This window comes from Eschscholzia californica, unplaced genomic scaffold, assembly GCF_041429995.1.
Source record: "Eschscholzia californica isolate CP2 unplaced genomic scaffold, dmEscCali1.0.p SCAF_2, whole genome shotgun sequence".
Lineage (NCBI taxonomy): Eukaryota > Viridiplantae > Streptophyta > Magnoliopsida > Ranunculales > Papaveraceae > Eschscholzia > Eschscholzia californica.
The window spans coordinates 66,001,527-66,073,615 of record NW_028238309.1 but is presented as its reverse complement, the minus strand read 5'-3'; the positions used below and the strand labels follow the sequence as shown (position 1 = coordinate 66,073,615).

General features: G+C 38.5%; 4 protein-coding genes and 2 long non-coding RNA genes across 6 annotated transcripts; 2 read left to right on the top strand and 4 right to left on the bottom strand.

Moving 5' to 3' along the window:
- Positions 1-11,237: 11,237 nt before the first annotated feature.
- On the bottom strand, positions 11,238-12,231 carry LOC147560456 (uncharacterized). The gene is made up of 2 exons (XR_015233734.1): positions 11,511-12,231; positions 11,238-11,427 (listed from the first exon to the last, which is right to left on the bottom strand). It is a non-coding gene; the product is annotated as an uncharacterized LOC147560456 (long non-coding RNA).
- Positions 12,232-16,580: 4,349 nt separating this feature from the next.
- On the top strand, positions 16,581-21,931 carry LOC147560454 (uncharacterized). The gene is made up of 3 exons (XM_086658032.1): positions 16,581-16,627; positions 19,626-19,850; positions 20,495-21,931. Exon 3 carries the CDS (start codon positions 20,697-20,699, stop codon positions 21,294-21,296), a length of 600 nt encoding a protein of 199 aa, XP_086514158.1. The 5' UTR covers positions 16,581-16,627; positions 19,626-19,850; positions 20,495-20,696; the 3' UTR covers positions 21,297-21,931.
- Positions 20,016-21,931, bottom strand: LOC147560455 (uncharacterized). The gene is made up of 2 exons (XR_015233733.1): positions 20,352-21,931; positions 20,016-20,264 (listed from the first exon to the last, which is right to left on the bottom strand). It is a non-coding gene; the product is annotated as an uncharacterized LOC147560455 (long non-coding RNA).
- A 4,152-nt stretch (positions 21,932-26,083) lies between these two features.
- Positions 26,084-26,539, bottom strand: LOC147560453 (uncharacterized). Its single transcript, XM_086659291.1, has one exon. The coding sequence runs from the start codon at positions 26,537-26,539 to the stop codon at positions 26,084-26,086; it is 456 nt and encodes a 151-aa protein (XP_086515417.1).
- Positions 26,540-35,879: 9,340 nt separating this feature from the next.
- Positions 35,880-36,431, bottom strand: LOC147560452 (uncharacterized). Its single transcript, XM_086659290.1, has one exon. The coding sequence runs from the start codon at positions 36,429-36,431 to the stop codon at positions 35,880-35,882; it is 552 nt and encodes a 183-aa protein (XP_086515416.1).
- A 24,613-nt stretch (positions 36,432-61,044) lies between these two features.
- On the top strand, positions 61,045-62,728 carry LOC147560451 (uncharacterized). Its single transcript, XM_086658031.1, has 2 exons — positions 61,045-61,272; positions 61,892-62,728. Exon 2 carries the CDS (start codon positions 62,094-62,096, stop codon positions 62,685-62,687), a length of 594 nt encoding a protein of 197 aa, XP_086514157.1. The 5' UTR covers positions 61,045-61,272; positions 61,892-62,093; the 3' UTR covers positions 62,688-62,728.
- Positions 62,729-72,089: the final 9,361 nt, after the last annotated feature.

The window sequence follows — 72,089 nt, the reverse complement described above, 5'->3', positions numbered from 1 at the left end:
GTGGAAAGAAGAAGAAGAAGGTAACAAAATTTAGGGTTAGTTATTGGAAGTTGGAAAATATGTAACAAACTTTCTCAAATAAAAAATACAGTTAAAACTGTTAATAACAAACTCATTGTTGTTGTTGTTTTATCAAGACTTCTCACACAGTCAAAATTAGTCATTTAAAGTCTGATGATGGAGGCTAAGGGGCGCTTATGGAACTTTCCTGAGAACACTTAGGGTTGGGGTTTTGGTGGTTGTCATATGATGAGCCCAGGGGCGGAGCCAAGATTTCGTCTTAGGCAGGGCTGGCTTAAATAGAGTTTTATGTATGAAATTTTAAGGCATTACTACTTGTGAAAGATGATGACATTTTTTGTGCAACACAATTGCTTATTTTGTTACTTTACAATAAATTGTGTACTTTCTATCGATAGACATACCCAAAGTTTGAGGAGCGAAAAAAAATTTGAAGTTAAATTTGTGAAAAAAACACAAAAAATCAAGGTCGCAACTATTTTGTCTTACCAAGTAGTTGAAATGAAATATGGTAGACATACCACGATAATTTCGCTTAGTAGAGGAGAGGCTTATGGTGGAGGTTGAAGTGATAATGGAAAAAAAAAGATGCAAAAAGAATAAAGAAAAATAAAGATAAAGAGAAGACAGGAAATACGCCGAAACAAAAGTGTAGGCATAATTGAATGCCAAAAATCAGTTAGTTAAGTGTTAAGGGTAAAGTCAGGACTTCGTTATAAGTTGAGGATCAGACGAGGATTATTATTTATAAAAACCCTATGTGAAAAAAAACATAAAAGAATTCATGCTAGAGGATGGTTTCAAACCCTTGACGCAAGTGTGCTAGGCAATGCTTCACCCAGGCGGGCTACCTCATATAAGTGTTAATATCTTGGAGCGGAGCTTATAAGACTTGACCCAGGCTATACTGGGTTAGACTATGAGCCCATCAAAATAAGACATATTGTTTATGGAAGCAAGCACAAATGTTTACACCCCATTGACATCCATCGCCTTTAAGTCGGGTTAGGAAAACGGTTGGGAATCCGAGACCCGACCCTATCCGCCCAGACCGTTTGGAACCCGTCGACTGAAGTAAGCCCGAGTCGGGCTCACCCGACCCGTTACCTCGGGTTATAGTGGGCGGGACTCGGTCAAGGCCTTTTACCCGAGTCTCGGCCCAATATGACCATCCTTTTAGAGTCTGCCCGACTGTCCGCCTATTACCCGAACCAGTAAACCCGCCTGACTGTAACCTAAAATTAATTTTAAGTTCAATCTTCATCTTCTGTAACGGAACCAACCGAAACCCTAAAGTTCTAAAGTCCTAAACCTTAAGCTCTAAAGTGTAACCTCTTCAATCTGTCACCATGATTGTATGATATTGTTTGAACTTCGAAATAATTTTTTATGTTCGGTTGACTATTTGCTAAAGACCTACGATCAGATGAAGCGGTTGAAGCCTCCAAACTTCATCTTCAGTCACTAGGTCTCTGATTTTTTTTTTGATGATTTAAAGTTGTAAACATTCTGAGACCGATCTAAACTCCTGAATCAGTAAATAAAACGGTAAATCCAAAATCAAAATTTTCCGAGTTTGACTTGCAAAAATATAAATGAATCAATTTATTTTCGGTCTATATTGATAACTAGTAGTTTAAATCATCGTGTAATTTTTTTCAGTGGTAAAATGAAATACACTATGTTTATGAAATGATGTCATAATCTAGGTCAAGTCTTAGGTTGGCCGCCATTCAAACGTAAGTCATGCCGCCAATGGAAACACTAAGTCACGCTGAACCAAATTTTTTATTTGACAGACCTAACTCTGCTCCCCTAACACTTTTTATCTACAACAAAATAGTAAAAAGTGGAAAGCTGGTTTCGTCGAACCAGAATATTTAGGGCAAAGTTAGGTAGTCTACGTCGTATTTGGCCTTATTTTACTAGGAGAGCAACATTTTTCTTTGATTAAGATCAGAGTTACTTCCCCGATTGACCCCCTAAATGATGACTTATTTCCAGTGTGGCCCCTTAAGTTACGCAAATGCTGAGATGGTCCCCTTAAATGATGACTTATTTCGGGTTAGATTGCCCGTCGATTTGCACTCCATGCAATATGCAAAGATGTATTGAAATTAAGTATTCGATTCTTCGATGACGAAGGAAGGTAAAATACGGAAATATCTAACATGCCCGTTTACTAAATGCCTTGGTTTATGTGTGATTTCAAGCAATATGTTTTTGAACCATTGTGGGCATTTCTTTTGAGACGATCAATAACATATTCACCAACCACCCCTTGATGGTGCTTGTGAATATAAAACCGTAGCGAATCCTAAAATGAAGATATCAAACTGTAAGTAATAATTGCAAATAGTTGACATAGATGTGTTGTGATAAGTATTCTTATCTGCAACAATTTAGACCATTGGTGACACTTTTAGTACATTTAAATTAGTTTGCCTTTATATTGTGATCCAATTTAATTACACTTAGGCATACACCAAGAAATTCTTGAAACAAAATTATCAGGAAGGAAGAACCAAAACAACTGGGAGAATAAAACAGGTTGAATTTCAAGATTGAAACACAAATTCATCAAATAGGTAATCTGTAATCTAGTTTATTTAGTACCTTAATATCAAAATTTTCCATTATTTTGGGGATTAATCACAATCATCATTACTGAAAAACAAAACAGAGTAACAACAAAATAAACCCAACCACCATTTCTGCAACTAAAAGAGTAAAAGAGATATAGATTTCATTAATGGAGGTCTCTTCTGTTTCTTCTTCTTGTTTTCTTCTTCTTCTTCTTTTCTGATTTGAAATCAATCAACCCAATCAATCAATATTGCTTAATACCCAATCAGTAATCTTCTTATCTTTCTTCTGCAATTGATCAAAAGACATGATTAATAAATCTTGTTCAATTAACCAATATGACTACTATTGAAATTTGAATTGAATGTAATAAAAGAAGTAATGTTTTATAGAATTGGTACCTAATTGAATTAGTGGATTATTTGAGAGAGTAATAAAGGCATTGATAGTGGAGTTATGGGCCACTGATGCTATTACAATAAAGGATCTTCCCATGACCATGACATGGACAGTTTGAGCTACAGTCTCATCATCGATAATTGTGGAGGTGGTTGTGGCGGAAGTGTTGGATAAAGACGGAAACAATTGAACTCTTGGACTTTCAGAACCGTCGGCAAAGTGAGAAATAAAGGCTTGGATGGTGGATTTGCGGTTTCTTGATTCTACAGTACTAGTTACAATTATGAGAATATTGGTGTCTATTGTAGTGAGAGTGTGAGTTACAATCTCATTACCCACATTTGTGGTGGTGGTTATGGTGGGGTTGCTACGGCGGTTGGAATTACTTCTCTGGTTTTCCATCTTTCCTTCTTCTTCTTCTTGATTAACTCTTTTCACTTTCTCTCTCTAGGACTGATTTTTGATTTTTTTTAATTGACAAGGGAAAGGTAAGATTAAAGTTGAACTTATATATAGGGTTAGTTATTGGAAGTTGGAAAATTTGTAACAGACTTTCTCAAATCAAGAATGTCACTAAAACTGTTTATAACAACTAGAAGGGAAGTGAGGAAGAAAACAGAATTTAGGGTTAGTTATTTGGAAGTTGGAAAATTTGTAACAGCCTTTCTCAAATCAAGAATGTCACTAAAACTGTTATAACAACTAGGAGGGAAGTGAGGAAGAAAACCAGAATGTAGGGTTAGTTATTGGAAGTTGGGAAATTTGTAACAAACTTTCTCAAATCGAGAATATCATTGAAACTGATGTAACACATCAAGACTTTCTCACAAGTTAGAATGGAGGGTTGGGCAAAGCAAATTTAGAAGATAACCATTGGGCTTTTGGTGGTTGTCATAAGATGAGCCCATTTTTTTTTTTGTGAAAATTAGGTATCAGACTACTTTCGTTTCTTTAGGCAGAGTTTATTTAATATCAGAAAGAGAGTTGTTAGCTTTATCTGTCGCTAACTGTCTTACAATGAAATTAGGAGGTTGGACAATTGTCGAGTAGTTATTGCATTCTTCTACTATCTCATGCATTAACTCTATAACACATACATTAGCTTTATCCTTAGCTAATGTATGTGTTATAGAGTGAAAATTTTCTTACGCCACAATTATATTATCATATTTTATGTTGTCGTGCAGAAAGGCATTTTGCATTTGTAAAATTAATTTTCCAAGCAAGGGTCGAGATCATAAAGTCAAAATTTTGGTGATGACTATGTACAGAACCTTACAAAGTGCTACGGGTCTATAATCAAGCAATTCTTCAGGGAGTTGAACTTTCAGAATTAGAGCAATATAGATATGGTTCAGATAACCTGGCAACTGGCCTGACTAAAAAGCGGTCTTTATCTGACTCGTCACCTCATCACCAATTATCATCCGAGAACCCGTATGGGTTAGGGCTTTGCAGAACTTCACTTGTTTTATCGTTTGCTAGACTTCATCCTTGGATGGGGGAGCACTAATATCAATGTTTTTTGCTGCCACGAGGGGTCGAGATGTCAGTTCCTAGGCGTCGAGGAAGTCTGATATTTATTCTGCTCTTTAGGCATGTAAATGAAAACATTAATTAGTGATTGTTTTGGAGTCCGCACACCAAGATTGGTCAGTTAATTTCACCGCATTGATACTATTTTTCCTTCGCCTCTTGAGATCCGATATATGAAAAAACTAGTGTTTCTGTCATGATCCTGCACCCAATGTTTCTTTCATCGTTCATTCCAGACACATCTTTCATTCTTTTAAGTGTTGTAAGCTTATCAATGTATAATTATTTTTTTCTTTTACAGTTGTCACTCTTGATGGTTGTAGATCTTGGGCACCAAGCAAATCTTCTTCGGCCAGTTTGATTTGCTCAAATAAGTATCCTACTCCATTCTTACTCCAAGCCTTTAACTCTTTCGCAATCTGCCTTTGACTCTTCCTCGGCTAGTTTGTTACCAAGACTCCTCCATTGTTCTATCGAACTCCTCATGTACAGTCCAATAAGCTTCTGAATGGAATGGGAGTACTCTCCGTATTTTAGCTTTTGAGGTGTTTAAAATAAAAGACGCATGATCACTATTGAATCTTAGCACTATTGAATCTTAGCAAGTGTTTGACTTGTGTATCCGGAATTCTGAGTTTCCGACTCTCCAATCCGGATTCGCAAGAACTTTATCTAACCTTTCCTGAATGTGATTTTGCACTTCTTTACCATTCGTCCAAGTATATGTTAGGACGAATACCCCACAACAATAAGAGTACTAGCAATAATTGTTTGTCTAAATTGTTCTACAACTTTTCTGTCAAATCTTGCCCCTCCCCATTTTACTTTTTCGTTACTGCATTAAAGTCTCCCATGGCGCACTATGATTTTTGAATCTTATTACTGAAAGTTATTGCATGTTTATGATTACTAGAATGTTATTGCCGAAAGTTGTATTGATTCTTTCTTCTAATTTAATGTTGTCATCCTAATCATTGAGTTCGTTTGACGGCACAATAAAATAATTCTTGTAAGTTAATTTGTTAATCCATAATAGAAGAATGGCGGGAAAGTTTTGTTGTACAAAAAAAAAACAATAGTAGGTTTAATTGCATGAGTATGTGATTATTTTAAAGCCATAATTTTATTTTGCTTTCTTAATCGGTAAGTTCAACCAAAACCCCTATTTTGGACTAGATCACAACATTGTATGATGTTGGCTGACTATAAAACCGTAGCGAATGTAAAAATGAGGAACTTCAAAGACACAATTGCAACAAGTTGACCTAGATACATAATGATATTTATTCTTATCGGCAACAGTTTGGACATTGGCGACGCTTTTAGTACATATAAATTAGTTTCTTTACATTGTGACGCTTTTATTTACACTTGGCATACACCAAGAAATTCTTGAAACAAAATTATCAAGAAGAAAGAATCAGAACAATCAAACAGGTTGGATTTCACGATTGAAACACAAATTCATCAAATGGGTAATCTGTAATCTAGTTTATTTAGTACCTTAATATCAAATTTTTCCATTATTTTGGGGATTAATCACAATCATCATTACTGAAAGAAAAAACAGAGTAACAAGAAAATAAACCCAACCACCACTTCAGATACAGATTTCATTAATGGAGGTCTCCTCTGTTTCGTCTTCTTCTTCTTTTCTGATTTGAAATCAATCAACCCAATCAATCAATATTGCTTAATACCCAATCAGTAATCTTCTTATCTTTCTTCTGCAATTGATCAAAAGACATGATTAATAAATCTTGTTCAATTAATCAAAGTGACTATTGAAATTTGAATAAAGAAGTAATCTTTTATACCTAAATTGGTATATAAGAATTTTGGGTGTTGACTGAGAATCAAGAATACAAGAACATAATGATTGGACCTGTAGAAGGGACACCCACTAAGGCACTGAAAAGGAGGGTTTGGGTTGTGGTTGTTAGAACTATGGCTGTTCCAAAGACTTCTATTCGGACAGTGAGGCCGTCACCGGTGAAGACTGCAGGTTCCATATACATGTCATTGGCTGTGGTGGGAGCATCATTAGTGGTGGTGGGAGCATCATTAGTGGTGGTGGGAGCACCATTAGTGGAAGACCCAGCACCGGTGGAAGAACCGTTATTTATGAATCGGGGATTAAACAGTTGAATTCTTGGACTTCCGAGAGTAATAATGAAATTGAAAGTGGAGTTGAGGGTTACTGATGCTACAATACTAGTTATATTAATGGCAGTTCCGATGACTGTTACACGGATAGTTTGAGTTACAACCTCATCACTAAAGGTGGCAGTCCTGGTGTCTGTGGTGGACATGTTGCCGGCGACTGTGACACCATTATTATTGGAAGTGGTGGTGCCGTTGTTATTGGTGGTGGTGGGTCTGTTATTGGAAGTGGTGATGGGACCCAAACGGGTTATGGTGGTTCTAACGTTATTAGTAGCGGTGGTGGTGTTAGTTGTACCATTATTGGTGGTGGTACCATTATTGGTGGAGGTGGTGGTGGAGGAAGTAGAGGTGGTGGTTGGTTTGTAGATTCCATTTCCGTTGAGAAATTATTTCTCTGGTTTTCCATCTTTTCACTTTCTCACTGTAGGACTGATTTTTGATTTTGCTAATTGACAAGTGAAATGGAAGATCAAAGTTGAGCTTATATAAAGAACAACTGTAGAAGGGAAGTGAGGAAGAAAACATAATTTAGGGCTAGTTATTTGGAAGTTGAGAAACAGAATTTAGGGAAGAAGAAGGAAACAGAATTTAGGGTTAGTTATTGGAAGTTGAGAAACAGAATTTAGGGAAGAAGAAGAAAACAGAATTTAGGGTTAGTTATTTGGAAGTTGGAAAATTTGTAACAGACTTTCTCAAATCAAGAATGTCACTAAAACTGTTTGTAACAAACCCCATTGTTCTTGTTTTAACAAATTAGTCATTCAAAGTCTGATGATGGAGGCTTAGGGGCCCCTATAGAACTTTCCTGAGAACATCTAAGATTGGGGTTTTGGTGGTTGTCATATGATAAGCCCATCTATATAAGACATACTATTTGTAAAAGCAAAGCTCAAATGTTTACACCTCATTGACACCCATCATCTTTAAGGACAGTAAATAAAACGGTAAATGCTAAATCCCAATCAAATTTTTTCGAGTTCGACTTGCAAAAAATTTATTGCAATCAATTTATTTCCAGTTTATATTATAGATAGAAGTTTAAATCAATAATATCATTGAAACTTCCTCACAAAGTTAGAATGGAGGGTTGGGCTGGGCAAATTAAGTTTAGAGATAATCAATCATTGGGTTTTTGGTGGTTGTCATAAGATGAACCTATTTTATTTTCTTTTTCTTTTCGTGAATGTACGTACGAGACTAGAACTTTTATTCAATATCAGAAAAAGAGTTGTTAGCATTATGTCTTTATCTATCGCTAATTGACTTACAATGAAACTAAGAGGTTGGATCAATCTCCGTCAACACATTTAAATTTACATCAAAAGAGTTTTTTAGTTAATAAATGTGTCACTTTAATAGCTTCACGAATGTAATATGAGAAAACAATTGTCCTCATGCTTTAGAATCTTCCATGTGTGTATTCTCCTCAAAACTGAAACACGCATTCATCATCGCCCATGCATCCTCTTCAATAACACACGGGTAGCGGTTTGATTTTCTAGCTAGTCAGACTGCTAGAATCCCGCTTTAGCTTCAGCTTTCGTAGTACTCATGGTTGTTGTAGAGCAAGTAATAGTCAATATAAATTCGCACCACTAATACGACGTACCACACCCATAACAACTTTTTCATCTTTAAATGTGGCATCAAAATTATTCTTCACACCCAGGGCCGGCCTGGGGTGCAAGCGGGCAAAGCCTCGCTTCGGCCCCCCAAGGCCAAAAGGCCTCACTTGAAGCTTAAAACGAAGCAATTAAGGGGCTCCATTTATTTTATCTTTATAATAAAGTTTACCAAAACCAACAAGTAACCCACTTTAGCCAATTGGTAGAAAGTATGTAAGAGAGCCAAATTGACCTGCCTTTGATCAGAAGCATAAGTATTTTTTTTCTAATTACAATTGACATATCTACCACCACCATAATTACTTCAACTACTACCGCCATAAACTTCAACCCCACAACCACCGCCATTAAATTTTACTTCTTTTTAATTACTTTGGTTGCCTTTACAAACGTACTTCTGTTACCACCACCATTACAGTTGATACTTCTGCCACCACCACAATTATTTCGCCTACTATCACCATTATTTATAACTCTCATAAATAACAAAGCATGTTCATCCCTTCCTGAATAATAACTCAGTTGTTTGGAGGTGTGCCCTCAAATACATTTCAAATACATTTCAAATACATTTTTATGTTGTACCTTCCATATAAACAGAACGACATCAAACCACAATAGTATAATACTCTCCTCTTCATCTCCACTCCTCATCCTCGAACCGCACCTCTATCAATTGAGGGATCCATGTCTCTTTCGCAATATATAATGCTTTCTTCTTTATAGGCGTGGTATTTTGTAGTTAATGCCACAGTAACATTTTAACTCTACAGGGAGACTTGGATTTTCCTTCCAAATTGGTGCCAAGTCAAGCCGTGAGGTACGTAATGTTGAAGAATGTGATGTAGATAGCATGTCCCTCTACATTGTCTGGTATAGTGATTTGGTAAAGAACTTTCCCATTTTCATGCGGATCCAGTAACTTTTTATTTTTTGAATTGTTCAGCGTGCCTCGAACCCTTGACTTCTAAGGGGGAAGACTATACCTCTTACCACTCCAACCAAGGGTTGTTGACAGATCCATAGTAACTTGTCCTCACTAAAATTTATATTCAATGAGATTTTAAGTATTACCCTTATACGACAACTCATCAAAGTTTTCTTTAACTATATCTTCTTTTCAAGAACCGGTTTTGCCTATCAATTCACTAACCAACGGAAGGTTATTACTATCCTGACCTTCATCTTTTATACATGGTTTGAACCTTCTCAGAGTTGTTACCCATGGATCATCCAAATAAATTTACGTTCAACCTTCCCAATCCACTCCATAACTCCCTTGGGACCTATATTAGTAAGATAAAAATATATAGGTATTGAAGCTAGCTCGCCTTTTAGAATGATCGTTCTACCTGCTTGAGATAAGGTGTTTCTATTCCACCCTGTTTATTTGTTTTCAACCTTGTGAAAAATAAAATTATAAGAAGACTAACCTTTGTTTCCGCTTTAGTAGGCAGTTCACCAAATACACATCATCATTCCTCGTCTCTTCAACCCCCAGAATTCTCAACACCTTTTCTCTTTTTTCTGCATTACAATTTGTACTTAACTGTATTCAGTGGCGGTTCAAAATTGGGTCGAGGGGGGTCTGTAGCCCCCCAACATTCATAAGTTAGTATGTATGACTCTGTATAGAACGTTGCAGAGTGTTATGGGTCTATAATTGAGCGATTTGTTGTGGGCTTGAACTTTCAGAATTGGAGCAATATGGGTATGGTTTAGATTACATGGCACTTGATCTGACTGAAAAATGGTCCTTATCTGACTCGTCACCTCATCACTAATTAATATCCAACACTTCTTATAAAATAGTGTCGAGAATCTGTCTGGGCCAGGACTTGGCAGAACTTAATCTCTTTTATCGTTTGCCGGACTTCATCCTTGGATGGGGGAACACTAATATCAATATTTTTTGCTACCATGAGGGGTCGAAATGTCAGTTCCAAGGTGTCCTGGAAGTCTAAATTAAGTGTTGTAAGCCTGTCAACAACAATGTTTCGTCTTCAATCGCCACCCCACGTCAATAAGATGACGGTGAACAATTATATGTCTAAATTGTTCTCATCGCGCATATATGATTATTAGATTGAGAATAAAGTAATTCTAGTAAGTTATTTTCTTAATCCATCATAGAAGAATGTTACGAAATTTTGCTCCACACAATTATCGGACCATTTATTTCATGATGATCAATCACATATATAACATCATTTATTCCAGATGCTTTGTTAGAAAAGACTATTAATCCTTAAGTTTAACCAAAACCCTTAATTTCGACTAAGATCAGGAGGACATTCTACGATGTGATGCCAAGTTACTACAAAACCGTAGCAAATACAAAAATCGGGACTTCGTAAATAAAATTTTAAGTACCAATTTTGTCACACTTTATTAAATGTCAATGTCCCTGTCTAAAATTGCAACAAGTTGACCTAGAAGTGTTGTGAATTGGGATAAGTATTATTGGCAACAGTTTGTAGCATTCGTGACGCTTTTAGTACACCTAAATTAGTAAGCCAATTTCCATCTCATTGATATATGAAATTTTTTAGTGTTTCTTTGCTCTTTCACTCCAAAACACTTCTTTCATTCTTTTAAGTGTTGTAAGCCTGTCAACAATAATGTTTCGTCTTCAATCGCCGCCCCACATCAATAAGATGACGGTGAACAATTATACGTCTAAATTGTTCTCATCGCGCATATATGATTATTAAATGTCAATGTCCCTGTCTAAAATTGCAACAAGTTGACCTAGAAGTGTGTGAATTGGGAGAAGTATTATTGGCAACAGTTTGCAGCATTCGTGACGCTTTTAGTACACCCAAATTAGTTTGCCTTTTAGTACACGGAGAAATTCTTGAAACAAAATTATTGGAAGAAAGAATCTCACGATTGAAACCCTAATTCATCAAATGGGTAGTAGTTTATTTAGTAATACATCACAATTATTCTGGGAATATATCACAATCTTCATGGCTGAGAAAAAAAAAACAGAGTAACTGAAAAAAAATAATCGAGGTCTCCTCTGTTTCTTCATCTCTTCTGATCTCAAATCAATCAATCCAGAAATATTACTCATCTTCTGATCTTTTTCCTGCAATTAGTCGAAATACATGATTAGACAATAATAAATCAAAAACTAAAAGAATAAAGAAGTAATCTTTCATAGTTAGTAACCTGAATTGGACCTTCAGAGCTGTCTGGTGGAGGAACCGTTATTTGTGGTGTGGTTATCGTTTTCGGTGGTGGTAGTGGTGGAGACATTCTCTGTGACTGTATTTGTGGTGGTAGTGGTGGTAGTGGTGGTGGTGGTGGTGGTGGTGGTGGTGACGTTCTCTGTGACTGTATTTGTGGTGGTGATACTGTCTTTGATAGTGATGGGGGCATCATTAATGGTGGTGATACTGTTTTTGGTGGTGGTGGGGGTACCATTAGTGGTGGAGGAAGCACCTTTAATCGAGGCCGAGGAACCATTATTTGTGATGGGGTTATCGTTTTGGGTGGGGGTGATGGTGGCGGGGATGGCGAGTTTAATGTAAGTGGTGATGGGAGCCAAGTGGGTAATGGGTGAATCATTAGTGGTGGTGATACTGTTTTTGGTGGTGGTGGTGGTGGGGGTACCATTAGTGGTGGAGGAAGCACCTTTAATCGAGGCGGAGGAACCATTATTTGTGGTTGGGGGAGCACCTTTATTCACGGTGGAGGAACCGTTATTTGTGGGGGGGTTATCGTTTTGGGTGGTGGTGGTGATGGTGCCGGTGGCGCAGTTAATGGAAATGGTGATGGGAGACAAATGGGTAATGGGTGAATCATCATTAATCTGGGTTTCCATCTTTTCTTCTTCTTCTTGATTACTAACTCTTTTCAGTTTTCACTTTCTCTCTCTACGATTGACAATGGAAATGGGATATCGAAGCTGACCTTATATACTAATTAAAACAGAAATTAGGGTTAGTTATGGGACGTTGTGAATTTGTAACAAACTTCCTCAAATCAAGAATATAATTAAAACGGATTATTATAACAAACAATCTTGATATTTGTAACAAACTTCCTCAAATCAAGAAAGTAATCACAACTCCTCATGAAGTCAAAATTAGTCATTCCAAGTCAAAATTAGTCATTTGGGAGTTGTGTGGCCATCAGTATCTTGGCCTTGAACTCTTTCGTTTTATCATCCAGACTTAGACTGACTCGACCCATCGGCCCTACCAACTATTGAAACAAACGATAAGCTATGAGATCAGAGTTGACGGCAATTACATACACCTTTTCTTCGATGTCCTGCTGCAACCTTGATTTTGAGCTAAGCCAACTCATGGGGAATTAGAACTCAAACCGAGATATTTTGACCAAAATAGAGTTGCTTGAAGATTCGGAGATAAGGAGAAAGCTTCTCTCGAATGTATGAAGGATAAGAGATAGCCGAAGGCATCTTTTTAGAAGCAATTCCTACCTTGTAAACTCTTGTGTCAAGTGAGTCGTTGTCCATAATCTAGTTTTAGTCAGAAAATTCTCATATTATTCTTCGCGCAATCGTCGGCGCTTCATTTAAGGGTATAAAAGCACATTTTCACAAAGAGAGTTCATTTTCTTCTAATATAATAATTGAAGATTTCAAACGTCTTTCACCATATATGGGTTCAATGCTTACTTGTACAGTAGAGAAATGTCTATTTATCGGGGGGGGGGGGGGGGGGGTATCTTTCCGGTTCACGATCCCTCCTTCCCGCCCTCTTGCTTACTATGAGCTCGCTTACTATGAGCTCGCTTCCTACGAGCCCATGCACGATCGTGGTTATATTTATGGTTCGGTATTACAAATCGAGATATTATGTATGGGATTGGACATCTAAACCTCCTTCCCGGCGGGGCAACGGTAGTACGATATAAGGGAATTCGACACTCCCGGAACGCATATACCAAAAACTAGAGTCATCAGAGAACCTAACTGCGGTAGAGGCTTCCCTCTCCCTTCGTTAGTAGGAATGTTCATGCACTAATAGCCACACACAACCATTGGAGATGAACATTTCGAAACAGTCAAGACCTGACATCACAGACAAAACTAAGTAATAATTTTGTAACGCTTTTACCAAATTTCTATATTCCATGCCAAAATTTCGAAAAGTTGACATAAATGTGTAGTGATAAGTATTCCTATTGGCAACAGTTTGTATTATTGGCGACATAAATGTATAGTTAACATAAATGTGTAGTTGACATAAATGTGTAGTGAAAAGTTTCTATATTCCATGCCTTTATATTGTGAATCAATTTACTTACACTTAACATATACCAAGAAATTCTTGAAACAAATTATCAGGAAATCCAAATTAATCAAATAGGTAATCCAATTTATTGTGAATTGTGGTGGTGTTCATGTTACTTTAATTCTTAGGGTTAGCTCTCTACTTCCAATCAATCAAAGTTAACTTTAAACTATAATTTTTGTTTACTCTCTTTATTATGATATTCACTGTACCCCAAAAAACCTTAATACCCTATGAGACATGATATAAACTTATGTTTGTACTAGGAAAGAAAACCTTACGACTTGAACCTACTATACGAATACGATTTATAAAAAGAAAAAGAAAAAAAAAGCGATTTACGATTCAACAACTCTACTTAACTGTATGACCGATCGCCCCTTCCAGTGTTAGCCCCTCAATGAAACTGGGTGAGATCGCGGCATCATTTCTCCATCATCTCCCCTAGATTTTGAAACCTAATACCAAAACAATCAAATTAGTCAGGTTTACAAATCAAGTCATAATATTTATAGAATTGATACCTAAATTGGTATATATGAATTTTGGGTGTTGATTGAGAGAATAAAGAATACAAGAACATAAATCTTCGATCCTTAGAACCAACATCGCATTAAGGCATGAAGCAGTGGGCAACTGATGCTAAAGTACTAGTTAGAATTATGGTTAGAATTATGGTTGTTCCGGAACAAACATAATTCTAAGTAGTAGATTAGCATCAGTAACCAACAACTTCACATTCCACATTGACGCCATCACCGGTGGCGGTGAAGATCCATATTTATGGTGGCGGGAGCACCATTAGCTGTTCCATATTTATACTAGTTGGAATTATGATGGTGTTGTTATTGGTGGGATGGTGTTATTGCCGGTTTATAGAAACTCTCTATTTTTTAGTAACTCTCTGTTTTTATAGAAACTCTCTATTTTTTAGTAACTCTCTATTTTTATAGAAACTCTCTGTTTTTATAGAAACTCTCTGTTTTTTAGTAACAGTTAAGGAAGAAGGAAGAAGACAATGGCGGTTTATTAGTTAGGTTTATGATCCTGTGCGTTGCGGCCCAACGAAACTGAGTACGTCTCATGCTTAATCCGCGTCCACGTAACATGATTTAATCACTTCCGTTAGATTACTCCGGGTCGCGCAGATAGCTCGGTGTACCTCTAGAGAAACCGAACGTAGCCCGCACATTCTCTGGTTCGTACCATTTCTTCCTGGATGCGCGCCACATGTCCTCTTTGACTCCTGGTTCACCAGATTTGACCCGAACTTTGACTCGCTCTATTTTATTCATCCGGACTCCGATTTGATTTCCGTTTTCGCCTACGGGTTCGTCTTGGATTCTACTTTCCATCCGAACACTAATACTGATCATGAAATCAGAATCAATGTGAATAACGCCTTTCTTCCAGGCGACCTCCATGAGGAGGTTTTCATGAAACCACCCCCGAGTTTTTCTAGTAAGGGGGAGCCTCTCGTCTGTCGCCTCAACAAGACATTGTATGGCTTAAAACAGGCTTCCAGACAATGGTTTTCTAAATTTCGTCCACCCTCATCTCCTGTGGGTTCACTCAATCTAAAGTTGACTATTCTTTGTTTGCATACACCAAGAATGGTGTCTCTCTCTACGTTCTAGTCTATGTCGATGACATCATCATAACCGGCAGTGATCGCACGACCATTTCACGACTTACGTCGTTTCTTCACAAGACTTTCTCACTTAAGGACTGTGGTCGATTGCAGTATTTCTTGGGAATCGAGGTTTCTAGGTCCTCTCACGGTATTTTCTTAAGTCAACGAAACTACACCCTAGATATTCTCAATGATTCTGGCTTGATCTTCGCCAAACCATCTCTCTTTCCTATGGAACAGAAATTGCGATTGCATGATTCGGTTGGTACTCCTTTACCTGATCCTTCAGTTTACTGACGTCTGATTAATCGTCTTCTCTATTTGACGGTCACCCGTCCTGACATCACTTTTGCGGTGAATAATCTTAGTCAATTTCTACAACATCCGACCTCGACTCATCTCGAGGCCGCTCACAGAATCCCCCGTTATCCTAAGGGACCCTCGACAATGGAGTCTTCCTCTCTGGGACCAGCCCCTTACAGGTCTCTGTTTACAGTGACTCGAATTGGGCTGGTTGCCCGTCTTCTCGTTGCTCTACGACTGGTTATATCACCTTTTTGGGGCCAATCCTTTTTCTTGGAAATCTTAGAAATAATCTATGGTAGCTCGCTCCTTTACTGAAGCTGAATACATGGCCTTTCCAATGGCTCAAGTTCCTTCTCGCCGATCTCGGCGTTCCTCACACTTCTCCCATGACTGTCCACTGCAACAATCGTGTCGCTCTGCACATCGCCGACAATCCTGTTTTTCACGAACGTACTAAGCACAATGAGATCGACTCCCACTTAGTTCGTGAGAAGATTGGTTTGAAATTGATCAAGACTTGTTTCACCCCTACTACGACTCAACTTGTTGATGTCTTCACCAAACCATTTGGCGCTGACGCTTTCCAGAAGATTGTTTGCAAGCTGGGTGTTGTTACTCTCCCACCTCCAACTTGAGGTGAGGGGGAGTATTAAGGATATGGGCCCAACCCGATAGGATCGGGTCTTGCCATGCAAAGCATGCACGTCACCGGGCATGCACACGTCCTCAACCGACGTCCGACCGACCTCCTCCATGAAGATCCAATGCAAACCGTGTGAAGCTTGAGGAGGTTAAAGGATATGAATTGATATTGTAGTTGTCGTTATCTCCTATTAGTATTAGGTTTTCTCTAAACTCCGAACTCTTGTATATATAAATACTCATACTTTGTACATGAATAATACACAACAGTATTTACCAATCTCTGAACTCTTGTTTATCTTTCTCATTCGATCACTCACAAGTCTCTCCATTCAATCCTCGAACTATTCAGGTTCTAGGACTTCACAAGAAGCATTGGTCGAAGAAGCCATAAAAAAAAATCAATTTTGCTTTAATACCATGTGAAGACTCAAGTGATAGTAGGAGACGAGAGACCGAGAGGTCTTTTAGGTGAGAAAGAGAGAGAGAGAGACAAGTGTCACAGAGAGAAATGGTTGAGTAAATGAGATAATAGTTTCTCTGTATATATTCTGAATCTAGGGTTACATAGTATTCTATGAGATAAGTGACAAAGACGATACATGAAATATACATAAAATCTAAAGCTAAGTTAGTCGGTTGATCTGTTCTTCTTGGTCTAGGTCGGATATGTGTGATCCGTAATAGGAACATCCTTTATTGTAATAGCATCAGTGACCCCATACCACCGCCAATAACAATACCATCCCACACCACCGCCAATAAAAACACCATCCCATACCACCGCCAACAACAACACCATCATAATTCCAACTAGTATAAATATGGAACAGCTAATGGTGCTCCCGCCACCAGTAATGATTCCCATCCCACCACCATAAATATGGATCCTGCAGTCTTCACCAGTGATGGCGTCAATGTGGAATGTGAAGTTGTTGGTTACTGATGCTAATCTACTACTTAGAATTTTGTTTGTTCCGGACCAACCATAATTCTAACCATAATTCTAACTAGTACTTTAGCATCAGTTGCCCACTGCTTCATGCCTTAATGGTGTTGGTTCTAAGGATCGAAGATTTATGTTCTTGTATTTTTTATTCTCTCAATCAACACCCAAAATTTATATACCAATTTAGGTACCAATTCTATAAACTTCTTTTATTACATTCAATTCCAATTTAAGTACTCATATTGGTTAACCAAATAGGTAATCTGTATTCTTAATGACTCTTATTTGGTTAATCTAATAGGTAAACCCTTCATCTCTAGTAAAGAAATAATTCTCGAATTTCTTATATTATGACTTGATTTGTAAACCTGACTAATTTGATTGTTTTGGTATTAGGTTTCAAAATCTAGGGGGGATGATGACACTCGGGAGAAATGATGCCGCGATCTCACCCAGTTTCATTGAGGGGCTCACACTGGAAGGGGCGATCGGTCATACAGGTAAGTAGAGTTGTTGAATCGTAAATCGCTTTTTTTTTCTTTTTATAAATTGTATTCGTATATTAGGTTCAAGTCGTAAGCTTTTCTTTCCTAGTACAAACATAAGTTTATTTTCATATGATCAATTTTGTTACTCTTACATATGTAATATATCATGTCTCATAGGGTATTAAGGTTTTTTGGGTTACAGAGAATATCATAATAAAGAGAGTAAACAAAAATTATAGTTTAAAGCTAACTTTGATTGATTGGAAGTAGAGAGCTAACCCTAAGAATTAATGTAACATGAACACCACCACAATTCACAATAAATTGGATTACCTATTTGATTAATTTGGATTTCCTGATAATTTGTTTCAAGAATTTAACCTTTACTGCTGGGTGGTGTAGTGCTGGTCGTCGGTGGTGCAGTGCTAGCCGTTGGTGGTGCAGTGTTAGCCGTTGGTGGTGCAGTGCTAGCCGTTGGTGGTGCAATCGTGCTGGCTTCCTTAGTTTGGTTTGAGAATCATATCATACAATCCTTTGTGTTATATCTTGAACGGCTGTATCAACACAAACCCTGCATATTTTGTTTGTTAGTTGAATAACAAGCAACATTGTAGTTTAAGGAGACTACACATGCTCCCAAATCCTAACTAGTACTTTAGCATCAGTTGCCCACTGCTTCATGCCTTAATGCGCTGTTGGTTCTAAGGATCAAAGATTTATGTTCTTGTATTCTTTATTCTCTCAACCAACACCCAAAATTCATATACCAATTTAGGTACGAATTCTATAAATATTTACTTCTTTTATTACATTAGCTTCCAATTTCAATACTCATATTGGTTAACAAAATAGGTAATCTGTATTCTTAATGACTCATATTTGGTTAATCAAATAGGTAAATCCTTCATCTTTATTCTTTTATTACATTCAATTCCAATTTCAATACTCATATTGGTTAACCAAATAGGTAATCTGTATTCTTAATGACTCTTATTTGGTTAATCAAATAGGTAAACCCTTCATCTCTTGTAAAGAAATAATTCTCGAATTTATTATATTATGACTTGATTTGTAAACCTGTTAATTTGATTGTTTTGGTATTAGGTTTCAAAATCTAGGGGAGATGATGACACTTGGGAGAAATGATGTCATAATCTAGGTCAAGTTTTAGGTTAGCCGTCATTCTAGCGTAAGTCATGCCGCCCATGCGGATACACGTTTAACCCGATTGATCATTTGACAAACATTACTCTAGCCCTTACACTTTTTATCTAACAGGAAAATAATGAATAGTACGTTGAAATCCGAAGTGGAAACTTGGTTTCGCCGAGCTACATTATTCTGGGCAAAATCTAGTAGTCTACTTCGTATTTTGCCCTTGATCTCCTATGAGAGCAACATTTTTCTTTGAATAAGATTAGGATTATTTCCCTAATTGGCCCCCTAAATGATGACCAATTTCCAATGTGGCCCCTTAAGTTACGCCAATGGTGAGATGGCGCCCTCTTTGTTTTTCTGTCCAAATTTACCCTTTCGTCTGTCACTCGTTGTATTAGCTCTTTATTGTCAGTTGCCTAGGAATTGTCACTTCTATTGATTGCTAATATTTCCCGAATCTTGTTTTCCAATCCCATTTTCATTCTTCTTTCCTATAAAACACTATTTCTTTTCTCTCACTGTACATTCATCTCCTCTCCCAACTTAATTGAACATGCTATCTTTCTTCTCTTCTTCATCATCCAAATGTTTTTTCTTTTCTTCATCATCTGTATGTTTTTTCCCATTTTCTTTAATGTCAAAGCCATCAGTCGAGAAATCGATTGTCTGAATTTGTTGTAATGATAGGTTCGAGTTTCTCCCTCTATTAATTTACACTCCACGCAATATTCAAAGATTGTATTGACATCAAATGTCTGATTCTTCGATGTCCGAGAAAGGTAAAACGTGGAAATATCTAACATGACACTTTACTAAATGCCTTGGTTTTCATCTGGTTTCTAGTTTATTACAATATGTTTTCGAACCATTGTGGACATTTCTTTTTGGATGATTAATGACATATTCACCAAACACCCCATGATGGTCTGTGAATATAAACCCGTAGCAAATACTAAAATGAAGATATCGCAGACAAAACTGTAAGTAATAATTTTTTCACGAATTACAAAATTTTGATATTCCTTGCTAAGTAAAAACTGTAGCGAATTACAAATAGTTGACATAGATGTGTTGAGATAAGTATTCTTATCGGCAACAGTTTGTAGCATTAGTACATCTAAACTAAATTGCCTTTATATTATGAATTAATTTATTTACACTTGGCATACACCAAGAAATTCTTTAATCAAAATTGAAACTTGTTGAATTTCACAATTGAAACACAAATTCATCAAATGGGTAATATGTAATCTAGTTTATTCAGTACCTTAATATCAAATTTTCCATTATTATGGGGATCAATTACAATCATCATTACTTGAAAAACAAAAACAGAGTAACAAGAAAATAAACCCAACCACCACTTCAGATACAGATTTCATTAATGGAGGTATCCTCTGTTTCTTCATCTTCTTCTGATTTGAGATCAATCAACCCAATCAATATTGCTTAATACCCAGTCATCTTCTTCTTCCTCTTCTTCTGCAATTGATCAAAAGGCATGATTAAACAATAACAAATCTTGTTCAATTGACAATTGATCAAAAGGCATGATTATAAAATTTGTACCTAAATTCATATCTGAGGAATGAACAATTGAATTCTTGGACCACTAGAACCGACAGAAATATGGGCATTGACAGTGGAGTTGACTGATGCTAATCTACTACTTACAACAATGACGCCATTGCTGGAGACTGTTATTTTGACAGTGACCCCATCACTGGTAAAGACTGCAGGTTCTTCCACATTTATGGTGATGGAACCAGCAACGGTGGAGGAACCGTTATTTGTCAAGCGAGGAATAGACAATTGAATTGGATCTCCGAGAGTAATAATGACATTGAAAGTGGAGTCGTCGGCAACTGATAGTAAAATACTACTGACGTTAAACTCTGTTCCGATGACTGATACATGGACAATTTGAGTTACTTCCTCATCATCGATATTAAAGATGCTCATGACGCCGGCTTCTGTGGTGCCATCATTGTTGGAAGTGGTGGCTCCGTTGTTATTGGTGGTGGTGGGGCTATTATTGGAAGTGGTGGTGGGGCTGTTATTGGAAGTGGTGGTGGGGCTGTTATTGGAAGCGGCGGTGGGGCTGTTATTGGAAGCCGCGGTGGGGCTGTTATTGGAAGTGGGGGTGGTGGTAACATTATTGGTGGTGGAGGTGGAGGTGGTGGAGGTAGAGGTGGTGGCTCCGTTGTTATTGGTGGTGGTGGTGGGAGCACCGTTAATCGCGGTGGAGGAACCGTTATTTGTGGGGGAGGAACCATTATTTGTGGCGGGGTTACCGTTATTGGTGGTGGTGGTGGGAGCACCGTTAATCGCGGTGGAGGAACCGTTATTTGTGGTGGGGTTACCGTTATTTGTGGTGGTGGGTCTGTCAATTCCATTGCGGTTGGAATCATTTCTTTGGTTTTCCATCGTTTCTTTTCCTTCTTCTTCTTCTTGATCAATATGAACTCTTTTCACTTTCTCTCTATAGGATTGATTTTTGATTTTGCTAATTGACAAGTGAAATGGAAGATCAAAGTTGAGCTTATATAAAGAACAACTAGAAGGGAAGTGAGGAAGAAAACAGAATTTAGGGTTAGTTATTGGAAGTTGGAAAATTTGTAACAGACTTTCTCAAATCAAGAATATAGGGTTAGTTATTTGGAAGTTGAGAAATTTGTAACAGACTTTCTCAAATCAAGAATGTAACTGAAACTGTTTATAACAACTAGAAGGGAAGTGAGGAAGAAAACAGAATTTAGGGTTAGTTATTTGGAAGTTGAGAAACAGAATTTAGGATTAGTTATTGGAAGTTGAGAAATAGAATTTAGGATTAGTTATTTGGAAGTTGAGAAACAGAATTTAGGATTAGTTATTGGAAGTTGAGAAACAGAATTTAGGATTAGTTATTGGAAGTTGAGAAACAGAATTTAGGATTAGTTATTGGAAGTTGGGAAATTTGTAACAAACTTTCTCAAATCAAGAATGTCACAAAAACTGTTTATAACAACTAGAAGGGAAGTCTTCAGTTCAATATGCTAGTTCTTCGATTTTGGTTCTTCTATCCATTCTTATGGTGTTACATTTCTGGTCTATGAGTCCAATTGATGGATGCCTTCTACTACCACAAATTAGTTAGACTTAAAACTTAGACCACAATATAAGAAATTGTCTGTACTTAAAATTTTTTTAAGGTCTTCATGCTCTTCATACCCCATGTCAAAGTCTTTGGTTAATTTTTGTATACACTATACAAATAAGATTTGAAGTTTCCAAAAAAAAGTCCAAATGATTAGATGTTGCTGTCTCAGTCTCGGACTCGGTCTGTCTCGGCTGAGGTAGCCGAGAAACTCAGTCAAACCCTAATTCGGGGTGTCGACCGAGTCTCCTCTCGGAGAGGACCGAGTCCGAGACCCGAGATTCTCGGCCGAGACCAACTACATAGATTAGCTTTGGATGTCTTTTCATCTTTATGATATTCATTTGTGTGCTTTTCTTTTCAACCATATGATATTCATTTGGTGGTGGTGTTAGTAACTCAAAAATGACATTTAGTTAGTTAGAGGCAGTTGAGATTCTTGAAATCTGATTCAAACCAAAATTAGGTTTTACAAATTCCCCTTCCCTTCCTTCCTTCTATAAAAGATAACAACCATTTTCTACTTCAATCCTCCATTTTCTCTTGCTCAATACAAAATCAAGAAGTGGGAGAGAAAGAAAGACAGAATCAAAAAGAGAGAAGGAAATGGAGAACAACAACCAGGTTCCAAATCCCACTACCACCACAAGGTCCACCAGTACCACCGCCTCCATCACCACCAACAATGGCGGCCTTCTCCTTAGAAGCCCTGCAACCACCACCACCACCACTACTGTTAACAACCTCAAGATAGTTAACACTATAACTACCAATGGACCGACAACAACCTTCACTGTCACTGCAACACAGGAAACCACCCCAACTGCCGCCACCGCTGCCTCAACTGCCTCCACCGCTGCCCCAACTGCCACCACCGCTGCCCCAGCTGCCTCCACCACTGCCCCAACTGCCACCACCGCTGCCCCAACTGCCTCCACAGCTGCCACCACCAATGGAGTTGATTCTGATCTCCCAATTCCTCAAGAAGCTGTACAAATTTGTCGTAACAAATTAGGGAAGAAGCTATCCTCCGGAATTGAAGAAGTACTTGGTCGTCAACAGAGGAACCCATCACCTGCTTACTTCCATGAAATGATTTCCGGCTTCGGTTCTCCTCTAACACCCCCACCACCACCACCAACACCACCATTCGCACCGCGACCAAAATCACCATTTACACCACGACCAAAATCACCATTCGCACCACGACCAACATCACCATTCGCACCACGACCAAAATCACCATTTGCACCACGACCAACATCACCATTTGCACCACGACCAAAATCACCATTTGCACCACGACCAACATCACCATTCGCACCACGACCAAAATCACCATTTGCACCACGACCAACATCACCATTCGCACCACGACCAAAATCACCATTTGGACCACCAGCAACACAACCACCAAAATCACCATCTCCACCGACGATCTTGCCCGGTTCTAATTTCGACGACGAAAACAATCTTGATTCTGCTAATGAGCAAATACCCACATCATCAGTATCTAACCCTGGTGAAACAATGCCTAATTCTGAAACCACAAATGATCATATTCACAAGGTAACAAAAAAAAGGAAACATTAAATCTTTATCATTGTTAATTAACATTGTCTGACGGGAATCTTTAATTTTCTTGTTCTTGGGTCAATTGCAGAAGTTGAAGACTGATGATGAGCATATAAGTAAGACTGATTCTGGGCAAAATTGAGTTCTTAGCAAGAAATGATGGAAGAAGAAGAAGCAGAGGGTACCCTAATTGAGTTCTGTCAGTCTCTCTGTCTTTCTTTTAGTAGTTTTAGGGGGTTGGGTTTGATTGTTTTTCTTGTTTCTTTCAGTCATGAAGTTTCTTGTTCTAGGGCATTCCCAATCTTGAAATGTTAAGGGGTAGCTAATGAAACTGGATTGACAAGTTCCTCAATTCATCATCTTCTAATTGAACTGTCAAATTATAACAAGTCGTCCTTTCTACGATAATAACACGATTGCACCACCAACGGCTAGCACTGCACCACCAACGGCTAGCACTGCAACACCAACGGCTAGCACAGCACCACCAACGGCTAGCACGACAATGCCCAATGGCTAGCACTGCACCACCAACGGCTAGAACGACAATGCCCAACGGCTAGCACTGCACCACCAACGGCTAGTACTGCACCACCAATGGCTAGCATAAAGATTCAAAGTCGGCCTTTTGACCATTTCACTAATTCAAAAAATGACTGGTCAAATAATTCAATATAAAATTTTAGTTTTTTCTGTTCAGATGAAGAATTCCATTATCCAAATGGGTAGCTTTTGGTTTCTGATCATCACCATTACCATCCAACTTTGTAACTTCACCACCATTGCACGAGAACCAGAATCATTTCCTACTTCTTATGTTTGTCACATATGTTTAGTAGGTAATAAAATTGATAAAAGTTCATTTCGGACCAACACCGATCACCTTCTCAGTTCTCTATCCTCATATCACATCAAAATGGACATAGGTAAAGGATACTACTACTACTATAATAACACCATAGGCCAGAACTCTGATGTCGTTTACGGATCCGTACAGTTTAGAGGCAATATAACAAACAAAATATGCAGGGTTTGTGTTGATACAGCCGTTCAAGATATAACACAAAGGTGTCCAACCTCTACTCGGGCATGCATGTGGTATAATGATTGTATGATATGATTCTCAAACCAAACTAAGGAAGCCAGCACGATTGCACCACCAATGGCTAGCACTGCACCACCAACGGCTAACACTGCACCACCAACGGCTAGCACTGCACCACCGACGACCAGCACTACACCACCCAGCAGTAAAGGTTAAATTCTTGAAACAAATTATCAGGAAATCCAAATTAATCAAATAGGTAATCCAATTTATTGTGAATTGTGGTGGTGTTCATGTTACATTAATTCTTAGGGTTAGCTCTCTACTTCCAATCAATCAAAGTTAGCTTTAAACTATAATTTTTGTTTACTCTCTTTATTATGATATTCACTGTAACCCAAAAAACCCTTATACCCTATGAGACATGATATATTACATATGTAAGAGTAACAAAATTGATCATATGAAAATAAACTTATGTTTGTACTAGGAAAGAAAAGCTTACGACTTGAACCTAATATACGAATACGATTTATAAAAAGAAAAAAAAAAGCGATTTACGATTCAACAACTCTACTTACCTCTATGACCGATCGCCCCTTCCAGTGTTAGCCCCTCAATGAAACTAGGTGAGATCGCGGCATCATTTCTCCCAAGTGTCATCATCTCCCCTAGATTTTGAAACCTAATACCAAAACAATCAAATTAGTCAGGTTTACAAATCAAGTCATAATATTTATAGAATTGATACCTAAATTGATACATAAATCTTCGATCCTTAGAACCAACATCGCATTAAGGGCATGAAGCAGTGGGCAACTGATGCTAAAGTACTAGTTAGAATTATGGTTAGAATTATGGTCATCGGAACAACCATAATTGTAACTAGTACTTTAGAATCAGTAACCAACAACTTCACGTTCGACATTGACGCCATCACCGGTGAAGACTGCAGGATCCATCTTTATGGTGGTGGTATTGTTTTTGGCGGTGGTGTTGAATGGTATTGTTACATATTTATAGTAGTTACAATTATGGGGTGGGAGGGTGTTGTTATTGGCGGTGGTGTGGGATGATGTTGTTATTGGCGGTGGTGTGGTATTCTTATTGTGGGTGGAGGGGGGGGGGGGGGGGGGGGGGGGTTGTCACCGATGCTATTACAATAAAGGCTGTTCCTATAACGAGACCAAGAAGAACAGAACAACCGACTAACCTAACTGATGCCATATACATTTCACGGTTCTGAATTAACGAGACCAGGTGGCGGTATTGATCGAGGGACATAAAGTTCGCTAAAGGCACCTCTGTGTCTTAGACAGCAGCAACCGTGTTAGGCTTCGGGCGTCGAGAACCATCCGGGTAGCCATGGAGCTGGTAGCAGGTGGCCCGAACATGGCCATGAAGCCCATAATAATCACAAAGAGGGTGAGGTATTTTGGACCGATATCACTCTTGTCTGATCGTGAAGTTCGATCCGATCGAGGTTGAGGAACATAACCTTGATTGCCGACGGCAAGTGAAGCCGATTCCGGATTAATCGATGTGTCAAGCAATGTTTTGTTGTATTTCTTCTTGCTTGACGAGACTATGAATTTTGAGAATGGACGGGAAGGGGAACATTATCAATATTTTACTCCGGATGGCGGAGAATCGGTCATGAAGACCTTGGAGGAATCTCATGGCTCTCTCTTGATTAAAGCGATCAATGAATGTCTTTCCATGATTGCATATGCAAGGTTCGATAACCAATACAGACTGTAACTCATCTTGTAAAGGTTTCAAGTGAATGAAGTAAGTAGAGACGTCAAACGATTCTTGTTTGAGAGAAGATATGGCTCGCTTAAGTTGAAACACTTTAGGAGCATTGGTTTGATGAAACCGATCATATAAATTACGCCAAATATCGGCGGCATTGTCATCATACAGAATAGATGATCGAATACTTGGATTAGGTGGAGAATTAGGAGTATAGTCTCCAGAATCGACTTCAGTAGTAGTCATGATAAAACAAATTGATATTAAAGAAAAATTGAATTGGCTCTTATACCTTGTGAAGAGGGAAGTACCTATTTGAATAATAATAATTGCTTGAACACAGAGAGAGAAGACAAGGAAGAGAGAGATGTGTGAGAAGATTTCTCTGTGTATTTTATTCATTGATTTCCATAGGTATTTATAGGTTTACAAGGGATTTACATATAGAAGTAATTTAGGAATATTGGAAAACTTCCCTATTCATGAATATTACAATAATTAACAACTTTACATAATAGCAAAACCGACTAGGGTAAGTCTTGCTCCCGAAGATTGTCTCTTGGTCGGTGCTATATTCTAACACTCCCCCTCAAGTTGGAGCCGAAAGGGACCTGAGGCCCAACTTGCCAATAATCGTCTTGAATGCATCAGCTCCTAGTGGCTTGGTAAAAATATCCGCTAGTTCAGAAGTTGGTGTGAAACGAGGAGCGATGACATTTGCTTTGATCTTTTCCCGAACGAAGTTACAATCAATCTCAATATGCTTTGTTCGTTCATGGAAGACTGGGTTATCGGCGATGTGGAGAGCAACTTTGTTATCACAGTGAACCGTCATGGGTGAAGAATGTGTTATGCCAAGATCTTTGAGAAGGTACTTCAGCCATTGAAGCTCACTAGTGAGATGTGCTAGCGCACGGTATTCTGCTTCAGGAGAAGATTTAGCAATCGTTGGTTGTTTCTTGGATTTCCGAGAGAGAGGGCTAGAACCCAACATAGTGAAGTAACCCGTGGTAGAACGACGAGTGGAGGGGCATCCAGCCCAGTCAGAGTCACAGTATCCAGTGATGTGAAGAGAACTGGAAGAAGAGAGAAGAAGGCAATGGCCAATGGATCCTTTGAGATAACGAAGGACCCGATGAGCAGCATCAAGGTAAGCAGTGCTGGGTTTTTGTAAAAATTGACTAAGATTATTGACCGCGTAACAAATATCAGGACGTGTTACGGTGAGATAGAGAAGACGACCAATCAGCCGTCTGTAAACGGTGGGATCCGGAAGAAGATCACCATCGGAAGGACTGAGACGAAGCTTCTGTTCCATTGGGAAAGGAGGAGGACGACATGCCGAAAGGCCAGAGTCTTTAATGATGTCAAGGGCATATTTGCGTTGGCAAAGGAAGATTCCTTTGGAGGATCGGGAAACCTCGATCCCTAAAAAATATTGAAGACGACCCAAATCCTTGAGAGAGAAAGTGGTGTGGAGAAAGGATTTAAGTTCGAAAATGGCGGATTCATCATTGCCTGTGATGACAATGTCATCTACGTAAACTAGAACGTACAGATGTACGGAAGATGTGCAGAGAGAAAATAATGAATAATCAGAGAGGGATTGTGTAAAACCCTTTTTGATAAGGACGGATGAAAATTTTGAGAAGCATTGACGAGATGCCTGTTTAAGGCCATAGAGAGATTTCTGAAGGCGACAGACTTTGGACTCCCCCTGTTTGGAGAAACCGGAAGGTAATTTCATGAAGACCTCTTCATCGAGGTCGCCTTGGAGAAAGACATTATTTAAATATAGTTGGTGGAGAGACCAACCTTTAATAGACGCGATTGATAGAAGAACGCGTACAGTAACTAATTTTGCGGCGGGGGCAAAGGTGTCATGAAAATCGAGACCCTAGATTTGTGTATATCCTTTCGCTAAGAGACGGTCTTTGTAGCGTTCAATGGAACCATCCGCTTTGAATTTGATTTTGTAGACCCATTTACATCCAATTGCCCTTTTTCCAGAAGGGAGGTCCGTAATGGTCCATGTGTTATTTGATTCTAAAGCGGCAATTTCTTTAGACATTGCCTCACGCCAATGAGGTGATTTGACGGCTTGAGAATAAGAAGTGGGTTCAACGGTTGTGATAATCGAATTGAGAAAGATTTGATGAGAACCCGAGAATTGTTCAAAATTTAGATATTGAGTAAGAGGGTATACCACATTAGAATCTGGGTAAGAGTGACAGATGTAATCATTGAGATGAGTGGGTGGTCGGCGGTTGCGTGATGGCCGTGGAGGATGAATCGGATCATCGGGAGGAGGCGCCCCTAGAGATGTGGGTGCCTGGTCGATGGAGGAGGGGGCCGGGCTCTGGGATGGATCCGTGAGGTGCCCAGGGGTGCCCGAAGAGGAGTCGCTGTCGGGCTGACCCGAAGCGGAAGGGATAGAGCCGGAAAGCCGTGAGGGAGTGCCTATAGGCACATCAGACGCTTGATGAGAGACTTGACGAGGAGCCGATTGTGATGTCCTCGGAAAATTAAAAGTACCATCGTCGTGGATGGAGACCATCGGTCGGTAAGGAGGAGGATGAGGGATCGGATGTTTAGACAACATCGGAAATTTATCCTCGTAAAAAAGAACATCACGAGAGGTGATTATTTTACGAGAATTCAAGTCAAAAACGCGATATCCTTTTTGATTGTGGGGATAGCCGACGAAAATACCCGGAGATGCTCGGGAATCTAACTTTGTATTTACCAAAGGACGTCTAGTATAACATAGACATCCAAAGACCCGAAGATGGTCAAATTTGGGAGGAGAACCCAAGAGTTTTTCATGAGGAGAAATGCCTTGTAATGTTGGTGTTGGCAATTTGTTGATGAGATATACTGCCGTTAGAACACATTCACCCCAAAAGAAAATTGGGAGATGGGCTTGAAGTCGTAAGGAGCATGCTACTTCCAGAATGTGTCGATGTTTTCTTTCGACGATGCCATTCTGTTGAGGAGTATGAGGGCAACTAGTTTGATGAATAATACCCTTCTTACGGAACCATGATTGAAGTTCATGATTCATAAATTCCATACCATTATCAGATCAGATTGATTGAATTTTCGGAATAGGAATCGTTCCTTGTCCGGATTGTAAATTGGAGATGGAAGAATCAAATTGAGTTGATATATAATTAGAAAAATTCTTGAGAAATTGAGTAGTGTCGGATTTATGTGACATTAAAAAAATCCAAGTGCAACGAGTAAAATCGTCCACTAAAGTTAAGAAATAACGACAACCAGAGTTTGAGGGGACGGAGAAAGGTCCCCATAAATCCGCATGAATTAATTCAAAGGGACGAGAAGAAGCAGAATTGCTTAACGGAAAAGATAAACGTGTAAATTTGGACAAGGGACAAATTTCGCACGGATTTTTATTGAATGAAACTGATTTCATACATTGAGTTCTTGAAATTAAAGACTTAAAAATAGAAGAAGAAGGATGTCCGAGGCGCCAATACCAAATATCGGAAACATCTTTATGATATAGACTATTACTAGAAATTGAAAAGGAACAAATCCTAATATCCGTGCGGAGAAAGTATAGTCCTTCATGGAGATCACCAAGTCCTTTACGAATAGAACCCTTGAGATAACGCAAAACTCGGTGAGCGGCAGTAAGATGGATGTCAGTCGAATTTTGCATGAATTGACTGAGATTATTAACTGCGTAACAAATATCTAGACGTGTTACCATTAAGTACAGGAGACATCCAATCAATCGGTGAAAAACCGAAGGATCGGGAAATGGCGTACCGTCTGAAACGGTTAAGCGGGACTTTTGTTCCATGAGGAATGGAGAGACTTTAGAAGCCGTGAGGCCGGAGTCGTGGAGAATATCGACGATATACTTTCTCTGACAGAGAAAGATGCCCTTTTCTGAGCGAGAGGCTTCAATACCTAAAAAGTACTGAAGCCGACCAAGATCATTTAAAGAAAAGGTGTTATCAAGGAAGGATTTTGAAGCAGACATGGCCTTAGAAATCATTGACTGTCATAACAATTACTAGTTACAATTATGAGAATACTGGTGCCTATTTGATGCAGGCGCATAACATGTGGGCCCACGTCCACGCGTGCCCACATCCTATTCGGCCATAATAGTAGTCCTAGTTAGTATAGGATTAGGAAGTTACTTTAAATTGGTATTTCTTTATATTAAAGTTTCTATGTTTTAAGTATTTTATTATTTAGGAATCCTAGTTTGAGTCTATCTAGGAAAGTCTTATATCCTATAAAAGGAGGTCTAGTCTATTTTATTATTCATATTGAAGAGAAAAACCATTGAAGTTAATCAAGTTTTAGTTTATTTATCGTTTTCTTTACAGTTCTTCGTTTATTTTATTGTTCTTATTTTAATTCCGCTGCGTCTACATCAAGTGGTATTCAGAGCCATCAAAATTCTGGAAAAAAAAAATATCTATGGATACATCTCCTCTTGAATGTTGGAAATTTTTTCCACGTTTATCTTGGGATCCTATTCGAGATACAACTCAATTTTATATTGACCGAGAAGATGAAAGAAAAATTCATCAAATTTCTAAAATTCCTCTCTTCGACGGTCAATACCATATAGATTTTTGGATTCAACAGATGGAGGATTGGTTCATAAATCAATATATACATGTCGAAGATAAGGTTTTTGTCGTGGAACAACATATGTCCGAAAGAATCTATGAACAATTCAATGCACTGCAATGGAGACTTATTGATCAAGGAAACTCGATCATTGATGATTGGGATACATTGAAAAGTATTTTCAGGTATGATTTTCTTCCTCTCGATGAATATTTTTCATATACGGAAACAAAGATTGAATCTGGAAGACAGTTCTCCGAAGTTACTTCAATCACTAAGATTGATAATATTGAAGGAGAGGTTCTTGATAAAAAAAATCATAGTTTTTCAATAATGGAGGAAGAAAATTTTGATGAGACGGATAAGGAAGAAGAGATCCAATTGGATAACACAATCTCCGACAATTTATTTGATCCGTATATAATTCCGGGAGAAGAATTAGTTGTTTCGAATCATAAAATTTTTCCGAATCAATTATGTCCCACATCGCCGCTTTCTCTATCAAATCTCTTCCTACAAAATTTTCTTCAAACAATTAAGAAAAAGAGGATCAATTTCCCAATTCTTACAATGAACCTATACTCAATGGTCAAAGATCACATACCAATTGAACAACTTCCATCTAGGTTTCACATATCAATTGAAGAAAACAAACAGTGGGCTCCAGGTATTGATCACGTTAGAGTACATAAACTACATGAAGATGAACTTGGAAAAGTCAATTTTGCGTGGCATATCTACACTACATGGTTCCATATCGATATCTTAGTTAGCGATGGTTATGCTTATACTTTGGCTATTGATGAAGTATTTTGGAAATTTGTTACAATTACTCTTACTTCACACTTGCTCATAGTACTTCACACTTTCTTGAAGATTAAGTGGTTGAGCCTACCGTGGGAAGATGGCGAGATGGACATTATTTATTCACTAAGGTTAATTTTGCGAGAATCATTGGCATATGAGTTTGGGTACGAGGTTGACGATTACTTGCACATTAGTATCCTTCCATTCCAGTGCAAACTTCGTTCGAAGTGGGAATTACGGATCGCCATGACAAAGTTCATCGTCTACGGGTGCATCAACTTGTTTTCTTCATCGAAATCGGTTCGGGACGAACCTTCTGGGGAACAGGGTGCTGATGCAGGCGCATAACATGTGGGCCCACGTCCACGCGTGCCCACATCCTATTCGGCCATAATAGTAGTCCTAGTTAGTATAGGATTAGGAAGTTACTTTAAATTGGTATTTCTTTATATTAAAGTTTCTATGTTTTAAGTATTTTATTATTTAGGAATCCTAGTTTGAGTCTATCTAGGAAAGTCTTATATCCTATAAAAGGAGGTCTAGTCTATTTTATTATTCATATTGAAGAGAAAAACCATTGAAGTTAATCAAGTTTTAGTTTATTTATCGTTTTCTTTACAGTTCTTCGTTTATTTTATTGTTTTTATTTTAATTCCGCTGCGTCTACATCACTATTGTAGTGAGAGTGTGAGTTACAAACTCATTACCCACATTTATGGTGGTGGTTATGGTGGGGTTGGTATTGGTGGAGGAGGTGGAGGAGGAAGAGGTGGTGGTGGGTCTGTAAATTCCATGGCGGTTGGAATTATATGAAGGTATTTATCAAATATATTTCACCTAATGGCTGACATTGGATTATATGAAGGCATTTGTCTAAATCATAGAGCACCTCTAGTGACGCACTTACTATTCACGAACGATATTTTCATATTTAATATTTGCACTGGAAAGGATATAGAAAACTTTTTGTTGAACATCTTATCAATGTATTCCTTAGTTTCTGGACAAAAAGATTAACTATCAAAAATCTCCAATAAACTTTGGAAAAGAGATATCATATTTTCAACAGGAAGCAATCATCAACTCATTAGAGGTACAACGTATGGAAAGTGATGACAAATATTTGGGGATTTTTTTGTTAAAATCTCATCACCAAATCTCATTGGTTGATTTTCTTGAGTCAAAATTTTCTACTAAACTTGCAGGTTGGAAACAAAGGTTAATGTCTCAAGCAGGAAGAGGTATCACAATTCAGACTATTTTGTCGTCACCTCCTATCTATTCTATGAGTACCTCAATTCTATCGAAATGAGTTATATCTAAACTCGAAAAATTGGAAAGAAACTTGTGTGGGGACATGGCCATGATGAACATAAACTACATTTCATAAATTGAGGAACCATTTGCCGGCCTAGATTAGAGAGAGGACAAGGGATTCGAAATCTAGAGTTGGTAAATTTATCATTAACCACAAAGCTGACATAGAATTTCCTCACCAGACCCAAATCTACATGGCCACAACTTTTTCAAGCCAAAAATATCTACGAAATTCTAGTTTTTGGAGTGTTAATCATATCCCGAGTAGTTCTTGTACTTAGCAAGTGATTCCAGATTTACAAACATTTCTCTTGGACAAGCCAGAAGGTTGGCTGAGTCAATTTATAGTCGTCAGATATTTAATTTCACTGGGCAATAAATCGTGGGACGTTGATTTAATTCATGATTTTTTCGATCCAACACTGCTTAAAAAATTTACATCTTTTTATACCTCAGGAAGATAAGGAAGATTGCGACACCAACAAAGAAAGTCACAATCACAATGGCTCGTGACTTGGCACACAGTGCATTCTTGAATCATGCTACTGAATTTTAGGATCCTTTTTAACTTCCCAACTTGTATTGCTAACTAGCATTGAACTTTATGAATGAAGTAATCTTCTTATTCCAAAAAAAAGTAGGGAAGTTTTATGGGGCATATTGTTGTTTGTAAAAGCAAGCACAAATGTTTACACCTCATTAACACCCATCATCTTCTGGGCCGGTAATTATTAGGCCCAAAATGGGGAAGTTAAAGAAAATCAGGCCCAATACTAAATAATAATGAGGAAAAAACCCAGTAGGTAAAAATACAATTTTACCCTCCAAAATGAAATTTTCCGCCCAAACTAACGTCAAAAACAATTTTGAACATTTCTGAACAATTTTTGGTTTGCTCTCGACAATTTTGTAAATTTCTGAACAAATCTTAGTTTGTCTCAACAGTTTCTATATTTTTGCATATTTGTTTTTGCTTAGACATTTTTTTGCCAAAATATTTCGCATTTTTTTCTTTTGCATTTTACATAGACAAACTAACAAAAACATTTTGGCTACAACATTTTCCGATTTGTCTTGTGAAAAAATAAATGGTTTCCGCATTTTTTGTTTTGCTTTCGACATAAATATAAAGACTAAAGCATTCTTTTATTTGTCCTTTACAAAAATTAAAATGTTATGCATAATATCCTTTGTATTTAACAAATCCGTTAACAAACAAATAATATTTTGACTAATACATTATATATGTTGTTAAGAACATAATTATATATGACGCCAACATTTTATAATAAGTCGGGACAATATTATAGATATTGTCAACATTTTATAACAACACAATGATATATGTTGTCAACATATAAGGGTAAAAATGGAATTATGAAAAAAATATGTTGTATTGTTAACAACATAATTACATATGTTGAACATTATTATTTTTGAGTGGGTTTTTTTCCTATTAGGGTTCAGATTTTTGGGTTTTTCACTCATTTTTTCTCATCTTTAAGGACAGTAAATAAAACGATAAATGCTAAAACTCAAATCAAATTATTTTCGAGTTCGACTTGCAAAAAATTTATTGCGATCAATTTTTTTCCCGTTTATATTGATAGATAGAAGTTTAAATCAATATCAGAGTTTTTATTCAATATCAGAAAAAGAGACGTTAGCTTTATGCCTTTATCTATCGCTAACTGACTTACAATGAAACTAAGAGGTTGGATCATCTCCGTCAACACATTTAAATTTACATCAAAAGAGTTTTTTAACTAACAAATGTGTCATTTTAATAGCTTAACGAATGTAATATGACAAAACAATTGATTTAAAAAAACTCCCCGCTTTAGCTTCGGTTTGATTTTCTAGCTAGTCAGACGGCTGGAATCCCCGCTTTAGCTTCGGCTTTTGTAGTACTCATGGTTGTTGTAGAGCTAGTAATAGTCAATATATATTCGCCACCACTATTACGACATATCACACCCATAAGAACTTTTTCATCTTTATATGCGGCGCCAAAATTATACTTCACACCTCCTTGAGTTGCAGTACCATTATAACTCTCGAAATAACAAAGCATGTTCATCCCTTCCTGAATAATAAGTCAATTATTTGGAGGTGTGCCCTCAAATACATTTTTATTTTGTACCTTCCATATAAACCGAACGACATCCAACCGCAATAGTATAATACTCTCCTCTTCATCTCCACTCCTCATCCTCGAACCTCACCTCTATCAGTGGTGGGATCCAGGTCTCTTTCGCCATTTCACACGTACGACCCTGGGACCTCAAGGTTTTGGAGTTTATGTCAACATTATCCACCACCAAATGTTGACTTTCATACATAAGGATTAAACTTTAATGTTTTCTTCACGTGAACATTTTAACTCTACGGGAGACTTGGTTTTTCCTTCCAAAATTGGTGCCAAGTGAAGCCGTGAGGTAATGTTGAAGAATGTGATGTAGATAGCATGTCCCTCTACATTGACTGGTATAGTGATTTGGTAAAGAACTTTCCCATGTTAAGGGTTCTTTACCGAAACCCTTACTTTCGACTAAAATCGGGACATTCTATGATGTGATGCCAAGTTACTACAAAACCGTAGCAAATACAAAAATCGGGACTTCATAGATAAAATTGCAACAAGTTGACATAGGTGTGTTGTGAATTGGGATAAGTATTATTGGCAACAGTTTGTAGAATGTGTTACGATTTTAGTACATCTAAATTAGTTTGCCTTTTTGTAGACCGACAAATTCTTATCGGCAACAGTTTTTTAAAATTGATAAGCAGAGAAAACCCAAGGCATTACAAGAAAGAAGCCGACAAAAATAGAAAGCAAGATAAACTAATTACAAATGATATCACCCCACCCTTTCCTAATTCCCACCGTTCCTCTCGTATCGAAACTAAGAATACGGTTCAACCCTTCCGCCAAATTCCTGATGTCCAGATGCGTCTCCCAATTACTTAACTTTATCTTCGATAAGAAGTCAGCTGCTTGATTCGTCTCCCGGTATACGTGTTTAACCACACAAGTGTCAAACCGGTCTCTTAATCTCTTCACTCGTCTCCACACTCGCCTCGCCTTCCACGGCACCTTAGGATTGGGACGCACAAAAAGATCCCAGATATTAGAGGAGTCTACCCCGACCTCAATATGACTAATTCCATAATCATAAGCCATTTTGAGGCCCAATTCAACTCCTTGGAGTTCATGAACGAAAATGGTTTGTTTCTCTACCCTTACTGTAGCTGCCTTTAGCACATCTCCTTCTGAATTTCGCATAATAACCCCATAACCAGCACCTTCCTCATCCAGTGCACCATCTGTGTTCAGTAAGAATCTTCCTGGACTTGGCCTGCTCGACCGACACGCTTTGAAGGATTTGTGGACCATTGAGATCGACAAATTCCAACGTTCAATCGTACATCTGTTATCACTTGTATCTTCTACTCGTTTCGTCACAAAAACAAGTTTGATTTTAACTTCCTCTTTAAGCGTTGTGATGATTGTTGTTGCCGATTTATTTACATTCTCAAAGATCTGTTTGTTACGTCTCGCCAAATATAGATGTAAGCATTCATCACCGGGCGCCCAGCTTCGCTCCAATCGACTCACCTTTAAAATGTCGAATGCACCACGCTATTTCCTCCTCCCAGTTTTCAACTGTCTCGTGCCTATAGCCGAGTTGATAAGATTAACTCTTCCCAAATTCTTCTTGTAAAAGTACACCCAAATAGAAAGTGGTGGTCTAATTCCTGTTCTCGTCGACAATATACACATAAGGAGTCTACAGATATGCCCCATGCCATTAGTTTGTCCTTCGTTTTAAGCCTGAGCCAAAATGCCAACCAAGATTTGAAGCTACGGCGAGGTATACAACCAGGGCACCAAATTAGGTCAGTCCACTCGAGGAGGGTTCAACGTTGGCGTATTGCCTGATTGCCTCGTATGTATCCTTCAAATTGTACTCTCCATATTTACTAGGCACCCACACTAACTGATCTTCACTACTAGGATCCACTTCTACTGCTTGTGCTTCCTCCGCTATGTTACCTAGCATATTGGCTATATGTCTTGGAAAGTGCCAGCCCTCCGGGTTTTAGGAAGTCCGTCACCATCGCGTTTTCATGAAGATAGGAGTTATAACGAAAGCATTCTGCAAATGACTCGTGAAGAAGACCCCTTGGGTGCCATATGCTCGTCCAGAACTTTGTATCCTTTCCATCCCCAATCTGTGTGGTTACTAGTTGTTTTGCCTGTTCTCTACTACTTAGAATCCTCCTCCAACACCACGAGCTATTGACTCAAGTTTTCATTGACCAAAAATCGTGGTGCTTGATGAGATTAGTCCGAACCCTGTTCACCTAAAGAGTTGATTTACCACTTACTATATCCGATACATGCCGTAAATTTGCTGCCTCAAACAATGCCTCGATGTTTCGGGTACCCAATCCTCCCTCTTTAGTTGGCAAACAAATAGTGCCCTCCCGGCGTATGATAGAAATCGGTTGTTCCAAGCCTGGACCCGAGTTCGAATTTTGTCAAGGAGGGGTATACAGTTCGTGTAGGATCAGAACAACTGGAACAATCAAACATTTTGTGGCACTCACGACCCTTTTAGTACATTTAAAACAGTTTGCCTTTAAAATACATGATTAATAAATCTTGTTCAATTAATCAAAATGACTATTGAAATTTTGAATTGAATGTATTAAAAGAATAAAGAAATAATCAAAATGAATATTGAAATTTCCCGAATCTTATTCCCAATCCCATCTTCTTTCTTCTTTCCTATAAAACACTATTTCCTTTTTCTTCTTCTCCTCTTCATCATTTGTATGTTCTTTCTCTTCTTCATCATTCGTATGTTCTTCATCTTTTCTTAATTAATGTCAAAGTCATTGGTCGAGAAATTGGTTGTTAGTGAATCCGTTGTAATAATAAGTTCGAGTTTCTCCCTCCATATTGCTATTTTTTATATCTTTTTCTCTTATAGTTTTTTGTCTCTGATCGGTCAATATGTGATGACAAACCCATTTTGAGTTAGATTGTCCGTCGATTTACACTCCATGCTACATTAGACATTAAATGTCTGATTCTTGGACGATGAAGTAATGTAAAATGTGGAAATATCTAACATGCTAGTTTACTAAATAAATGCCTTGGTTTCCATCTGATTTCCAGTTTAATACAATATGTTTTTGAACCATTGTGGGCATTTCTTTTCGGATGATTAATGACATATTCACCAAATACCCCATGATAGTCCGAGACTATAAAACCGTAGCGAATACTAAAATGAAGATATCAGCGACAAAACTGTAAGTAATAATTTCGTCACGCCTTACCAAATTTCGATATTCCTTTCTAAAATTGCAAACAGTTGACATAGATGTGTTGTGATAAGTATTTTTATTGGCAACAATTTGAACCATTGGCGACGCTTTTAGTACATCTAAATTAGTTTGCCTTTATATTGTGATTCAATTTATTTACACTTAACATACACCAAGAAGTTCTTGAAACAAAATTACTAGAAGCAAGAATCAAAACAAATTGGGACAATCAAACAAGTTGAATTTCAGAATTCAAACACAAATTCATCATTTTGGGGATTAATTACAATCATCATTACTTGAAAACAAAAACAGAGTAACAAGAAAATAAACCCAAACACAGATTTCATTAATGGAGGTCTCCTCTGTTTCTTCTTCTTCTTTACTGATTTGAAATCAATCAACCCAATCAATATTACTTAATACCCACCAAGTCATCTTCTTATCTTTGTAAGTGCAGTTGCAGGTTCGTGATGGCACAGTAGTAGCAACAAAAATGTGTCTTCTAACGACTTGTATTTCGACAGTGATACCATCACCGGTGAAGACTTCAGGTTCCATATCTATGGCTGGGGTGGGAGCACCATTAGTGGTGGTGGTGGAGAAACCGTTAATTGTGGTGGGAGCATCATTATCGGTTTGGGGATTGACTGATAATCGAGGATTAAACAATTGAATTCTTGGACCTCCGATTACAATAACGGCATTGAAAGTGGAGTTACCGGTTACTGATTCTAAAGAACTAGTTACAATAAAGGCTGTTCCGATGACATTTACATGGGCAGTTTGAGTTACAGCCTCATCATCGATATTAAAGATGGCGGACATTGTGGCCGTGGTGGACATGTTGCCGGCGGCTGTGATGCCGTCATTGTTGGAACTAGTGGTGGCTCCGTTTCTATTGGTGGTGGTGGGGTTGTTATTGGAAGTGGTGATGGGACCCAAACGGGTTATGGTGGTGCTAACGTTACTAGTAGAGGTTGTGGTGGTGGTAACATTATTGGTGATGGAAGTGGAGGTGGTGGTGGGTCTGTCAATTCCATTGCCGTTGGGATCATTTCTTTGGTTTTCCATCTTTTCTTTTCCTTCTTGAACTCTTTTCTCTCTCTCTCTCTCTCTCTCTCTTGGATTGATTTCTGATTATGCTAATTGAGAAGGGAAATTGAAGCTCAAAGTTGAGCTTATATAAAGAACTAACAGGGGAGTGAGCAAGAAGAATGAAACAGAATTTAGGGTTAGTTATTGGAAGTTGGAAAATTTGTAACCAACTTTCTCAAATCAAGAATGTCACAAAAACTGTTTGTTATAATAAACCCATTGTTCTTGTTTTCAACAATATGTTCATACAAAGTCTTCTCACAAAGTCAAAATTAGGGTTAGTTATTGGAAGTTGGAAAATTAGGATAAAGAAGCAAATCAAGACTTCTCACAAAGTCAAAATTAGTCATACAAAGTCTTCTCACAAAGTCAAAATTAGGGTTAGTTATTGGAAGTTGGAAAATTAGGATAAAGAAGCAAATCAAGACTTCTCACAAAGTCAAAATTAGTCATACAAATTCTGATGATGGAGGGTTAGTTAGAACTTTCATGAGAACATCTAAGATTGGGCTTTTGGGGGTTGTCTTATGATGAGCGCATCTATATAAGGCATACTGTTTGTAAAAGCAAGCACAAATATTCACACCTCGTTGACACGCATCATCTTTAAGGACAGTAAATAAAACGGTAAATGCTAAATCCCGAATCAGTTTTTTCGAATTTATCAATTTATTTCCTGTTTATATTGATAGATAGAAGTTTAAATCGTTATTTATTTATTTTTCGCTCGTCAAATGAAATATATTATGGTTACGAAGTGAAGTCATAATCCAAGTCAAGTCCTAGGTTGGTTGCCTCTCAAACGTATGTCATGCCGTCCATGCGGGATACTCGAACACTTGCAACCTGATCGTTCGTTTGATGAATTTAACTACGCACCTTACACTTTGTTATCTACAACGGGGATAATGAAAACTACGTTGAAATCCAAAATGGAAAGCTGGTTTGGCCGAACCACAATATTTTGCGCGAAATTTGATAGTCTGAACCACAATATTTTGCGCGAAATTTGATAGTCTATCTTGACCTTGTTCTACCAGGAGAACAACATTTTTCTTTGATTAAGATGAGGGTTATTTTTTTTATTTGTCCACTAAATGATGACCAGCTTCTCGCGTGGTCGCTCAAGTTACGCGAAATGTCGAGATGACCCCTTTATCGTTGCTTCTGCCCGGATGTTGTCACCTTTATATTTTTCTTTCAAATTTACCCTTTCGCGTGTCATTCGTTGCAATTGGCTCCTCACTATGAGTTGACTGGGAATTGTCACTTCTATTAATTGAGATTATTTCACAGAGCCGTCTTCTTTTCTCTTTCCTATAAAACACTTTTTCCATTTTCTTATTGTATGTTGATCTTCTCCCCCCAACTTAACTAAACATGTTCTCTTTCTTCTTTAACATCCATATGCTCTTTCTTCTTCTTCTTCAAAGTCAAAGCCATCGGCTGGAAAACTTGTTTTTGGTGAATCTGATGTAATGGTAGGAAGGAGAACTCAAAATAAGGAAGGAGAACTCAAAATAAGATCTTTTGACCAAAATAGGGTTGCTTGAAGATTCCGAGATTGGCGATAGCAATGCCATTAAAGATAAAAAGCTTCTCTTGAATGTAGGAAGCAGAAGAGATAGCCAAAGGCATCTAATTGGAAGCATTTCCTACCTTGAAAACTCTTATTTGTTAAACGAGTTGTCGCCCACAATCTAGTTTTAGCCCAAAAATTCTCATTTTATTCTTGGCACAATCGTCCCCCCTTACCTTAAGGGTATGAAAGAACATTTTTGCAAAGACAGTTCATTTATTAACCTCTGCGACATCCAGTATAATAATTTAAGATTATCTTTCACCATATATGGCTTCGGTGCTTACTTGTACAATAGAGAAAGGTCTATTCATCGGGGGGGGATTGGGTTCGTCATAGAAATCTTTTCGGTTAGGGGTGTACTCGAGTCGAGCATTTAATGAGCTGCTCGAACTTGGCTCGACTATTGCTCGTGCTCGACTCGGAGATTAACGAGTACGAGCTTAACACGAGTCCAAAATCATGCTCATTCATGTAAGCGAGTTGATCTTGATCATTCTTTAGTGTATCCCGAGTTACTCGTGAACAACTCGTTTAACACACTACTATAATAGTACATAATTACGTATTTGAAAGACTTGTACATGGAATATCAACTATTAAAAGATTATTAGAATATGAATCATTAATCATTATTGTTGTATGTGATAAATGATCATTGAAGTATTTTGATAATTTAAGAAATTATTTTTTTAATTTGAAGTATATTGATGAACAAGCTTAAACAATGCGAACTTGAGCTCTTTCAAACATATATGAGTCGAGCTCGAGAAAGTAGACAACTACTCGATTGAGCTCGAACAAACATGTAGAACTTCTAGTCGAGCTTGAACATCTTACTACTCGCATCGGCTCGACTCAAATACACCCCTATTTCCAGTTATCAAAACCTCCTTTCCGAGGGGGCAACGGGTAGTACGATATAAGGGAATTGGACACTTCTGGAATGCTTATACCAAAAACTAGAGTTGTCATGGAACCTAACCGCGGTAGAGGCTTCCCTCTCCCGTCATGAGTAGCAATGTTCATGCACCAATAGCCACACACAACCAGTGGAGATGAACATTTCAAAACAGTCAAGACCTTTACCAAATTTCAATGTTCCATGCAAAATTGCAAAAAGTTGACATAAATGTGTAGTGATAAGTATTCTTATTGGCAACAGTTTTAATCACTGGCGATAGTTTTAGTACATCTAAAATAGTTTGCCTTTATGTTATGGTGTTCATGTTACATTAATTCTTCGGGTTAGCTCTCTAGGTTCTTTATAACCCAAAAAACCCTAATAGCTTGTGAGACATGATACATTACATATGTAAGAGTAACAAAATTGATCATATGAATTTTACGATGATAAGGAGGTGAACATAGTTGCTTTTATGTTGGACTATCTAACTCAATTGCACATAAAAATAAACTTATGTTTGTACTAGGGAAAAAAAAAAAGCTTAGGACTTGAACCTACAATATAGTACGATTTATAAAAAGAAAAAAAAACGATTTACTATTCAACAACTGTACTTACCTGTATGACCGCTTGGCCCTTCCAGTGTTAGCCCCTCAATGAAACTGGGCGAGATCGCCGCATCATTTCTTCCAAGAGTCATCATCTCTCCTAGATTCTGAAACCTAATACGAAAACAATCAAATTAGTCAGGTTTACAAATCAAGTAATAGTATAATAAATTCGAGGATTATTTCTTTACGAGAGATGAAGGGTTTATCCCTGACAACATAAGAAGTAAAAATTCCGTGGATACAACGAGTAATCACAATCATCATTACTGAAAAAAGACGAGATTCGAGATCAATCAACCCAATCAATATTGCTTAATACCCACCCAGTAATCTTCTTATCTTTATTCTGCAATTGATCAAAAGACAAGATTAAAGTGTAATAAATCTTGTTCGATTAAACTATTGAAATCTTGTTCCGGAACAACCATAATTGTAACTAGTTCTTTATCATCAGTAACCCACAACTTCACTTTCTTTGACGTCATCACCGGTGAAGACAGCAGGTTCCATATTTATGGTGGTGGTATTGTTATTGGCGGTGGGATGGGGACCATTACTGGTGGCGGGAGCACCATTAGCGGACCAGCACCGGTGAAGGAAGCAGCACCGGTGAAGACTGCAGGTTCCATATTTATAGTGTGGGATGGTGTTGTTATTGGCGGTGGTGTGGGATGGTGTTGTTATTGGCGGTGGTGTGGTGTGGGATGGTATTGTTATTGGGGGTCACTGATGCTATTACAATTAAAGGGTATTTCTATTACGGATCACACATATCCGACCCACATGATTGGATCCAATAGCCGGTTGCACCCCGTCATATACCCGATAGACAAAGAAAAACAAGTCAACCAACTAATTAACTTACCTTTAATTCTATGTATATTTCATGTATATTCTTTATCGCTTATCTCGTAGAATACTATATATACTCGTGTAACCATAGATTCAAAATATATATATACAGAGAAACTATTATCTCATTTACTCAACCATCTCTTTCTTTCTCACCTAACAGACCTCTCGGTCTCTCATCTGTTACTATCACTTGAGTTTTTACATGGTATTAAAATAAAATTGGTTTTTTTTAATGGCTTCTGGCACCAATGCTTCTCACGGTTCTCAATCTTCTCCACTTTTTGATGTCCACCACTCCGACTCCTACGACTATCTTGATCAAACCCCTTTTATCGGGTGATAACTATCCGTCTTGGTCTCGTGCCATGAAAATGGCTTTTCGAGGAAAAGACAAGTTTGCCTTTGTTGACGGTTCGATTCCTCGACCCACTAATATCAATGAACTTCACATATGGGATCGTTGTAACGATCTAGTAAAAAGTTGGCTTCTCAGTTTGGTTGATTTGGATATTCCTCAATCCATCCTCTATGATGAAAGTGTTGCCGACATATGGCGCAATCTTCATGAGCGATTTTATCAAACAAACGCTCCTAAAGTGTTTCAGTTAAGGTGGCGAGAAGATGGGGTGGCAGAAAGAGGTGATGAGATGGAAGAGAGAGAAATGATGACTAGTTTATGTCAACATTATCGACCACCAAATGTTTATAAGACATACTGTTTGTAAAAGCAAGCACAAATGTTTACACCTCATTGACACCCATCATCTTTAAGGACAATAAATAAAACGGTAAATGCTAAATCCCAAATCAAATTTTTCTCGAGTTCCACTTGCAAAAAATTTATTGCAATCAATTTATTTCCCGTTTATATTGATAGAGAGAAGTTTAAATCAATATCAGAGTTTTTATTCAATATCAGAAAAAGAGATGTTAGCTTTATGCCTTTACCTATCGCTAACTGACTTACAATGAAACTAAGAGGTTGGATCATCTCCTTCAACACATTTAAATTTACATCAAAAGAGTTTTTTAACTAACAAATGTGTCATTTTATAGCTTAACGAATGTAATATGAGAAAACAATTGTCTGGGAGTTATTTCAAACTTCTACATTGTCATGCTTTAGCATGTGGGCATTCACCACCGCCCATGCATCCTCTTCAATAACACACGGGTATCGGTTTGATTTTTTAGCTAGTCAGACGGCTGGAATCCCCGCTTTAGCTTCAGCTTTTGTAGTACTCATGGTTGTTGTAGAGCTAGTAATAGTCAATAGTCAAAGGAAATGTTATCTTCTCAACAATCTCTTCATTGGTTGCAGTACCATTATAACTCTCGATATAACAAAGCATGTTCATCCCTTCCTGAATAATAAGTCAGTTGTTTGGAGGTGTGACCTCAAATACATTTTTATTTTGTACCTTCCATATAAACCGAACGACATCCAACCGCAATGGTATAATACTCTCCTCTTCATCTCCACTCCTCATCCTCGAACCGCACCTCTTTCAGTGGTAGGATCCATGTGTCTTTCGCCACTTCACACGTACGACCCTGGGACCTCTGGGTTTTGGAGTTTACGTTAACATTACAACCACCAAATGTTGACTTTCATCATACATAAGGATTAAACTTTAATGTTTTCTTCTTTATAGGCGTGGCATTTTGTAGTAAATGCCACAGGAACATTTTAACTCTGCGGGAGACTTGGATTTTCCTTCCAAAATTGTAGATAGCATGTCCCTCTACATTGTGTGGTATAGTGATTTGGTAAAGAACTTTCCCATATTAAGGGTTCTTTACCAAAACCCTTAATTGCGACTAAAACCGGGACATTCTATCAAAACCGTAGCAAATACGAAAATCGGGACTTCATAGATAAAATTGCAACAAGTTGACATAGGTGTGTTGTGAATTGGGATAAGTATTATTGGCAACAGTTTGTAGCATTTGTGACGCTTTTAGTACATCTAAATTAGTTTGCCTTTAGTAGATCGACAAATTCTTGAAACAAAATTATTGGAAGAAAGAATCAAAACAGCTTGGATTAACAAACATGTTTAATATTATGATTGAAACCCTAATTCATCAAATGGGTAGTTTATTTAGTACTTGAATATCAATTTTTCCATTATTCTGGGAATAGATCACAATCTTCATGATTGAAACTAAAAAAAACAGAGTAACAAGAAAATAAACCCAACTACTAGTCTACTTCATGACTGAGAAAAAAACAGAGTAACTGAAAAAAAAACAGAGTTATATTTCGTTAATGGAGGTTTCCTCTGTTTCTTCATCTTCTAATTCACCATCTTCATCTTTTCAATCAACCCAGAATCTCACAATTGAAACCCTAATTCATCAAATGGGTAGTTTTTTCTCCTGCAATTGATCGAAATACATGATTAGAATAAAGAATAAATCAAGAATTGGATGTAATAAAAGAATAAAGAAGTAATCTTTCATAGTTAGTATTGAAATTGGAATTGAATGTAATAAAAGAATAAAGATGAAAGATTTACCTATTTGATTAACCAAATAAGAGTCATTAAGAATACAGATTACCTATTTGGTTAACCAATATGAGTATTGAAATTGGTATTGAAATCTTCGATCCCTAGTCCTAGAACCAAATACCCATTAAGGGCGCATGAAGCAGTGGGCAACTGATGCCAAAGTACTAGTTAGAATTATGGTTAGAAGTATGGTTGTTCCAATGACTTCTATTAGAAACAACCATAATTGTAACTAGTTATTTGGTATCAGTAACCAACAACTTCACTTTCGACATTGACGCCATCACCGGTGAAGATCCATATTTATGGTGGTGGTATTGTTTTTGGCGGTGGGGTGGGAATCATTACTGGTGGTGGGAGCACCATTAGTGGTTCCATATTTATAGTAGTTGGAATTATGATGTTGTTGTTATTGGTGGGATGGTGTTATTGCCGGTTTATAGAAACTCTCTGTTTTTTAGTAACTCTCTGTTTTTATAGAAACTCTCTGTTTTTTAGTAACAGTTAAGGAAGAAGGAAGAAGACAATGACGGTTTATTAGTTAGGTTTATGATCCTGTGCGTTGCGGCCCAACGAAACTGAGTACGTCTCATGCTTAATCCGCGTCCACGTAACATGATTTAATCACTTCCGTTAGATTACTCCGGGTCGCGCAGATAGCTCGGTGTACCTCTTGAGAAACCGAAAGTAGCCCGCGCATTCTCTGGTTCGTACGATTTCTTCCTGGATGCGCGCCACATGTCCTCTTTGACTCCTGGTTCACCAGATTTGACCCGAACTTTGACTCGCTCTATTTTATTCATCCGGACTCCGATTTGACTTCTGTTTTCGCCTACGGGTTCGTCTTGGATTCTACTTTTCATCCGAACACTAATACTGATCATGAAATCAGAATCACAAAATGACCAAAAACCCCTAGTCTGCATTCTTCCCGACTTTTATCCGTTTTGCACACATAACTCTGAAAAAGGTACCTGGGTAGAAAAAGAGGTAATTCATGAGAGTAACTTTCCCTAAATAGACTAACTCATCCAATTTAAGAGACTAAGATGGGACATTTTCATGTCTCATCAAACATCCCCAAACTTAGATTTTGCTAGTCCTCGAGCAAAACAGAAAAATAAAACTAAACCTAATTCACCACTTTCGTAGGGAATCACCATTGCACTTAGCACGTGCAACAAGCCGTTAAACCCCTAGGTTTCCCCTAGTGGACGAGTTGTGTCTCGTGAGGGTTTGCAGTGAATGTACCCACAAAATTCATATTTCAAGAATAAAATAGGGTTCAAACTATTTAGATTGTAAGAGGAGTCAAAATAGAACTAGCTCACCCAGCGTCAGACTTTAGAAAGCTAATAGAAAAAGATCAAAGTTTGAGACACTATTCAAGTACTAAAATTTTCTCGCTAGTAATCTAGACTCAAAGTATCTGTTGCTAGCCAATATGAGCACCATTTCAGTTCTGAGAAAACAAAACTTCAATCCCTTTCCTAATACATTTCACCTCAACTTCAGCCTCACGGACATACACTCAGAAATAAGAGTCACTCAGAATGGTTCACTCGCATGTGTGAGTATGAGTATGGAAATGGACTCAACACATGAATTTAAGAAGGACTAAAATTTCAGAATGAACAATCTCATGGAAGGAATTCAACCACTTTACTAAGGATGGGGAAGCTCACTCATCTTCTCACCTAATTAACTATCTAACAGTACCGTCCTAGAGATAATAGATATGATGTCGAAGTGGAATTTATTGTTTTCTGAGCATATAGACTCTTCGATATCATCGGAACTTTTACTCCTTTGAAAATTTCTTCTTTTTTCATCTTCGTGTGGTTTTAACCCCCCCCCCCCCCCCCCCCCCCATTTTTTTTTCTTTCTTTCTCCTTTTGTTCGTCTTTTTTTTTTTTTTTTTTTACCATCTTTTCATCGAAGATCTTCACTGCTTCTTCCTTTCCTTTATTGATTGTCTTCCTCTCAGAATTTGAATAAGTGGTGTGGTGGTATGATCCGTTATCCTCTACTATGGTACTGTTTATCTAGTTTCTCAGACTACAAGAATGAGGTTTATTCGCATTCCCGATGACACCCTCAGTGGTTGAAGAATTTAAACTCACGAGATCAAATGAGGTTTTCTAAAAATTGCGAGGTTGAGTAGCTCTTCATTCTACTCGGAGTTTATGCAGAAGAGATCACTCGAAGGACATTGAAAGGCTCAGAAATCCTTACTGGGTTAAGTCTCCACTAATGATTAGTCTAGTTCTCTTAGTAGTGCTAACTCTTCACTTATATAATACTCATATGGTGGGAACCTAGTTAACTATACATTGGTGTCGCCAGTTTGATTTGGTTTGTGTTAATCTGACCAATACGATGGGATTTCACTTTTTTACATTCTAAATGCAAGGGAAAATTTTTTAGGTTTGTCTAAAATTTGAAAGTTTGATGAGTAACTGGAAAAAAACACCTAAAGAGAGAAAGAAAATAATTATAAATCATGGAATTTTTTTTTTGAAAGAACCGTGGAACTTAATATGATTAAACTCTTCAACAAATAACACACACAAATACATTATTGCCATAGAAAAAATAAATACATTAAACTCATCAACATTTATGCAGAAAAGAAATAGTAACTACTAAACAGAAAGAAAAAGTACAATAAACCATCAGACCTCATATGATTAAACTCTTCAACGTATAACACAAAAAAATACATTAAACTCATCAACATGTATACCGAAAAGAATTAGTAACTACAAAAGAGCGAAAGAAAAAACTATAAACATTTATGCAGAAAAGACTAAAGAGAGAATGAAAAAAAAACTATAAACCATCGGACCTCATATGATTAAAGACTTAAAGTCTTCAACATATAACACAAACAAACTTCTTTTTTGCCATAAAAAAACAAATACATTAAACTCATCAACATTTATGCACAAAAGAATTTGTAACTACTCTTCTCAATATTTTCTCCAAACACATTTAGTAACGTATTTTATCGTAAAAATATATTAAAAAAATAATGAAGTTGAAAAGAAAAACAAAAATCATTTTATATATTAGTAAACCTAAAGGTGCTTTTACAACCTCAAGCTTTACAACCACAAATTTTCTTTTAGAGAGAGGAGAGAGGGGAGAGAAAATAATTTTTTTATGTTTGAAGGTCGTCGGCCCCTTCGCCGGAGAAGATGATGAGGTGGCGAGAAGATTAAGTGGCAGAGAGAACAGATGAGATGGAGGAGAACTTCTAAAAAAATGTATTCTGTGTTCCCCTATAAAAATTTATTCTCAGGGAACTTTCAAAAAAATCTGGATTCCCTCGAGAATTTATTCCCCGAAGAACTTTCTTTATTCCCCAAAGCCGCGGTCATACATGAAATATACATCTATTATATTAAAACAGCTCAGTTAGTTATCCAGGGGATAAGTCTGGCCGTTTTTTTTGTTGGTCGTTCACATCCGACGGATGATATCAAATCCTTTCTCTGTAATTTAAATCAAAACAAAAGGATATTAGAGTCAATAAATAAATAAATTTGAAAACCACTAAATCATAACTTCCTTGATATTTTCCACGTTTTCATTCATATTGAAATTCAGTCGGTTATTTTCACAACTTTCTTCTCACTGAAATTCAATTGTGTGAGAGAGAGAAAATAGGAGAGATAAATTGACCTTATTAAGTAACTTCTCAAAATAACTACTCAAAATTTTTTCTTAAATTTTTGACTGTTACTATATATTCTTTATTTATCTTTCTCCTTTTTCGTTCATTTATTCTTCATATTCTGGCAAAGATTTTCTTTTTCTTCTTAGTTGTTTGAGTTTTTAAAGTTCTTATCTTCTTCTTAGGTTGGTCAATTGATTTTTAATTTTTATTTTCGGGTGATATAAGAATCTAATTGCTTCCAGTGCTCCATAGTAATGTTTCGTCCAACTAATTTTATATTTTATAGTTTATCCCTGTGATCTTTAGCTTCAACAGAGAGTTGAATAATAATTATTTTTTGTGGAGGATTTAAAGTTGTCTCATATTTTTTTCAGGGAAAAAATAATAATTTAATGAATCAGATGAATTTGGCGATGAATGCTTTGTTTCGAAGAAGGAAGGAGAGACCTCTCGGTCTCTCGTCTCCTACTATCACTTGAGTCTTCACATTGATTAAAGCAAAACTGATCTTTTTTTATGGCTTCTTCGACCAATGCTTCTTGTGAAGTCCTAGAACCTGAATAGTTCGAGGATTGAATGGAGAGACTTGTGAGTGATCGAATGAGAAAGATAAACAAGATATAACCGAGAGAGAGGGAGAGGGAGAGCTAGAGATTGGTAAATACTATTGTGTTTTATTCATGTACAAAGTATGAGTATTTATAGATACAAGAGTTCAGAGTTTAGAGAAAACCTAATACTAATAGGAGATAACTACAACTACAATATCAATTAATATCCTTTAACCTCCTCAAGCTTCACACGGTTTGCATTGGATCTTCATGGAGGAGGTCGGTCGGACGTCGGTTGAGGACGTGTGCATGCCCGTTGACGTGCATGCTTTGCATGGAAAGACCCGATCCTATTGGGTTGGGTCCATATCCTTAATACTCCCCCTCAAGTTGGAAGTGGGAGAGTAACAACACCCAGCTTGCAAACAATCTTCTGGAAAGCGTCAGCACCAAGTGGTTTGGTGAAGATATGAACAATTTGAGCCGTAGTAGGGGTGAAACAAGTCTTAATCAATTTCGAACCAATCTTCTCAAGAACCAAGTGGCAGTCGATCTCAATGTGCTTAGTACGTTCGTGAAAAACAGGATTGTCGGCGATGTGCAGAGCGACACGATTGTTGCAGTGGACAGTCATGGGAGAAGTGTGAGGAACGTCGAGATCGACGAGAAGGAACTTGAGCCATTGGAGCTCACAAGTCAGAGAGGGCAAGGCCATATATTCAGCTTCAATAGAGGAGCGAGCTACCGTAGATTGTTTCTTGGATTTCCAAGAAAAAGGACTGGCCCCAAAAAGGTGATATAACCTGTCGTAGAGCGACGAGAAGACGGGCAACCAGCCCAATTCGAGTCACTGTAACCAGAGACCTGTAGGGGGCTGGTCGCAGATAGGAAGACTCCATTGTCGAGGGTCCCTTAGGATAACGGGGGACTCTGTGAGCAGCCTCGAGATGAATCGAGGTCGGATGATGAAGAAATTGGCTAAGATTATTCACCGCAAGGTGATGTCAGGACAGTTGACTGTCAAATAGAGAAGACGATCAATCAGACGTCAGTAAACCGAAGGATCAGGTAAAGGAGTACCGACCGAATCATACGATCGCAATTTCTGTTCCATAGGAAAGATAGATGGTTTGGCGAAGATCAAGCCAGAATCATTGAGAATATCTAGGGTGTACTTTTGTTGACTTAAGAAAATACCGTGAGAGGACCTGGAAACCTCGATTCCCAAGAAATACTGCAATCAACCAAGGTCCTTAAGTGAGAAAGTCTTGTGAAGAAACGACGCAAGTCGTGAAATGGTCGTGTGATCACTGCCGGTGATGATGATGTCATCGATATAGACTAGAACACAGAGAGAGCCACCGTTCTTGGTGTATGTGAACAAAGAATAGTCAGCTTTAGATTGAGTGAACCCGCAGGAGATGAGGGTGGACGAAATTTAGAAAACCATTGTCTGGAAGCCTGTTTTAAGCCATACAATGACTTGTTGAGGCGACAGACGAGAGGCTCCCCCTTACTGGAAAAACTCGGGGGTGGTTTCATGAAAACCTCCTCATGGAGGTCGCCTTCAAGAAAGGCATTATTCACATCAAGTTGATGGAGGGGCTAACCCTTAACGGCTGCAATGGAGAGGAGAGCTCGAACAGTGACCAGCTTAGCCACGGGAACGAAGGTGTATTGATAATCAAGACCATCGATCTGAGTGTACCCTTTGGCGACCAACCAAGCTTTATATCGTTCGATGGACCCGTCAGAGCGGAATTTGATCTTATAAACCCACTTACATCCAATGGGATGTTTTCCGGGAGGTATTGGTACCAAAGACCATGTATTGTTGGCTTCTAGAGCTTTAATTTTCGCGACCATGGCGTCACCCCATTGAGAGCTTTGAACAAGTTGAAAAAAAGGGATGGGTAAAGAAGCGGAAAGTACCGAACAAATAAACGTCTTGTGAGACGGACTGAATTTATCAAACGAGATATAATCCCTAAGAGGATAAGGGATATCAGATCGAGACAACGCGTTGCAGACATAGTCTGACAAGTAAGCAGGCGGTTTGCGAGCCCGATCAAGTCTATCGGTGACAACCGATTGATTAGCCGCGCCAGGAGGATCGTCCTACGGTGTTGAAGTAGCAGTCCCGGTGGGAAACCTCTGTGACTGGAGTGCCCTCAAAAACAGTAGAGGGGGCAGTGTCATTAGACATCTGAACAAGAGCGGCCCCGAAAACGTGAGAGTGAGAGGGAGCGTCAGTAACAGCCGCGGGTGTGTGGGTCGAAGCGGGTGTAATGGATAAGGGCACTGCTGGTCCTGGAGAATGAGGGGTGCCTATAAGATTTCCAGGAGAAACTTCACGTAAAGAGGGAGTGACACTGAAAACAAGAATGTCGAAGGTGGGCGGATAGACAAAAGACCCATCATCATTGATAGTGATAAAGAGAGGAGCATCCGACGAACGAGAGGGAGAAGAAGCCTCGGTGGGAGCCATTGGAAAGATGGTCTCATGAAAAATTACATCACGTGATGTGATGATTTTGTTCGTGGATAGATTAAGCACTTTATAACCCTTTTCACCGTGTGGGTAACCGAGAAACACACCTTGAATGCTCTAGGATCAAGTTTGGTAGAGGGTGAGGGAAGTCTTGCATAACATAGACAACAAAAAACCCGAAGATGTGAGAAGTTGGGGGGAGAACCGAGCAATTTCTCATGAGGTGAGAGCCCACCCAAAATCGGTGTAGGCATCTTATTGATTAAATAAACGGCAGTGAGAACACACTCGGCCCAAAAATTGAGTGATAGGTGTGTTTGAATATGAAGAGTTCGAGCAACATCTGAAATATGACGATGTTTTCGTTCAACAACGTCATTTTGTTGAGGAGTGTAAACACAACTCCGCTGGTGGAGGATCCCATTATTAGCAAAAAATTGTTGCAAAGATCGATTCATAAATTTGGTTCCATTATCGGAACGAATTATCTTGATAGTTTTGTCAAATTGATTATTGACAAATTTGGAGAAATTGGAGATGTGTTGAAATAGATCTGATTTGATGGGCATAAGAAAAAGCCACGTACAACGAGTGAAATCGTCGATTATCGTAAAGAAATATCGAGAGTCGGATGTGGAAGGAACCGAAAAGGGTCCCCATAAGTCCATGTGAAACAACTCAAAAGGAGTGGAAGAAATAGAAGTACTAATAGGGAAAGGTAAGCGAGTAAACTTAGAAAGAAGGCATACATCGCAAGAATCCTTATTAAATTCATTAAAATCAACGTCAATACAAGGAAATTTATGAACTAAAAACTTGAAACGGGAAATAGACGGATGGCCTAAGCGCCAACGCCAAATACTAAAACTAGAGACGTTGCTAGTAGATAAATAAGAAGCTAAGATGCTTGATTCCGTGCGAAGGAAATATAAGCCGTCATATTGATCACCAAGTCCAATCGTCCTTGTCATTGCTTGGTCCTGAAAGACACAAGAAGATGAATCAAATAAAACAGTACATGAGAGAGATTTCGTAATTTGAGATACCGAAATAAGATTGAACTTAAAGGAAGGGATGTGAAGAACATCTTTAAGGTTAAGAGAAGAGTCGAAAGAAACACTTCCGATATGATGAACACGAGAACGAGTACCATCCGGTAAACGGACGTGGAGATTAGGTGGGGCAATGGTAGATGTTGAAAATACGGAAAGTACTGAACATATATTGCATGCCGCACCCGAATCAACCAAACAAGGCGGGAGAATAGAGACATACCAGTGAGATTCACGAGCGGTGATGGGCTTCTGTTGGCGGGAGTGCCTGCAGACATTTCACGGTTCTGAATTAACAAGACCAGGTGGCGGTATTGATCGAGGAACATAGAGTTTGCTAAAGGCGCCTCTGTGTCTTAGACAGCAGCAATCGTGTTGGGCTTCGGGAGTCGAGAACCATCCGGGTAGCCATGGAGTTGGTAGCAGGTGGCCCGAACATGGCCATGAAGCCCGAACATGGCCATGAAGCCCGAACATGGCCTTCGCCGGATTTCTTTTTTTCTTGTTCTAATAAATACTTATTATCTTGGTTGGTCTTTTAGGGCCGGTTTTTGTTGATCTATAGGATCATTTTTTGTTGTTTTCGTGTTTCTCCCGGTTCGAGTGTTTGGTCATGGACAACTTTTTGAAACTTCTTCAACAACTCAAAACTCTCTTCATTTACAACGGTGTGTTGAATCCCCCATATCCATATACATTTACAGAGGACGCATATATTCAATTCCTTGCAAATCTAGAAATCTTTGGAGAACTGGATTTAGTCACATGTAAAGTCCTAGGGATCATTAGGGAGGATACAATCTTGGTCAAAAGATGTGAAGTAGACAAATCTACGATTGAACATGATTTTGATTCGGTATGGTCCTTTATTCATGTTCAAACCCATCATGTTCAAACTCATCATGTTCAAACTCAAGCTTCTGGTTTCATGGAGGAAGATGATGGACTTAAATGGGAGAAGGATCCCGACCGACGGCCGATGGAAGTTTTCCGATCACTCTAGTCCGTGGTGGGGAAACGTTACAAACTTTGACCCACTCAAAGTTAGTTACTCAACCAAGGGAACCGTATGGTGGTAATGGGTCATGAACTCATGATAGTGGTGGAACCACTAAAGTCACATAGAAACTAAAATGCCTCCTCCATAGGTAGTGGACATAGGGTTACTTCTTTGTGTTTTTTTTTTCTTTTAACTTCTTATTGTAATCCATATTGTCTTTGCCTAATCAGCGAAGTTATCAGATTCCAAAAAAAAAAATCATTGCATCTTTCCCAGAAGTGAATATCATTGGGAGAGGAGGGTTTGGAGATGGAACCGTTAACTGTAGGGTTTTGTGTATCCTATACACTAACTAGTGTTGTAAGCGGAATCTCAAACATCTCATGTTTAACACTAGATTGCCCAGGATCGACATGCATAAACTAATCAATGAACTAGAGAGGGATAAATACCTTAACGCGTTTTTCCCTCGAACCATTCCAATCGCATGCAAAGATCGAGAGCTCCAACTGTAGCTCCTCTACTTGAGACACCGAGTGAATAGACTTGATCTCCCTTCCTTTCAGACTGCTAGGACTTAGTAGAAGGTTGAGAAGCACTCTTCTTCTTGACTAGATTGATAGAATGGGAACTTTTTCTCTATATTCCTCTCTCTCCAATAGCTGTATATTCAGAGAGAGAGAGAGAGCTGTATATTTTTCCTTAAAGAAAAATCCACACCTTTTCTGTTCTCAACTAACCCAATATATAGACAAACCCTAATTAGAATCTCATTCAGATTAGGTTTTCTATTTTCTGGGTCACAGAAAAGATAATTACCAAAATACCCTTTTTGGGGTATTTTGATAATCCCCTTAAGTGTGGCCGGCCAGGGCAGCCCACCATGGACCTTATGTGGCCGGCCCACTTACTCTGGTCGGCCATCTCATGGCCGGCCCAAAGAGCCTTCCTTCTATCTTGTCCCGAATCTCCATTCGGACCCTTTCGGCCTTTCTAGTTGAATCCCATCCAACTTTAGCCAGTTCCCGTCTAGTCAATTCTCTCCGATCAAGCTACCACTCTTATGTGTAACCCGTTGTAGGATCCGGTCTATGTTAGCCGCGAATCAACTCCTTGATCCGCCGATCGTAGTTGGCTTCTAGCAAAGCATTACGACCCCTAATTGGACTGGACTGGATGATCTTTACGTGTGGTCATCGTTATCCTAACTGACAAATTGATCGCAATGGCCACCTTGGTCGAAGGACACTCCTTCGGAAGGACATCTCCTTCAGACCGAACGGATAAATCCTTCAGTCTCCCACTTGTACTTAGAACAAGTGCAATGCTCGATTCCCATGTTGCTTAGTATCTCATCTGATACGTCACACCGTTCAGACTTTCTTGATCCAGAGAACAACTGTCAATTCAAATGATTAACTCTTAATCCATTTGAGTGCGGCCACACATTTTCCAGTTGCTTCTCCTCAAGTGGCCCGGAGATACTTATTCCTAACTTAATAGGAGGGCATCATCCATTCTTGTACTCCCACTTAACTTCATGTCTATCTTGTCTCCCCCAGTATTCTGCCTTTATAACCTCCTTTTACGGCGCGGCGTTTGACAGTACCAAAGTTCGACATTCCTTACATAAGATGAGTGGAGCACTCATGTTTACGGAATCTCTCCAATCTTGCCTATGAGAGTTTGTAACGCCTTTTTCAACTCCTTGAAAAAACTCTCATCTTTGGGTTAATCCAATGTAGATTCCCCAATCTACATCCATGTAATTGACTTAAATACCATATTCCTATAGCCCATGGAACTGCGCTATCAGTCAATTCCCATGCTAGTCTTCTTAAGTCATTGTTGTCCATGCAATGACCTGGACTAGGGACTCTATAATGAATCTATTCCATGTTCACTTAGTAGGGTTCCATTTACCAGATCACGTATCTGATAAACCTACCTGGAATTCCTCATTATTTTGGACCGTCATTAAACACTAAACCATTATTTAACGACAAAAATAACTAATTTATTTCTTTTTATTGAATGTAGCTAATTGATTACATGAAAACCCTTTTTCATTAATCCAATTACAACTTAAAGCCATTCATCGATGCGCTTTATACCTATGCCCCTTCTATGACTCTCATACTTGGGCTGAGGCAGTGGTTTAGTTAACGGATCGGCAACGTTGTCATCCGTATCGACTTTGCAAATGACCACATCCTTTCGCTCAGTGATTTCCCTAACCACGTGGTACTTCCTTAGGATATGTTTGGATTTCTGGTGTGCCCTTGGTTCCTTAGCCTGGGCGATAGCTCCATTGTTGTCACAATACAGAGTAACCCCATTTTCTATGCTAGGAACTACACCAAGTTCGGAGATAAACTTCTTTATCCAAACTCCTTCCTTAGCTGCTTCCGAAGCGGCAAGGTATTCTGCTTCTGTGGTAGAGTTTGCTACAGTAGTCTGCTTTGAGCTCTTCCAGCTTACTGCTCCTCCGTTTAGACAAAAGACATAACCCGACTGCGATCGGAAATCATCTCTGTCCGTTTGGAAGCTCGCATCCACATGGCCTTCCGCGATTAGTTCGTCTTTCCCGCCATACACCAAGAAGTGATCCTTAGTCCTTCTCAAGTACTTCAGGATATTTTTGGCAGCGGTCCAGTGTTTCTCACCTGGATTAGATTGGTAACGACTACACATGCTCAGAGCATATGAGACGTCTGGGCGAGTGCAGACCATGGCGTACATGATAGATCCTATTGCCGAAGCATAAGGCACCTTCTTCATGTGTGCTAGCTCATCAGGATCTCGGGGACACCGAGTCTTGCAAAGCGTCGTACCATGTGTCATGGGTAGGAATCCTCTCTTAGAGTCTTCCATCTTGAACCTCCCAAGAACCTTATCTATATAAGTCTCTTGACTAAGTCCAATCATCCTCCTCGATCTATCTCTATAGATCTTGATGCCCAATATGTATTCTGCATCTCCTAGGTCTTTCATTGAAAAACACTTCCTAAGCCACTCTTTCACGGAGTCAATCATAGGAATGTTATTTCCAACGATCAGTATGTCATCCACATACAGGACCAAGAAAACTAGGTTGCTCCCACTAACCTTCTTGTATACACAAGATTCCTCTTCATTCTTCAGATAACCAAACTCTTTGATTTTCTCGTCGAATCGAAGATTCCAGCTCCGACTTGCTTGCTTCAACCCGTAGATGGACCTTTGAAGCTTGCAAACCTTTCCAGCATTCCCGGAATCCTCAAAACCCTCAGGCTGTGTCATGTACACATCCTCTTCCAGTTTACCGTTCAGGAAGGCGGTTTTGACATCCATTTGCCAAATCTCATAATCGTAATGAGCTGCAATTGCTAGAATAATCCTAATGGACTTAAGCATCGCGACAGGGGAAAAGGTTTCTTCGTAGTCTATACCCTGGACTTGTCTGTAACCTTTTGCCACGAGTCTAGCTTTGAAAACGCTCACGTTTCCATCCTTGTCTGTTTTCATCTTGAAAATCCATTTGCATCCTATGGGTTTTACCCCATCGGGCAAATCAACCAAGTTCCAAACTTGATTCTCAGACATGGATTCCATTTCGAATTTCATGGCTCCCAGCCATTTTTCGGAGTCTGGGCTCGTCATAGCTTCTTTGTAGGTGCTGGGTTCATTATCCTCTACCAACAACAACTCTTGTCGTTGAGATAACTCAATAAGCCTTGCGGACCTACGCGGGGCTTGAACAACAGGTGAGACACTCTCAACTCCTTGAGGGTTCTCCTGCGAATCACATTCGCTCTGCGCGGGAGGATCTCCGAGATCTACCATCTCATCCTCTCTTTCCTCTTCTATCGGCTCATAATAGTTAGGAATCGCGACTTCTGACATCGGTACTACGGTGCCAGTTTGTTGCTCAGATCGAACCTCTTCGATCTCTATATTTCTCCCACTTGTCTTCTTGGAAAGGAACTCCTTTTCAAGGAAGACACCATCACGAGCAAGAAACACTTTGTTCTCTGATGGGTTGTAGAAGTAATACCCCTTTGTCTCCTTCGGATAACCGACGAAGAGACACTTGTCTGATCTTGGTGCTAGTTTATCTCCTTGTAAACGCTTTACATAAACATCGCAACCCCAGACTTTGAGAAAAGACAACTTTGGAACCTTTCCAGTCCATATCTCATATGGCGTCTTTTCTACAGCTTTTGACGGAGCTCGGTTAAGTGTGAAAGCAGCCGTTTCTAGAGCATACCCCCAGAAAGTGTTAGGAATATTGATTTTGAAAATTTGAAACCGTCGCTAATACATTTTTAAATTTGAAAATTGATTTTGCATTTTTTATTGATCCAGACAAATGCCTATTGATATACTCTGCCAGGTAGAAACAAATATATTTATATTTCATTTATTTCATACAACTCCAAAAACAATATAAAATCTGTATTTTACTAAAATGAAACTCAATGAGACATCAACCATGTTTGAACTACAAAAAGTAACTACACTATTACTTAGCAAAATATATATAGCTATATACCAAAAACTAGATCCTTAGTCGTTTCCGCCTAAAATCTTCATAGCCTAATGACATTCTCTTCGTATAGCAGCTTCATACACGCGCTGAAACAAAACAACACATAATAATAAAAATTAATGAATGATCATACATGAACATTTGCTTAACATATTAATACATTCAACATCAAAGTAAAATAAAGAGTTTCAGAGTTTCAAAGAAGTATAATAGAACCTAACATGCAATAACCTAACTAGTACAAGTATATAATACAAAGAATTCAAACCACAATAAATCGAAATCGAGAAAATTACTATCAAGTCTAATTCAACAAAAAATCGATACATTTTACGGAAGAATGTGTGATATATGATAACAAACATTAACTAAATTGACTAACTAAAAATAATAAAGTATACAAAATAATATGAGGGTTTGGTGAATAAGGAAAAAAAAAGTACAACAAAAGAAAAAAAACGAAAAATATGTCATCCTTATCATTCTAGCTCTAAGTTCAAATGCTTCTTCATGAGTGGTCATTGTTCAAATGAGGTATTAGTTTACCAGGTCTACAATAGTATAATTGTATTACCTAGTAAATAGGATTTGTTAATTCCACCTTCAGAGGTTCAAACTACGAAATTACCTGATTTTCTTGCAAGCTTTTCACAAAACTTCTGACTCAACGTCTCTTATGCTGCTTCTTTCAGTATGATTTAGCATATGTTCGACCTGAGACGATATTCAAATTACCTGAATCAATCATATGAAATAATTTGAAATACTATACCTCGGGCAAAAAAGTCGGACTAAGACGATATTCAGGTTTAGACATGTTAAATTCAGATTTAGACATGTATCTTCGGAAAACCCTAAAAGTAACCATGAGCTACAAAATGTTACACAAATAAAAGATGAGAAAACATCATACTGAATTGTACGCAGAAAATGACCATGGTGAATCCAATTATGTTACAGCAATACCATAAATCAAATAAAGTTGCAGAGTTCAAAATCTAATGAAGCCAGGAATCAAAAATCTTATGGGCGTCATCTAGAAAACTTGGAGGCTTCGATTTCCAGACTTTTATGACATACTGAGATGTCCTCCTTAGTGGAGGCTACAAATTATAATTTATGTAGTGAAGGGGTAAAATAAAGCTCTCGTGCCTAAGTGATGTTACGCGTTAGGTCTCATAGTCTCACATCTCCGTAACAATTTTGCCTACTGGCCTAGCTACTTTCATTTTCCTCTCTAAATAGGAGCATCAGGTTCATACAATGGATAATTCAGCGGTGAAACAAAATTAAGTACCAAAATTTAATAGCTTGGAAATGAGTAGCTAGACTCCCACCAACCAGCTGCTGCCCAACCGCCTGTACTCTGTCAATACGTCTAAGAGAAACTTTTCCCTTCGCAGAACGAACAAACAAGTAGTCAGTTGTTGCCAACTTCTTCTTTCCTATAAAACACTATTTCTTTTCTCTCACTGTACATTCATCTCCTCTCCCAACTTAATTGAACATGCTATCTTTCTTCTCTTCTTCATCATCCAAATGTTTTTTCTTTTCTTCATCATCTGTATGTTTTTTCCCATTTTCTTTAATGTCAAAGCCATCAGTCGAGAAATCGATTGTCTGAATTTGTTGTAATGATAGGTTCGAGTTTCTCCCTCTATTAATTTACACTCCACGCAATATTCAAAGATTGTATTGACATCAAATGTCTGATTCTTCGATGTCCGAGAAAGGTAAAACGTGGAAATATCTAACATGACACTTTACTAAATGCCTTGGTTTTCATCTGGTTTCTAGTTTATTACAATATGTTTTCGAACCATTGTGGACATTTCTTTTTGGATGATTAATAACATATTCACCAAACACCCCATGATGGTCCGTGAATATATAAACCCGTAGCAAATACTAAAATGAAGATATCAAAGACAAAACTGTAAGTAATAATTTTTTCACGAATTACAAAATTTTGATATTCCTTGCTAAGTAAAAAACCGTAGCGAATTACAAATAGTTGACATAGATGTGTTGAGATAATTATTCTTATCGGCAACAGTTTGTAGCATTAGTACATCTAAACTAGATTGCCTTTATATTATGAATTTATTTACACTTGGCATACACCAAGAAATTCTTTAATCAAAATTCTCAGGAAGAAAGAATCAGAAAAACTGGAACAATCAAACATGTTGAATTTCACAATTGAAACACAAATTCATCAAATGGGTAATATGTAATCTAGTTTATTCAGTACCTTAATATCAAATTTTCCATTATTATGGGGATCAATTACAATCATCATTACTTGAAAAACAAAAACAGAGTAACAAGAAAATAAACCCAACCACCACTTCAGATACAGATTTCATTAATGGAGGTATCCTCTGTTTCTTCATCTTCTTCTTCCTCTTCTTCTGCAATTGATCAAAAGGCATGATTAAACAATAACAAATCTTGTTCAATTGACAATTGATCAAAAGGCATGATTATAAAATTTGTACCTAAATTCATATCTGAGGAATGAACAATTGAATTCTTGGACCACTAGAACCGACAGAAATATGGGCATTGACAGTGGAGTTGACTGATGCTAATCTACTACTTACAACAATGGCGCCATTTCTGGAGACTGTTATTTTGACAGTGACCCCATCACTGGTAAAGACTGCAGGTTCTTCCACATTTATGGTGATGGAACCAGCAACGGTGGAGGAACCGTTATTTGTCAAGCGAGGAATAGACAATTGAATTGGATCTCCGAGAGTAATAATGACATTGAAAGTGGAGTCGTCCGCAACTGATAGTAAAATACTACTGACGTTAAACTCTGTTCCGATGACTGATACATGGACAATTTGAGTTACTTCCTCATCATCGATATTAAAGATGCTCATGACGCCGGCTTCTGTGGTGCCATCATTGTTGGAAGTGGTGGCTCCGTTGTTATTGGTGGTGGTGGGGCTATTATTGGAAGTGGTGGTGGGGCTGTTATTGGAAGTGGTGGTGGGGCTGTTATTGAAAGCGGCGGTGGGGCTGTTATTGGAAGCGGCGGTGGGGCTGTTATTGGAAGTGGGGGTGGTGGTAACATTATTGGTGGTGGAGGTGGAGGTAGAGGTGGTGGCTCCGTTGTTATTGGTGGTGGTGGTGGGAGCACCGTTAATCGCGGTGGAGGAACCGTTATTTGTGGGGGAGGAACCATTATTTGTGGCGGGGTTACCGTTATTGGTGGTGGTGGTGGGAGCACCGTTAATCGCGGTGGAGGAACCGTTATTTGTGGTGGGGTTACCGTTATTTGTGGTGGTGGGTCTGTCAATTCCATTGCGGTTGGAATCATTTCTTTGGTTTTCCATCGTTTCTTTTCCTTCTTCTTCTTCTTCTTGATCAATATGAACTCTTTTCACTTTCTCTCTATAGGATTGGTTTTTGATTTTGCTAATTGACAAGTGAAATGGAAGATCAAAGTTGAGCTTATATAAAGAACAACTAGAAGGGAAGTGAGGAAGAAAACAGAATTTAGGGTTAGTTATTGGAAGTTGGAAAATTTGTAACAGACTTTCTCAAATCAAGAATATAGGGTTAGTTATTTGGAAGTTGAGAAATTTGTAACAGACTTTCTCAAATCAAGAATGTAACTGAAACTGTTTATAACAACTAGAAGGGAAGTGAGGAAGAAAACAGAATTTAGGGTTAGTTATTTGGAAGTTGAGAAACAGAATTTAGGATTAGTTATTGGAAGTTGAGAAATAGAATTTAGGATTAGTTATTTGGAAGTTGAGAAACAGAATTTAGGATTAGTTATTGGAAGTTGAGAAACAGAATTTAGGATTAGTTATTGGAAGTTGGGAAATTTGTAACAAACTTTCTCAAATCAAGAAATTTGATGGGATGCCTTCTACTACCACAAATTAGTTAAGACTTAAAACTTAGACCACAATATAGGAAATTGTCTGTACTTAAATTTTTTTATGGTCTTCATGCTCTTCATACCCCATGTCAAAGTCTTTGGTTAATTTTTGTATACACTATACAAATAAGATTTGAAGTTTCCAAAAAAAAGTCCAAATGATTAGATGTTGCTGTCTCAGTCTCGGCTGAGGTAGCCGAGAAACTCAGTCAAACCCTAATTCGGGGTGTCGACCGAGTCTCCTCTCGGAGAGGACCGAGTCCGAGACCCGAGATTCTCGGCCGAGACCAACTACATAGATTAGCTTTGGATGTCTTTTCATCTTTATGATATTCATTTGTGTGCTTTTCTTTTCAACCATATGATATTCATTTGGTGGTGGTGTTAGTAACTCAAAAATGACATTTAGTTAGTTAGAGGAATCTTTAATTTTCTTGTTCTTGGGTCAATTGCAGAAGTTGAAGACTGATGATGAGCATATAAGTAAGACTGATTCTGGGCAAAATTGAGTTCTTAGCAAGAAATGATGGAAGAAGAAGAAGCAGAGGGTACCCTAATTGAGTTCTGTCAGTCTCTCTGTCTTTCTTTTAGTAGTTTTAGGGGGTTGGGTTTGATTGTTTTTCTTGTTTCTTTCAGTCATGAAGTTTCTTGTTCTAGGGCATTCCCAATCTTGAAATGTTAAGGGGTAGCTAATGAAACTGGATTGACAAGTTCCTCAATTCATCATCTTCTAATTGAACTGTCAAATTATAACAAGTCCTACGATAATAACACGATTGCACCACCAACGGCTAGCACTGCACCACCAACGGCTAGCACTGCAACACCAACGGCTAGCACAGCACCACCAACGGCTAGCACGACAATGCCCAATGGCTAGCACTGCACCACCAACGGCTAGAACGACAATGCCCAACGGCTAGCACTGCACCACCAACGGCTAGTACTGCACCACCAATGGCTAGCATAAAGATTCAAAGTCGGCCTTTTGACCATTTCACTAATTCAAAAAATGACTGGTCAAATAATTCAATATAAAATTTTAGTTTTTTCTGTTCAGATGAAGAATTCCATTATCCAAATGGGTAGCTTTTGGTTTCTGATCATCACCATCCAATTTTGTAACTTCACCACCATTGCACGAGAACCAGAATCATTTCCTACTTCTTATGTTTGTCACATATGTTTAGTAGGTAATAAAATTGATAAAAGTTCATTTCGGACCAACACCGATCACCTTCTCAGTTCTCTATCCTCATATTACATCAAAATGGACATAGGTAAAGGATACTACTACTACTATAATAACACCATAGGCCAGAACTCTGATGTCGTTTACGGATCCGTACAGTTTAGAGGCAATATAACAAACAAAATATGCAGGGTTTGTGTTGATACAGCCGTTCAAGATATAACACAAAGGTGTCCAACCTCTACTCGGGCATGCATGTGGTATAATGATTGTATGATATGATTCTCAAACCAAACTAAGGAAGCCAGCACGATTGCACCACCAACGGCTAGCACTGCACCACCAACGGCTAACACTGCACCACCAACGGCTAGCACTGCACCACCAACGACCAGCACTACACCACCCAGCAGTAAAGGTTAAATTCTTGAAACAAATTATCAGGAAATCAAATTAATCAAATAGGTAATCCAATTTATTGTGAATTGTGGTGGTGTTCATGTTACATTAATTCTTAGGGTTAGCTCTCTACTTCCAACCAATCAAAGTTAGCTTTAAACTATAATTTTTGTTTACTCTCTTTATTATGATATTCACTGTAACCCAAAAAACCCTTATACCCTATGAGACATGATATATTACATATGTAAGAGTAACAAAATTGATCATATGAAAATAAACTTATGTTTGTACTAGGAAAGAAAACCTTACGACTTGAACCTACTATACGAATACGATTTATAAAAAGAAAAAGAAAAAAAAAAGCGATTTACGATTCAACAACTCTACTTACCTGTATGACCGATCGCCCCTTCCAGTGTTAGCCCCTCAATGAAACTAGGTGAGATCGCGGCATCATTTCTCCATCATCTCCCCTAGATTTTGAAACCTAATACCAAAACAATCAAATTAGTCAGGTTTACAAATCAAGTCATAATATTTATAGAATTGATACCTAAATTGGTATATATGAATTTTGGGTGTTGATTGAGAGAATAAAGAATACAAGAACATAAATCTTCGATCCTTAGAACCAACATCGCATTAAGGCATGAAGCAGTGGGCAACTGATGCTAAAGTACTAGTTAGAATTATGGTTAGAATTATGGTCATCGGAATAACCATAATTGTAACTAGTACTTTAGAATCAGTAACCAACAACTTCACGTTCGACATTGACGCCATCACCGGTGAAGACTGCAGGATCCATCTTTATGGTGGTGGTATTGTTTTTGGCGGTGGTGTTGAATGGTATTGTTACATATTTATAGTAGTTACAATTATGGGGTGGGAGGGTGTTGTTATTGGCGGTGGTGTGGGATGATGTTGTTATTGGCGGTGGTGTGGGATGATGTTGTTATTGGCGGTGGTGTGGTATTCTTATTGTGGGTGGGGGGGGGGGTTGGTCACCGATGCTATTACAATAAAGGCTGTTCCTATGACGAGACCAAGAAGAACAGATCAACCGACTAACCTAACTGATGCCATATACATTTCACGGTTCTGAATTAACGAGACCAGGTGGCGGTATTGATTGAGGGACATAAAGTTCGCTAAAGGCACCTCTGTGTCTTAGACAGCAGCAACCGTGTTAGGCTTCGGGCGTCGAGAACCATCCGGGTAGCCATGGAGCTGGTAGCAGGTGGCCCGAACATGGCCATGAAGCCCATAATAATCACAAAGAGGGTGAGGTATTTTGGACCGATATCACTCTTGTCTGATCGTGAAGTTCGATCCGATCGAGGTTGAGGAACATAACCTTGATTGCCGACGGCAAGTGAAGCCGATTCCGGATTAATCGATGTGTCAAGCAATGTTTTGTTGTACTTCTTCTTGCTTGACGAGACTATGAATTTTGGGAATGGACGGGAAGGGGAACATTATCAATATTTTACTCCGGATGGCGGAGAATCGGTCATGAAGACCTTGGAGGAATTTCATGGCTCTCTCTTGATTAAAGCGATCAATGAATGTCTTTCCATGATTGCATATGCAAGGTTCGATAACCAATACAGACTGTAACTCATCTTGTAAAGATTTCAAGTGAATGAAGTAAGTAGAGACGTCAAACGATTCTTGTTTGAGAGAAGATATGGCTCGCTTAAGTTGAAACACTTTAGGAGCATTGGTTTGATGAAACCGATCATATAAATTACGCCAAATATCGGCGGCATTGTCATCATACAGAATAGATGATCGAATACTTGGATTAGGTGGAGAATTAGGAGTATAGTCTCCAGAATCGACTTCAGTAGTAGTCATGATAAAACAAATTGATATTAAAGAAAAATTGAATTGGCTCTTATACCATGTGAAGAGGGAAGTACCTCTTTGAATAATAATAATAGCTTGAACACAGAGAGAGAAGACAAGGAAGAGAGAGATGTGTGAGAAGATTTCTCTGTGTATTTTATTCATTGATTTCCATAGGTATTTATAGGTTTACAAGGGATTTACATATAGAAGTAATTTAGGAATATTGGAAAACTTCCCTATTCATGAATATTACAATAATTAACAACTTTACATAATAGCAAAACCGACTAGGGTAAGTCTTGCTCCCGAAGATTGTCTCTTGGTCGGTGCTATATTCTAACACTCCCCCTCAAGTTGGAGCCGAAAGGGACGTGAGGCCCAACTTGCCAATAATCGTCTTGAATGCATCAGCTCCTAGTGGCTTGGTAAAAATATCCGCTAGTTCAGAAGTTGGTGTGCAACGAGGAGCGATGACATTTGCTTTGATCTTTTCCCGAACGAAGTTACAATCAATCTCAATACGCTTTGTTCGTTCATGGAAGACTGGGTTATCGGCGATGTGGAGAGCAGCTTTGTTATCACAGTGAACCGTCATGGGTGAAGAATGTGTTATGCCAAGATCTTTGAGAAGGTACTTCAGCCATTGAAGCTCACTAGTGAGATGTGCTAGCGCACGGTATTCTGCTTCAGGAGAAGATTTAGCAATCGTTGGTTGTTTCTTGAATTTCCGAGAGAGAGGGCTAGACCCCAACATAGTGAAGTAACCCGTGGTAAAACGACGAGTGGAGGGGCATCCAGCCCAGTCAGAGTCACAGTATCCAGTGATGTGAAGAGAACTGGAAGAAGAGAGAAGAAGGCAATGGCCAATGGATCCTTTGAGATAACGAAGAACCCGATGAGCAGCATCAAGGTGAGCAGTGTTGGGTTTTTGTAAAAATTGACTAAGATTATTGACCGCGTAACAGATATCAGGACGTGTTACGGTGAGATAGAGAAGACGACCAATCAGCCGTCTGTAAACGGTGGGATCCGGAAGAGGATCACCATCGGAAGGACTGAGACGAAGCTTCTTTTCCATTGGGAAAGGAGGAGGACGACATGCCGAAAGGCCAGAGTCTTTAATGATGTCAAGGGCATATTTTCTGTTGCATATTTGCGGATTCATCATTGCCTGTGATGACAATGTCATCTACGTAAACTAGAACGTACAGATGTACGGAAGATGTGCAGAGAGAAGGTAAAAAATAATCAGAGAGGGATTGTGTAAAACCCTTTTTGATAAGGACGGATGAAAATTTTGAGAACCATTGACGAGATGCCTGTTTAAGGCCATAGAGAGATTTCTGAAGGCGACAGACTTTGGACTCCCCCTGTTTGGAGAAACCGGGAGGTAATTTCATGAAGACCTCTTCATCGAGGTCGCCTTGGAGAAAGGCATTATTTAAATCTAGTTGGTGGAGAGACCAACCTTTAATAGACGCGATTGATAGAAGAACGCGTACAGTAACTAATTTTGCGGCGGGGGCAAAGGTGTTATGAAAATCGAGACCCTAGATTTGTGTATATCCTTTCGCTAAGAGACGGTCTTTGTAGCGTTCAATGGAACCATCCGCTTTGAATTTGATTTTGTAGACCCATTTACATCCAATTGCCCTTTTTCCAGAAGGGAGGTCCGTAATGGTCCATGTTTTATTTGATTCTAAAGCGGCAATTTCTTTAGACATTGCCTCACGCCAATGAGCTGATTTGACGGCTTGAGAATAAGAAGTGGGTTCAACGGTTGTGATTACTGAATTGAGAAAGATTTGATGAGAACCCGAGAATTGTTCAAAATTTAGATATTAAGTAAGAGGGTATACCACATTAGAATCCGGGTAAGAGTGACAGATGTAATCATTGAGATGAGTGGGTGGTCGGCGGTTGCGTCATGGCCGTGGAGGATGAATCGGATCATCGGGAGGAGGCGCCCCTAGAGATGTGGGTGCCTGGTCGATGGAGGTGGGGGCCGGGCTCTGGGATGGATCCGTGAGGTGCCCAGGGGTGCCCGAAGAGGAGTCGCTGTCGGACTGACCCGAAGCGGAAGGGATAGAGCCGGAAAGCCGTGAGGGAGTGCCTATAGGCACATCAGACGCTTGATGAGAGACTTGACGAGGAGCCGATTGTGATGTCCTCGGAAAATTAAAAGTACCATCGTCGTGGATGGAGACCATCGGTCGGTAAGGAGGAGGATGAGGGATCGGATGTTTAGACAACATCGGAAATTTATCTTCGTAAAAAAGAACATCACGAGAGGTGATTATTTTACGAGAATTCAAGTCAAAAACGCGATATCCTTTTTGATTGTGGGGATAGCCGACGAAAATACCCGGAGATGCTCGGGAATCTAACTTTGTATTTACCAAAGGACGTCTAGTATAACATAGACATCCAAAGACCCGAAGATGGTCAAATTTGGGAGGAGAACCCAAGAGTTTTTCATGAGGAGAAATGCCTTGTAATGTTGGTGTTGGCAATTTGTTGATGAGATATACTGCCGTTAGAACACATTCACCCCAAAAGGAAATTGGGAGATGGGCTTGAAGTCGTAAGGAGCATGCTACTTCCAGAATGTGTCGATGTTTTCTTTCGACGATGCCATTCTGTTGAGGAGTATGAGGGCAACTAGTTTGATGAATAATGCCCTTCTTACGGAACCATGATTGAAGTTCATAATTCATAAATTCCATACCATTATCAGATCAGATTGATTGAATTTTCGGAATAGGAATCGTTCCTTGTCCGGATTGTAAATTGGAGATGGAAGAATCAAATTGAGTTGATATATAATTAGAAAAATTCTTGAGAAATTGAGTAGTGTCGGATTTATGTGACATTAAAAAAATCCAAGTGCAACGAGTAAAATCGTCCACTAAAGTTAAGAAATAACGACAACCAGAGTTTGAGGGGACGGAGAAAGGTCCCCATAAATCCGCATGAATTAATTCAAAGGGACGAGAAGAAGCAGAATTGCTTAACGGAAAAGATAAACGTGTAAATTTGGACAAGAGACAAATTTCGCACAGATTTTTATTGAATGAAACTGATTTCATACATTGAGTTCTTGAAATTAAAGACTTAAAAATAGAAGAAGAAGGATGTCCGAGGCGCCAATACCAAATATCGGAAACATCTTTATGATATAGACTATTACTAGAAATTGAAAAGGAACAAATCCTAATATCCCTGCGGAGAAAGTATAGTCCTTCATGGAGATCACCAAGTCCAATCCTCGTTTTCGTCATTGGGTCCTGAAAGACACATGAGCAAAAATCGAATGTTACTAAACATCGAAGAGAATTGGTGAGTTGGGAGACAGAAATTAATTTGAATTTAAATTCCGGAACATGGAAAACGTTTTTGAGAATTAAATTTGAATTGAAAACAATCGTTCCAATGTGACGTACTTGAATACGTTTACCATCCGGTAAACGGACAAAACATTGAGGTGGAGCGTCAACATAATGTGAGAAACGAGATAAAGAACTACATATATGTTTGGCGGCACCGAAATCAATAACCCAAGGAGAGGAAAGGAATTGAGTACCTGTAAATTTAATACCTGCGTCGGTAGATCCTTGAGTAGGATGGGAAGTGACGTTAGAATGGCGTTGGTGATCGAGAAGTGAAAGAAGACCTTGATATTCCTCTTGAGTTAATGAGGTGGCTAGAGGTGCTCCCGTTGGAGGATCAACCGTCTCGGTTACGGTGGCGGCAAGTGGACCGGTCGGACGTGGTGGGCGATTTGGCCGAGTACCCGAGTTGGATCGGTTTGGATAACCGTTTAATTGATAACATGTAGCCCGAACCTGGCCATGTTGTTGACAATAGTCACAAAAGGGACGAGCTCGTTTAGGACGTTGAGTGTTTGGTTTCTCCATTCGAAAATTTCGTTGATCATTGTTGTATGTTGCAAGGGTGGCAGCTTCCGGTGAATTGGAAGTAGCGGCCATGATATTTTGTTGGATTTCTTCTTGTTTGACAAGAGAATGAATCTTTAGGATTGAAGGAAAAAGGGTTTATTAACAAAACTTGACTTCGAATTGCCGAAAAACGGTCATGGAGCCCTTGTAGAAATTCCATAGCACGTTCTTGATTAGTACGATCAAGTAACGATTTCCCTTGACCACAAATACATGGATCGATTACCATAAGGGATTGTAACTCATCTTGTAGAGTTTTGAGTTGAGTAAAATAGGAGGAGACATCGTGTCCTTCTTGTTTGAAGGATGAAATTGCCCGTTTCAATTGATAAATTTTGGGGGCATTGGTTTGAAAAAACCTTTCATAAAGATTACGCCAAATATCGGCGGCACTTTCATCGTATAAAACGGAAGACCGAATATCCGGAGCAATAGAGTTGATAATCCAACTACTGACAAGATCATTACACCTTCCCCATGAGTGTAATTGAGTTGGAGAAGTGGGTTTGGGAATAAAACCGTCTACAAACCCGAATTTATCTTTAGCTCGAAGAGACATCATCATGGCTCCTGACCAAGAGGCATAGTTATCTCCGGTTAATAAAGGAGGTGATGAGAATAGTAGTTGGTAAATCAGAGTGATGAACATCAAACACCAGATTAGGTGGAGAATTAGGAGTATAGTCTCCAGAATCGACTTCAGTAGTAGTCATGATAAAATAAATTGATATTAAAAAAAAAAAATTGAATTGGCTCTTATACCATGTGAAGAGGGAAATACCTCTTTGAATATTAATAATAGCTTGAACACAGAGAGAGAAGACAAGGAAGAGAGAGATGTGTGAGAAGATTTTTCTGTGTATTTTATTCATTGATTTACATAGGTATTTATAGGTTTACAAGGGATTTACATATAGAAGTAATTTAGGAATATTGGGAAACTTCCCTATTCATGAATATTACAATAATTAACAACTTTACATAATAGCAAAACCGACTAGGGTAAGTCTTGCTCCCGAAGATTGTTTCTTGGTCGGTGCTATATTCTAACAATGGAGTTGCGCCGGAAGTGGTATGGAAGTGGTGAAGTGTTGGTGATGGTGGTGGAATGGTGGCATAGGTGGTGGGGTGATGGTCAGAGGTGGTGGAGTGATTGTGGTGAAGTGATTGTGGTAGCAGAGGTGGTGGGGTGGTCGTGATGGTAGTGGATGTTTATTGATAGTGACAAAAAAATAAATATTTTATTTTATTTTCATAGCTAGCTTTTAATAACCAGCTATAAAAAAGTCCCAAAATTATGGCTTCTGCTTTTTAGAGAAAGTGGGATTTTCTAACTTAAAATAAGCTACAGCTTTTTTGAACCAAACACGTAAAGTTTTCAATAATCGCTTAAAATATGCTAAAAGTTGGCTTTTAGCTTTTTTTAAGCGGAACCAAATTAGGCCTAAGGCAAAGTCTAACCAATTAACCCAATTGTTTATTTGTCAGACCTAATTCTACCCCTTACATTTTTTTATCTACAAAGGAGATT

What these genes read in the sequence shown, in the direction of transcription:
- LOC147560454 (XM_086658032.1), top strand. Translation starts at nt 20,697, where the DNA reads ATGGACAATTTGAGTTACTTCCTCATCATCGATATTAAAGATGCTCAT.
- LOC147560453 (XM_086659291.1), bottom strand. Translation starts at nt 26,539, where the DNA reads ATGACTACTACTGAAGTCGATTCTGGAGACTATACTCCTAATTCTCCA.
- LOC147560452 (XM_086659290.1), bottom strand. Translation starts at nt 36,431, where the DNA reads ATGGTCCACAAATCCTTCAAAGCGTGTCGGTCGAGCAGGCCAAGTCCA.
- LOC147560451 (XM_086658031.1), top strand. Translation starts at nt 62,094, where the DNA reads ATGGACAATTTGAGTTACTTCCTCATCATCGATATTAAAGATGCTCAT.